This window comes from Mirounga angustirostris, unplaced genomic scaffold (assembly GCF_029215605.1).
Source record: "Mirounga angustirostris isolate CCGP_5_RB_7025 unplaced genomic scaffold, mMirAng1.0.hap1 SCAF_8, whole genome shotgun sequence".
NCBI lineage: Eukaryota > Metazoa > Chordata > Mammalia > Carnivora > Phocidae > Mirounga > Mirounga angustirostris.
Window position 1 is genome coordinate 8682438 of NW_026991716.1, and position 72089 is coordinate 8754526.

Genomic DNA, 72089 nt, shown 5'->3' on the forward strand with positions numbered 1-72089 from the left:
TGTCACCCCACAGGGCTGTTCTCTCAAATAGGTTTTTATTGCAAGTTGTACTCTGACTAAAACGTCACTTCCTAATAACATCTAAAGGAGGGCCCTTAGTTCCAGTATTTAAATGACCCAGAATCACACTCTGGAATCCTACAACAGGAGAGGAGTGCTTTTTTCTCTTCAAAGAATGTCACTTTCTGACATTTCCTGTCCTGGGGTGGCTGTTCTGGATGTCATCTGACTTTTGGCTTATAGCTCAATGCACTCTCCTTATCACCGTTGTGTCAACTATCATTCTGTTGGTAAACTTAAAAATGCCATTTACTACATAATTTTGGTCAATAAAATGTCAGATAGGCTATAGATTTACTGTATCTTTTAAACTAGTCAATAAGATAAAATCCTCTAAGTCACACCAGAAACACTGTACAGACCTACAAAAGGAAAAAGGGGCAGCAGGTCATTCTTAAGGTAACTTGGGTCTGCTTATTATTCCATTTATATCTATTTCAGCAAACAAAGAAACGTCATCAGCACTGTACCCCCACCTTTTTTGTAAAAAGTACCTTGCTCCAGAAAATTTGTTCCAAAAGGGATGTAGCCAAAATGGGGTTTTAACAATTATCTGTGCCGTAAAGTGTTTCACTTTTGATTAAAACGTATTGCACTTGAGAAATGATTGAACAACTGGTTGGAAGTCACAAAAATATTAACTATAATGAGCTCATTTAAATAGAAACAGACGTGCTATCCCGCTGGTTGTCAAAAGTTTTCAAAGACGGTTTCTCTCGAGTAAGCAGGGTCCTGCAGACTGTGTCCATCTGTCTTCATGAAAGAACATTTTATGTACTACGGAAGGAAATGCTCCTGTGAAAACACCATTTGGAATTATTGATCTCTTGATCACTTGTGGATCTCAGTGGGAAATCAGAACAGCAAGGCTCAGACAGGAATCACCAGTGCCAAGAACATTAAAAAAAATTTTTTTTGGATTAATAGGTGGCTGGAATAAAAATAAAATCATATTTATTAAAGAGGGAACATGTTTCATTCCTCTCTTGAATCACAGAAGGGATTTTTTTTGTTTTGTTTTTTTTAAGTTTTCCCAAAGCCCTCCTTGGTCTTCCCTTAACATAGTGAAAGAAACAGAAAAGAAAACTGTACGGCTTCTGTCTGTGGGTGTGTTCCCACTTCTCAAATCCCTGGCCTCAGCTGCTGGGGAGGCACACAATGAAGCTAAGCGCTCAGTGGGGCTCGAAGACGCACGTTCTACATTCTTCCTTCATTGTGTGTCCCTGGTGAATAACAGGATTCCAGAAAGCACCAGGACTCAAGGGCAATTGTAAGATGTCTAGTGAGACAATATATGCTATGTTGCTACTATTTCCTTAAACCTAGGCCACAGAATTCCAGGGCAGGAAGGGAGCTTAGTATCAAATTTACCTTTTCTTCCTTTTACATAGAAAAAATTAAGGCCCAGAGAAGTGAAATGGGATCTTGTACTTGATGCTCACTTGTTCTTTAGGAGAAATGCCTCATTTTAGTGATGTAGGAGTCTGACTTTGCCAAATAAATAAAATGAAAAGAGGTTGGTTTTAAGACACTTGAAAAGCAACCCCCACACGTTATCTTTCAGCATCTTCTTTGTGGTTATATAGGTAGGTCTCTAGTATCTGGAGGCGCTCATAAATATTTGTGGAATGATTAAGTAGATGAAAGAATGGGCTCTGAATCTCTATGACAAATGACAAGTTCACAAATAGTTGTGACACATGCATGGGAATGTGCAAAATAATGTTACATTTCCAGGGGAAAAGACAAAATATTGGCACCTAACAGTTACAGCTAGGCATGAATGGAGTTTTGAATGTTGCTGGAGGCCTGGAGAGAATGGGAAGCCATGTCTGATTTAAGGTTTCCTGAAATGTTACGGAAGCCTATTATGTAAAAACGGATTCGGTTTCAGGATTAGGTTCTTTCTCAGAACTGTAGTGACCATTGCTCTTCTTCATATTTCCCCTTTTTATTTTGCTTTAGAGGTGCCTATCGAGGGAGGACTAACTGGGCAAACTTTGCTTCATGGTGCTTTTGAGGCATTCGGGAGAAATCCCTGTCCAGGTGCATATATCCGGCTCCTGCTCATCTCCATTGGCCAAGGAAGATGTGCGTCTGGCTTCCTTGCTGATTCTCTGTTGAGACTCCCAGGAGTGATCGCTCGGGTTCCCAGGGCCCGTCCCACGTCATTTCCGTCACTTCCGTCATTTCCGCCAGGTCGGCGCAGAGCTTGGCGGAAGTAGCATGTGAGTAAGAGCGCCACCTGCAGTACGCATAACCCGTGCCTCCATCAGCCCGGACCACTTCCTGGGTGATGTCCACCGGGGGTGTGTGTGCGCACGCGCGAATGCGCACGCGCCTCCTTCTTATCCCGGGTTCTGTTCCCCTCACCTGTTTAAAGACACTTTGATGGCCAATTCTCCTCCCAATCCCGATGATAGTCTAGCTCAAAAAATAAAAGGACTGTCACCTAAAAAGAGTCACAGCTAAGGAGGTGTGGGAAACCAAGCATAGACGCTTTTTTTAAAAAAAAATTAATAATTGGTAGAGAGGAAAGAAATGTTCGGTGACTATATTTTTTTATTGTTTTTTGCTTTTTGGTTTTTGTTTTTTCCGGCTTGGCATCGGGCTGTCTGTGTAATAAGGATGAAATGGGTTTTAGAGGGATGAGGCCCCAACAATGCTTGAGAGGCTGGCTGGGGGAACAGCCTCCAAGGCAGAGCCATTCAACTGCCTTCAGTCATTTCCTATTTTTAATATTAAAGGAATATGGAGAGAAACAGGACAGAACATAGCGTTCTGGGAAACCAGTAATCAAATGGCCTAAAGCTAATGTTTACTTTTTGGAATGTTTTATGAAGGCATTACTTGGAGATGTAAAAAAGAGAGAGAGCACCTAATAATAGCCTTTCAGTGGCGGAAATAGAAAAGCAGCACAGACATGATAATTGAATTTGGTTTGGATGGTCAAAATCTGTGTGATCCTACAGCTGTATTTTCTAAACCATCCGCTTGACTTTTAATACATGTTCCACGTTTTGTTTCCTTTGCCCATTGCTGCATTTGAAAATTGCTAATTACCTTACAAGCCTATTCAATTTTCCTTTGCTACTAATTTTTTCTTTCCCTCTTGCAAAGGAGGATGCTCTGCCATCATTTCTCGTCAATCCTCAGTTCCTTCACCCAGCCATCGGAGCAGGTCAACAGAGGATTAGAGTCAAAGCAGATCCTGAAAAAATAGGAGAGAAAAATCAGCATGCCCAGCTCCATTCCCCAGGCATGTAGGTTGATGACTGCTTGCACTTTGCCCTACGTATTTCAACTTGGTGCACACGACAGGCAGACCAAAGGAATGGGAGTGTTTTTATTGCACTTAATTAGAGAATAAGTACCATTTGAATTATGGAACCTGGGCTCCAAAGTTGTGGTATAATTTTACTTATATATTTTGAGTCCTTATTACATTTTGTACAAACATTCATGTCCCCAAACCCTTTTTGGAATCATCCAAGAGAAGAATCTCCATGTGTCCCAATAGATGTTTATTTGACCTTGGGTTGCTATAAAGAGCAGTGCTATGTCCTTACTATAATTTAATATTGCTCTCTAATGTTTATATTATGAATTCTGCACATCTAGGAGCTCATAAGATGACACTGGAATTTGCAACTTAGTCCCATATATGTGGACTTGAATAGACTTGCAATATTAAGAAAATAAAAGATCTACTACAGTTAGACTCAGAAAAAATTATTGACTATGTTTGTCTTCTTTACTCTTTGTTTCTTAGTAGCCTAGAATAATAACCTTTAACATTTGAATAAAATGTTTATAAAGTATTTGCAAATATGTTCTCCCATTTGAGCTATCCAATGTCATGTGCATTAGAGCACGATCTCCTCAGAACACTGAGGTTCTGGTAGGTGGGCTAAGTTACTCAAGTTATTCAAAACTGCTAATAAGGGATAGAGCTGGGACACATAGCCACTCATTCATTCATTCACCAATATCTATGGAGTACCTATTACATGACGGGCGTGATGTTAGGTGCTGAAAATACAACCCAACCCCTGTCCTTCAAGAGTTTATTATCCAGGGGAGATGACAAATATATGCTAAAAACCAAATATTTACTTGTAGTCATCCTATAAACTGTGAAGGAAAAGCACAGTGAACAATAAGGGTATAGAGTAGGAAGCCTATATTCACCAGTTAATTGCAAGAAACTGAATCTGTTCTAGCTAGCTTAAAAGGAAAGAGATCTGTTAGAGGGTAATGATTTTATAGAGACTTCTGGGCGGACTAGTAAACCAGCTAGGATGGGGCTGCCAGGAACTATTACAGCAGTAGATGCATCTACTCCACAGAACATAGGCCTTATCCAGACCTCACTGCAAGGGAGTTTAGGAAATAGATGTTCGTTTGTTTAGCTTTCTAGCATTTGTCTATGGGAAAGGCCCCTGGGTGAGGCTTGAGGTGGGTGTTAGGCAGCCAATCCAGTGAACTGCCTCAAGATCCTAACCTAGTCTGGCGGCTATGGTTGACTTGCCTAAGACTTGAGCTCAGCTGACATTGGAAGATTGTGGAGGAGCTTGAGATGATTAGTGAAGGGACACAGGTCTGGAGGGAAAAACATTGCATGTACTGGGGACAGCCCTTTGGAAGGGTCCCAGTGCAGGTAGAGCTTTAGGCATTAGAACGGTTGAAAGAAGGCCAGGATAGCCAGAGTGTATCAAGGGAGGTAAAAAGGGGTCACAAAGGACTTTGAGAACAAAGTAAGTAGTTTTGAGTGCTTCCTAAAGCCAATGGGAAACCATTAGTGGGTTTTCATCATGAGAGTTACCTAGGTCCTCTGAGTCTTATTCTGTTAATCTTTTCCCTTCTCTTCATAGATCTTGTGATCTCATGGTTTCAGTAATCTCTAAATTCATTTCTGGACTCTTTGCAGAGAAAGCGAGCTATTCTAAAAGCTAGCTTGGCCAACCTATCTAGAGAGTGGCAGGCTGAGGGAAAGCCACGGACTGATCCCTACATCTGGCAGTTCAGCCTCTCTGGGGTGATACAGTAAACGAGGATCATGATTCAGAGCAAGGTGCTGAGACATGATTGCATTTCATGTAAAGCTTGCTGCAGACCATGGTCTGTGCTGGGCACAGGGTGGTGGTATCTCTGAGGCTCTCAGATTCTGTGACTACTCCCCATTCCCAGGATCACCTCTTGCTTGGTACGTTTGATTTACCATCTCCTTCTCCAGAGTGTGGCTAAAGTTGGCATCTTTGCATGCAGTGATGTGGGGATTGGCCCCTTCTCTAGGCTAGAGGCGAGGGCAGTTAATATCCATCTGGAAACTCAGCAGAGCTTGGCTCACACTAAAATCTCCCTCTGCTAATTAATAACCTACCAGAATTCTCACTGTCCCCTTTTAATAAATAGGATCTGGAACACCTTAAACAAATGACATCTAACCTATTATCCAAATTTTCTAAAACTCGGTTTTTTCATTTTTTACCTCTGAGTTCTTAGCTATGTCTAAGGAAATTCTCTTAGTATGCAAAGGCCATCCTGGGTACATATATTATTCGATAATTTCAAGTGAAAAGCATTCTTCCTTACTATTGTAAATTAATTCCTCTTTAATTTTATAAATCCAAACAGTTTTCTGATACTTCTAATTTTGTGGCGAATCTAATCAATAAAGTATAGTTAGTTCTGAAAGAAGTGGAAGTCTGCGACCATTTTTATTTTAAAATCCTAACAATTTCTTTTGGAAAATTTGCTAGAAGACAATTTGATGATACTCTCATAAATCAATGAAGATAGTTTTAAACACATTTAGCCCTACTAAATTGTCTTAAAATAGGTCAGTTATGTACCTATAAAGTATATGAAGGCAGAGACCGTTATATGTCCAGTTCACTGCTCTGTCCTCTCTGTCCTAGCAACTTATTCAATTATGTCTTGAATGAACAACAGCAGTTGTTCAGTACTGAGTATCAAGCCAGTAAAATTAGACCATATTTCTCTTTAACTAGGATATCTTTGTGAAGTTCTAAGAATCTTACACCTCCTAAATGGAATTACTTCTGGGGCCCTGAGAGTTTCAGGAGAAACTGTCACAGATATTTAGAGAAGTATACTCGACCTCCAGAAAGTACATTAGAAAAAAAAAGGCAAAGCAAAACATCCGCAGAAATAAAAGGTATCTATGTAGCTCTTTGTCTTCAGAGATGCTTTGAGACCCCAAAGATTTCTTCTTTAGGAAGACAACATCAAGGATTCATATCTCTTTTTAAAGCCATGGGGGAAATGCACCATGGTCAGTAGGAGTAGAAGCAGACTCCCTTGACCATGGTGGGTTTAGAGGCGGCAGCAGAATGGAGAGTTTGAATTGACAAGTTGTCTTGAATTGAGTCATCTGAGGGTGACCTGTCTCATCTTGCAGCAAGAGACACACCTGGTCTATAAATCCAATCCTAACAGATTTCTACAGGAATTATTGGAGCCTAGATAATATTCAGGATGGAATGAGATAACAAGTAGATAAATGAATGTAATTCATTATTCTGATCTTCATAAGTAATATTCTGTTGCTTTTATTTTTCTTCTGAAAAGAACTTCATCTCTGCCTATCACCTCCTGCTTCTAAGAGAGCTGTTTTATCAGCCCTGCGAATAAGATCATGGTATGTGACCAAATAACCAACAAACCCTCCAATACCTCTGGCAGCTATTGGAGTTTATAGGCAGTTTCCCTAGCTGGCAGGGATTGCTTCTGTGGGAAGTCTCTTGAGCTGCATGGGAATTTACTGGGGATTTTTTTGTGTGTGTGTTTGATAATGATATAGATAAATTCAGTCTCTTCTCCTGGCCTCTTACTCTCAGGCAAAAGAAAAATACAATCTTGTCCCAATTTGTCAGACATTTTCTTTTACTGAGACATAATATTCGCTTGAGACATAATTTCACTTCATTTGTTAACTATGAACAAATGCTCTTTTTGATTTATCATTTTTAATAAGGAAGTTGTATCATCGTCATTGGATGAATGAACTAACAAATTGTGATCCATACATACAAAGGAACACAACTCAGAAATTAAAAGGGGCAAACTATTAATTCACACAATCACATGGATGAATGTCAAATGTATTTTGCTAAAGTGAAAGAAGCCAGAACCAAAGGCTACATAATGCATGAGTCCATTTAGATGACATTCTGGAAAGGCAAAACTATAGGGATGGAAAACAGGTCTGTGGTTGCCAGGGACTGGGTCTGGGGAAGGGATTGACTATAATGAAGCAGCATAAGGGAATCTGGGGGGTAATGACACTATTCCATATCATGACTGTGGTGATGGATACACACCTCTATGCACTTATCAAAACCCATACACCACAAGGAGTGAGTTTTATTTTATAAAAAATAACAGGAAAAAAAGCTGTATAAAATAAATCTACAATGAAATATTATCAAGAAAGCAGGCAGCTTTATGTGTTGATCATTCCTTGTATAGAGCAGACTAGAAGACTATGGGTATATAAAGATACAGTCTACAGTAATGTTTCCCAAAGTGTGCTGTGTGGAACACAAGCATCCCTAAATACGTCACTGGGTGATGCTCAAAAAAAAGGGTTTCAGATTGCTCCTCAATGGAAGGATTCAGTGTCAAATGAATCTGGGAAAACTTGCATCCATAATCGCATTCCCCTTTTGGAAAGTTATGTTCTATATTAATATAGCAAAACACACAAACATAAGTGACAACTGCAGACGCAAACTTTAACTTAGTAGTTCTCAAACTTGATCGAGAATGGAATTCTGTTATTCATAAATTCCGTTATTCATAGAACATCAGTTAACATCTAATGGTCACAATTTGAGAAATGCTGATCTACAATAGAGTGGACATTTGACCACAGAATCACAGAATCTTAGTCCTAAAAGGAAGCTCTGGAGGGCCTCCTGTGTTTTGGATGGAGCACAGCTTAGCCATTTGTTGACAGAGGAGAACATATCCTACTTTCAAGCATGACCAGTTCCTAATTTCACAGGTGTTTTTTTTTTTCCTTGGTAATACAATCCATATTTATCAATTTTCTACATCACAATATTCTTCCTTAGCATAAGCCTAAATGCTTCTTCCTCTGATGTGTACATTTTCTCTCTCTCTCTCTCTCTGCACTTCCTACCCCTCCGACCTGTGAAATTTGGAAACAACTCCTTGCCATACGCTGTTATAACAAAGAGCTCATCTGGGAGAACAGTGGTGATCTCTGGGGATGCTCACAAGGATACCCTCCTTGTCTGGCACCGCTCTTAAAACAGAGGAGTTGATGCCCAGCTAGCATGCCCATCCTGTGTCCCTGTCCCCACTGTGGCCTCACAATTGATGCAGGTCTGCTCATAGACCCACCAGATCCTCTCTCCCGGGTGCAAGAGAGACAAGCCTCGGGATGATAATGATAGACTGGATCTCCTTAATGCCAGGGCCTGAGAGACGAGGTTTATGGTTTTGCCCTTCCCGACACTTGTTTCATTTCATTTGTTTGGTTCAGCTTTCATTTGCATTCAGTGGGTTACTCCAGTCTCTTCAAGTAAATTCCCTTTGAGCTAAAGTGGTTTTTATTACCTGCATCCCCCCAAAACTTTAGCACACTGGGAGAGACCCCGTATCTTCCAATATCTTATCTGCCTGGAGGCCACATGGAGCAAACACTGGCCGAATTCCGCACATTTCTGGAGACAAGTACTAGGGAAATGTGGATCCATTCCAATTTACCTGCAGATTAAGTACAAAATTGCATTCATGCTCTGGTTCTTCCCACTGGCCCCCTTCAAGTTCTTATTCCTGCACTTGGGGTCCGTCTCGCTTCCCTCTGGTTTCCAGGGACCTGGGAGGTTTTATTTAAATCCACCCTAGAGGAGAGTTCATTTCCAATTACCTCCCTTCTGTAAGTAGGATGGTCTCCACTAGCTGTGTTTCCTTGCAATTCCTCTTTTTTTCACTTTTCAGCCATTTCCAGCTTCTCTGAAATCCTCTTGCTGGCTCTTCCCGTGACACTAAATACTTTAGGAGGTGACTGAGTCATGTGGAGATATGCATGGAGTTTTCTGGTATGGAGTCGAAGAGAGGCCTTACTTTTATCTTGACATCTGGATAGGCGCATTTAACTAAACTATGCATTTTGGAATGGTTCCAAAGCACCTGAGGACAGTCACAGTACCTCTGAGGTTTGCAGTAATGCAAAGATTTATATGCAGCATTTACCCCATGCTGGTTCAGAGTGTTATTCTTTTTCATCATTGATTTATACACTTGCTCCAAGTTTTTCCAGTTGTAGGTGGGATCTCCGTGTCAGTCTCTGCACATATGCGGCTTGGAAAACACCGCTTGTCTCCCACAGCCCTGCAGTGCCCGGCACAAAACCAGGCAGAGGAGTAGCCACAAGGAACTATCTCCGAAATATTCATCGTCCTTGCAAAGGTGAGAACAGAGCAGCCGAGTATGATCCCAGGGGCTTCCTGCATTGTATTATCAAGCATTTTGGTATTTCACAGTTTCCAGAAGAAAAACACTCTCACACACAATGAAACTGCTTTAGACATGACCAAAGCTTTATAAGGAAACTTTTTTTTTTTTTAATTTAAGTAATTTGAGGTCAGTGTTCTTAAGTCCCACTGCCCACTGTAAAGCTCAGATCTCCCCGGCTCCGCTGGAATGTGCCTTCTGCCCTCAGCCGCCCCCACAGCCAGGTGAACTCGATTCATGTTTTTGGCAATGTTGGCAGGTCCTGGCATGGCAGCCCTCTCTGAGCCTCTCCATCTGATTCTCACCTCCCGTTCCTCCACCAGGATGAACAGAGAAAGCCTCATAATTCTGCCAAGGATCATATATTGGAACTTGGTGGGAAATTACCAACAGCATCGATTTCATCTTTGAATTTTGCTTGAGTATTTAAGTGGTAGGAAATTATACAAATAGATCAAGACAAACAATCAAGGACATTTGGGGGAAATATTCACTCTTTTGTATGCACAGAGCCCAATTATAGGATGCTTTCGGAGCTTGTAGACAGGCTCGGCCAGGTGTCCTCAATACCATTCGTGTGTCATCCCCATGCCAGCCTGGTTTGCCCAGGAAGCCGGATGGGACACTCACACCCCTGATTATGATTTGAGGGGAATTATGATTCCCCTCCGTCTGCAAGGCTGATGGGCTTCAGGCCCTTTCTGGATCATTTGCCCCTCTCTGGGGTAAAGGTAGTGCCAGAGAGGTGTGGTGGCCGAGAGGACCATCTTCCCTGCACCTTCCCTAGACCCCAGACTATTCTGGATACTGCTTCGCCGTGTTCTCCCAGTGCTCTACACCCTGAGTGAGGCCTGTGCACTTGTTGGTCTTCCTGATGACCCTGAGCCCTTTGTAGACTGGGCTGTCAGTTCTTTGTATGACTAATGCTTGTCCTAGGTAGGTACTTACTCATCATTTGTTGAATGTTGGCCTCTCCAAGCATACTTGGCCAGCTCCATCATTTAGCTTTATGTATTATTTGGGATTGGATTATTGCCTGTGCCCCTCAATGAAGAGAAAACACCCTCCTGTTCTCTGAGTCCCAGAATAGCTGCTCTCTTCTTCCTCGAGGGCCCGTAGGGACTGAGCAGCAGAGAGAGAGAGAGAGAGGGTCAGATTATGAACGACAAGCATCCCAGCTGAGAGCTCCTACCTGAAAACTGTTCTTTCAGGGTCCATTAGGCTCTGACCTTGAACTGGTGGCATCTCTTTGATATTAAGGGTGGAACTGAAAAAATGGAAAAGAGAAGGTAATATATCAGAGAGAGCCCTGGACTCCCCACTTAACTGTGGGGTTTTTTTTTTTTTTTTTTTTTGGATAACTCGTACGGACCGAGCGCTGGCTATGTGCCAGCCGACGGTGAATCCCATTAGAACACGGTCTCATTGAATCCTGACAAACCTCTGAAATCACCATTTCTTCCCCTTTTTTGCATATAAACTGAGGCGAAGGGAGAGTAAGAAACTTCTCCAAGGTGACGCAGTAGGATATTTCTATCCCAGAGCTAGGATCCAGGTCTGAGGATGAACCCCAACAAGGTGCTTTCACGCCTGACCCTCATCCCCTTTATGGCAAAGGGTGGCTACTGATAAGCTACATGACGTCGGCCAGGCCATTTAACTTCTCTGAGCCTCAGTTGACTGGAACGAAATTTAGGAATGGCAAAACCTAGTCACAGGATCCTCAGGAGGCTTAAACGAGGTGACGTATGAAAGCAGGAACAGCAGAAGCATGATCCTGGCGCACGGGAGGCATTAAATACAAATGCTTTTTCACCTCCTTAGAGCGGACTATGCCTTAGGCACTCGGGAAACTGACTGAGCGATAAATCGGCTGGCGGGGAGGGGGGGACGGAGGCAGCAGGACTCTGCTGGGCTGCTGTGGAGCCGGAATGGGCCTGGAGATGGCTTTTCCTGACATTTGGGAGGCGTTGGTGGGGGGAGGCGCACACACGTGTGGGTCAGAGGGTCTGCAGGCTGCTCGGGAGTGATTTGATGATGGCCCATTGACTATACAACCATCGCTGCCCACCTGCTTCTCCCACTCACAAATCTGCCGTTAGGGTGGAATGGATAGGTGTGTGTAAACAACCGTGCATGCACGTGCGTGTGTGTGCAGGCGTGTGTAGACCACATTTTTCCATCATCAGCAGCAAGATTCCCTGGTTGGGGACATTCGATAGCTTTGATGTCACTGAACTCATTACTTTCTGCTAGACATGAATTCTGCATAAATTTAAAAAAATTAATTCAAGTTCAAACAGAGGAAACTCCTGATTTCACTTCCCCCCTCACCCAGGGACTGGGAAGGAGTAGACAGGACACGTTAACCCACTGTTTTGCTCCAAGCTGTGCTGTTATCACCTAGAACAACACCCTGCCTATAGCAGCGCCCCCCCCACACACCCTTGCACCTGCTTGTGTAATGAATCTGAGGGTCAGAGCAACAGCCGGGCCCCTTTCCCACACTGTCATTAGAATCCCCTTTCGAGAACACATCTACCACTGCTGCATGTCCTGGCTCATGCCTCACTCAATCACTAGCAGCTTTCCCAAAACCCACACACTATCTTGACTATGAGACTGGACGTGAGCTGTTCTTTCTTCCTCAGATGCCCTCACCACCGTCCACTTACCAAACCCCTATTTATTCTTTTTAAAAAAGATTTATTGGGCGCCTGGGTGGCTCAGTCAGTTGAGCGACTGCCTTCGGCTCAGGTCATGATCCCAGGGTCCTGGGATCGAGTCCCACATCGGGCTCCCTGCTCTGCGGGGAGCCTGCTTCTCCCTCTCCCACTCCCCCTGCTTGTGTTCCCTCTCTCGCTGTGTCTCTTTCTGTCAAATAAATAAATAAAATCTTAAAAAAAAAAAAAGATTTATTTATTTATTTTAAAGAGAGAGGGAGAGTGTGGGGGAGGGGCAGAGGGAGAGAGAGAAGCCCAAGCAGACTCCCCACTGAGAGCAGAGCCCTACACGGGGCTCGATCCCAGGACCTGAGATCAGGACCTGAGCCAAAATCAAGGGTCAGATGCTTAACTGACTGCCACCCAGGTGCCCCTAAACTCTTATTTATTCTTAAGGGCCCAGTACCAATGCGACCTCATTTGTGGAATTTTCCCAGTCCTACCCTCATAGACTAAGGGATTCCTATTTCCTCTGCCCCTGAGGCACTTTGTATCTCCTTCTCTCCAAGTGCTCGGTTCTGTTACTGATGATGCTGTGATGATCTTCTGTTGGTTTCTTCCACTTGACCATCACCTCTCAGAGGACTGGGAGCCTCTTTGTTTTTCCTTTCCCTCAGGCAATAGCTACAGATACTTAAGGAAACTGTTGAATGAGTAAATGAAAAACAGCCACCAAAAGGCAATGAGTTAGGTTGAAAATGTAACGAACGGGGATATTATCGAAGAGAACATATGAAACAAATTACATAAGTCAAGTGGCTACCTCTGTTGGTCTTCTTTGTTCACAAACTCTGATGAAAAGAACATATACTCGAAGGAATTCCTCTTTGCTCTGTACATAATAAGGCCAAACAAACAACTTACGGTTTAGGAAAGCTAATTATGGGCCAGTCACAAAAGCGAGTCATGGCTTTATAACTCAGACCCACCCTAAACAGAGGAGGACAGAGGAGAGTGAGATTAGACCGTGAGCCTCTCCCTAGTTCTGTTATCAGAAGGAAAAGGCCGAACTGTTAGTAAAGAGAGACTATCAGAGAAAAGATAGAGTTAAATTGAGGAACCAACTTCTATTCAGAAGTTTCTGAGCAATGATTAGACAAATAATACTAATGTCTAAAGTTGTGTGAGGTGTATAGGACTTGGTACCACATCCATTTATCCCCTCCCTCTTCCCAGATTGTACAACTCAAAATCGTGCTAATTTCTACAGAGGCCAATACCTACAGTGAATGTGAGCCAGCTCAAGTCCTGGGACCCTTGGAAGCTGCTATGGTTCATTCACACCGAGTTGGGAACATTGACCTAAGGCTGAGCCCTGGGGCCAAGGAGGCCCCTCTAGACCTGCAGGAAGACAAATAGTAGACCAGATGTCCAGACATTAGCACGCACACACACACAGACTGGGTGTGGGATTGAACTGCATCCCCCCGTGGACTCCTATCAAAGGAGTCAAAGACAGCTTAAAGCTGAGCAGATCCTAATTTGTCCATATGTCTTTGAGATGTGACTATCTTCCTCAGCTCTCTGGCAGCTTGCCCGGTTCTCGGAGGGAAACTCAGTTGGCCAGAGTTCACCTGGGTTTATCAGTCCCCCAGGGGAATCTGTTTTCTCTGTGTGCTTCTTTTGTTATTCTGCGGGAACTGGGTCAGCTTTTCAAGAGTGGAAATGTCAGAGGAATAAAGAGGCTCCCTTGAAAAGATCTTTTCCACCACAGAAAGGAAACATCTCAGCATATCCCTTAAATAACAACATACAGCGTGACAGCCTTGCTTCCGACCCAAAGAAAGAAGAGAGGCCGAGAACAGTGGGCAACATTTACACACCCCCCTTTGCTGGGGAGACAGCTGGGCTGGGGCTGGGTCATCCCAAACACTGAATTAAAGGAACGGAAACATCAACTCTGTGGAATCTTTCGCATGGCAAACGAGGTTAGAAAACAAAGGAAGGCTTTCAGCAAAAGCCCGATTTTTTATATTGCAGAGCGCTTGGAACGTAAGGCTACTGCCCTGAGCGGCAGGAATCCGACTCCTGGGGAGAAGCCCCATCCAGGCCGTTGTCTCCCGCAGACCCCAGCAACAAACAGAAGGGCGTTGTGCAGGGCAGCGAGCTGTGGCTGCTGCCGGTCCCGTCCATCGCTCTAGAAAGATGTCACCGTTGGTGAAATAGATTTCACCCTATTGACCAGGCTGCTAGGAAGATAAATTTTCCCACGGTCTGGCTGGAAGAATCCTAGGAAACCTTTACCATGAGCCCACCTGCATTGTGGAAATGGGCATTCAAAAGACGCAAGCCGGATTCACAACATAGATATGCCAAGCCTCTTCCCTATGACAACATCCCTCATAGTGTCCCCAAGTGTAGCAGCATCCTCAGCCAAATACACCATCACCCAAATAATCAGCACCCTGTAACAAGCTGAATTGATTTTTTTTAAGGATTTTATTTATTTATTTGAGAGAGAGCAACAGAGAGCCCAAGTGGGAAGGAGAGGGAGAAGCAGGCTCCCCACTGGGCACGAAGCCTGACACGGGACTCGATCCCAGGACCTGGGGATCATGACCTGAGCTGAAAGCAGACACTTCACTGACTGAGCCACCCAGGTGCCCCAAGCTGAACAAAAAGTCCTTGTGTGTCAAGATTCTTCCAAAGCCTTGGTGGCGGGGACTCTGCTCAAAAATGTCCATGTCAGCAACCCCCCCCTCCATGCCCAATGTCAATACATCAAAGATCAAGCAAACACCAAGATTGCATAGACAGAGCAAATAAGGGGGAAGTAAAGAATCTTAACTCCAGTTAAATTCTCTGAGAGATAAAAGGGAATTGCAGGAAGTCCTATCAAATCCTGGGAGGCCGATCTGAGATTATAGCCACAGACTTTTGCCCCTGGGCTCCTTCACCCCCCATTTGTTCACCTCCTTTCAAGACACCTCATCATTGCCTCTTCTTACCCCAGGTTGTATTAATCATGGATGACGTGCTACTGTTTCAACAGCTGACTCTCTGAGCACCCAAGGGGTGTTGCTCGAACTGGGATTCGTGTAAGAATTAGCTGAGGTGCTTTTCAAAGGGAAAGATTCTGGGCTGAGCCCTTAGGATGGGGTAGGACCAGCCCATCTCAGATGGCGCAGATATCTGGGGACTTTCACAGAGGAGCAGGAGATCCATCAGAATTAGATCCAATCTGGAGGCAGAGTGAGGGCTGGGAGATAGAACGGCACAGAGGTGGCTCTTCCAAAAAGAATTCCATGTGATTCTCATATGATCTTTTCTTCTGCAATTCCCTCTCCCCATTTGAGAACACTGGGACTTTGTTTGGATTCAAAATGCCTTGGACTAATCCTGGCTCTGCCACTCATGAGCTCCCGTGGTCTTGACATCACTGTATTGGCCTGGATGTCCCTATTTCTAAAATAAGAGCATTAGTCGGTTCAGTGGTTGTCAACCATCACTGGGCATCAGGACCCCCCGGGGAGGCTTTATAACACACAGGTGCTGGCCCCCATCCACAGAGAGTCTGACCTGGTGCCTGGCATGGGGCCCTGGCTTTGGGTATTTCAAGCTCCCCAGGTGATGCTGCTGTGGGCGTGGCTCTGAAGTTGTGTGACTAAAGCGCTCACTTCTCATCTGGGGCCCTCCACAAATGACGAGCAGCTCTCCACGTGACATGTCCACACGTCTGCTCTAAAGACCACGTGAGGGGCGCCTGGGTGGCTCAGTCGGTTAAGCGTCTGCCTTCGGCTCAGGTCATGATCCCAGGGTCCTGGGATTGAGTCCCGTGTCGGGCTCCCTGCTCAGCAGGGAGTCTGCTTCTCCCTCTGCCTCTGCCCCTCCCCTACTGATGCTCACTCTCTCTCAAATAAATAAATACAAATCTTTCTTTTTTTTTAAAGGAGAAGAAAGGCCACGTGAAAGAGGAGTCAAGTACCACTTGAGAAGTTAACATTAACAAGGAACTGCAGATTTGCTTTACCTGATGAGGGATGATGCAGCCGTAAGGGGCTGCCTGGAGCTTTCTGATCCCCTTTAATACATTAAAGATCCACAAGCCGTGTGGCTTTTCCCAAAACATTTCTCACAGGACAGTGAAGTCATATTTTGATTCTAAATTCATTTCTTTGGGGCGCCTGGGTGGCTCAGTCGTTAAGCATCTGCCTTTGGCTCAGGTCATGATCCTAGGGTCCTGGGATGGAGGCCCGCATCGAGCCCCCCATCAAGCCCCGCATCGAGCCCCCCATCAAGCCCCGCATCAAGCCCCCCATCGAGCCCCGCATCGGGCTCCCTGCTCTGCAGGAAGCCTGCTTCTCCCTCTCCCACTCCCCCTGCTTGTGTTCCCTCTCTCACTGTGTCTCTCTCTGTCAAATAAATAAATAAAACCTTAAAAAAAAATCCATTTCTTTTCAGAGAGCAGGTATCACCCCAGGTTTATAATCGAGTGTGTGTGTTTGTGGGCCTGTGATTTTCTTGTTCTAGAATAAGCCAGCTGGTGGGAACTGGGGCTTCCTCGGGGCTTAGTGTTTTATGCAGCCCTGGTTTCCTGTTAGGACACTAGCAAGGAGGTACTGAGTATTTGCTGTGGGCTGTGCATGCCTCCAGGCATTTTCATTAATCCCCCCAGTTGTCCCCACAGCAACTCTGTCTGGTAGATACGGCTCATATTCTCATTTTACAGCTGAGGAAACTGAGAAACGCCCCACTCAAATGACTTCACTGAAGTTACCCAGTAAATGACAGAGGCAGGATTTGAACTCAGGCACTTTGGCTCCTGAACCTGCATTCTTTATTACTAGAAATTTCTCTCATGTAATCAGTAGTTCATGTTTGTAATAAAACGCTGGTAACAAATCCACAATTTATCGTCGCTTTTTTGATATCTTAGTTACTCTTAGCTCTTCTCGGTGGATGCAAATCACAAGGCTCTATAACAACCGGTGTTGCCCTTGATTTTGCGCAGAGGAGGAGACACACCAGCTGTGGGTGAGAACCTTTTGTGCCTGTGTAGTTGCCAATTTATCACCACTTTCCTGTTTCTGTGTGAAACCTGAACCAGACTGTGGAACAGCTGATCTGCTCGCTGCAACCCACCCCACAGCTCACACCTGTTTCAGAGGCCCCGGGTCCCACTGTGTTCCATCCATCCCAGGGCGGCTGCTCGGGTGACTCAGCCTTACTGAATCCGGTTCCTCTGGTTGCATTGCTCTGGTCGTCTCGAGCTGGAAAGCGAGGCACGCGGGTTCACACACCTCTGCTCACGGATGGAAGAGGTGCTGTTACTTTTTTTTTTTTTAATTCAGAAAACTTTGGAGTTGTGAGGAGCAAAGTGACAACATATGCACATTCCTTGTTTTAGGAGGTTTTGCTCCATTCTTTGCACTGTGGACCCAATCACAGCCAACAGCAGTCGAGTATATGATAATGTGTTTCTTTCCTTCCTCCTCCTCCTCTTCTCCTCCTCCTCTTCTTCCTCCTCCTCCTCCTCCTCCTTCTTCTTCTGTTAATGACACAATTCCCTATATGTCCCATTAACTTAAAAGCTCCATATTACTGCATATTATCATTTTATAAATTGTATATTTTTCTTATTTCTTTATTGTATAAGTCATAAAATGTAAAGGTGGGTTCCCACTCATACTGAAAATAATTTTATGATGTGCTCATTTGAGTCAGGGGAAGCTGGTTAATGGATGATGTGGAGCATGGGGTCATTCTGTGAAAGGGGGCAGTTAAAAGAACTTGTGTCATAAAAGTTAATGAGAAAAAGTCAAGAGTTAGGTGTGTGCTTAAATGTAAATCTTGATGAACTGTGTATTAATTTCTCTCTTGGGTTTAAGTGTCATTCAGTCCAGAAAGCAGCTGTGGAATAAATTCAGTTACTATGACCCCTCAAAATGGCCACTTTCCTCCTAAAGATGAGAGGTTTGGATCTGCTTCTTAGTCAGTATCCTCAAATATAGATTGAGAATTTACTGGGTTAGGTAAGTTTGTTGGATGCCCTGGAGAGAATCCAGTAGGGAAAAAAAAATATAAACATGTAATCAAGGCAGATATTCCTCATAGGATTATATAAAGCTTATTGAATATATCCTTTATCTATTACATTACATTGACATGTATAGTTATGACACTGAAGCAATAAGGAAAAAGATTGCACCTTCCCTATTTGTCCTTATCTTAGTGCCTTTGCCTTGGTAATTTCCCCTCAATGAAATGCTCTTCTCTCTAAGGAAGCATGGAGCATGGATTCCTCCTTCTGTCATTTAGATCATACGTTCAACATTATCTCCTCAGAGAAGCCTTTCCTATGACCCAGTTAAAGTACCTACAAGCACTCATCATATTCATTGTCCACACATCCATTATCCTACACTTGACAGTCTTCTTTATTTAATCTTTTATCTCCACCTTTCTAGAATGTAAATCCCATAAGAACTGAAATCTTTTATGTCTTATTCACTCCTATAAGCCCAGTTCCTTAAAAAATGAGTGCCTGGGGTATAAAGGAAGTTCATTAAATATTTACTGTAAGAAAGAGAAGGAAGGGAAGGAGGGAAGAAGGGGAAGAGGGAGGGAGGGAGAAGGGAAGGAAGGAGGGATGAGGATGCTGAGAATGATCCTAGGGATTAGATGTTAACTTGCACAATCAGGAAAAACTAAAAGCTGTGACCTGAGTTATAGCTTAAAAGGTGGCAGTGGGGCACCTGGGTGGCTCAGTCAATTGAGTGTCCAATTCTTGATTTCAGCTCAGGTCATGATCTCAGGGTCTTGGGATCCAGCTGCATGTGGTGTTCCATGCCAGTGGGGAGTCTGCATAAGATTCTCTCCCCTCCCTCTCCCGCCCCTTCCTCCGATCACACACACACATACACACACAGACACACACACTCTCTCTCTCTCTCTCTCTCTCAAATAAATAAATCTTAAAAAAAAAAAAAATGGCAGAGGTGTAGTTTCACAGTTGGTGGAAGAGAGGCAGGTTTTCTAGTCAGAAACTCTGAACAATGAGTTGAGTATCCTGGAAAGCACCTACTCATTGGTGTAACCCCAGGTTCAGAAGGCATGCTTCCCGCAGTGGACCTAAGGAAGGGGCAGGTCAGGGGGCCCTGGGGAAAGGAACTCAAGGTTTGTGTGAAATTGAAGGGATCGGCTTTCAATAAGGAGAGGGAAGGATTAGGAAGCAAGCTGAAGGAGGGACACAGTGGGTGACACCTGGATCTCAAGAGCATTGGAGGTGTCTCTCAATCATTTGCCTGACACCATGTTGCAAAGCTGATTGGCAGATGGACAGAAACTTGGAGTCATCAACTGCAGATCTGGTGGAAAATGGGCTCTCACCTCCCAGACTGAGAAAAGACTGCTTTCTTGTTGTTAAAATGATGGGATAGCCATCCCTGCCCTTGCTCTTTGGATTGTAGCAAGTGCCAGGGAAGGTGCAGCATGGACAAAGCTGAGGGGCAAAAGGTGGTAGGAAGCTTGGGAACTGGAAATCGGGACTATGTTTTGGTAAAAGGATGTTCACGGGAAAATAAAAGGTCCATGCTGTAGTTCTGCTCTCTCCAGCTCCCTGATCTTTAGTGTACATTTCCAAAGAAAGGAAGGCAGTATCTCTGGATCATCTGAAACCAAGGAGAATGGGAAAAGCACTGCAGCCCTTGTCACAACCTGCTCAAGGATATTGGTCTGCAATGTACACAGAACTTGAAATAGCTTTCAAAATCTCCTCAGCTCCTTTAGGAACCAAGGTGGTGGTAGGGACTTGCTATTGCAGTTAAAAGGTGTGAGCGACAGCTGGGTGGGTTTTTAACAAGTGATCCCCCACCTCCAATATCCCACGGATCCCGCTGATTCTCATCTTCTAATCCAGATTTAGCAATTAACCTCTTCCCCAAGAAATAGGCCCCCATGTCTTAATCTTCTTGATGCTTAATACTCTCGTGGCAACTGGTCTTCTCCATTGGATTCTGAATTGCCTTGTACATGGACTCTTGTGTCCCACCAATTTTCTAGCTTATCTCGAACAAGACTCTACATGGCCCATCATTCAGCTACCAGCAGCTTGGGGCTCTCCCTGAGACTCTCCCCCATGTGCACTCTGACTTGGCTCTTCGTCTATACTCAGCAGTCGGGATAGTCATTTAGGCCACATAGCCAACTGACTGTCAATCCCTTCCCGTATTTCTTTCCCAACCCAGTTTATTCAGGCAGCCACCATTTATAGCGTCTGCTCTTGCATCCTTTGTCACACTCCCCTGGACACACAGGGGCCTCTTTTATTAACAGTAGCAAATATCAGCATTGTGTCCTGAAGTGGTAAAATGGCATAGTGTCCTCTCTTCATCCCTGCTGGACAAACCCAGGAGGGGAAAGAGAAAATCACCCCTCAGAAGAATCCATTACCACCATAGTAGCCATTTCTTTTCCTTTTTGCTCCAAGTGGGACGCTTCCCGCTACCTCACTTAGATCACATCTCACTTAGGATAACATGATTTACGTTAGCTCTACTGCATCCTCCAAATCAGACGAGACTGGGCGCCTGGGTGGCTCAGATGGTTAAGCATCTGCCTTCGGCTCAGGTCATGATCCCAGGGTCCTGGAATCGAGTCCCGCATCGGGCTCTCTGCTCCTTGGGAGCCTGCTTCTCCCTCTGCCTCTCTCTCTCTCTCTGTCTCTCATGAATAAATAAATAAAATCTTAAAAAAAAAAAAGTCAGACGAGACTGAGTGCTGTTTGTGACACAATAAATTAATTTTGTGTTCTTCTGAAGATATGTGGCCTGCTAAGCATGGCGCAGGGTGCCGCCGTTGGCATGGGCTCTGGGTGGGGGGAGGGGAAGCCATGCTGCATCCCACATTTGGGCATTGGCAGGTTGCATGGTAGCGTGCACAAGGAAACTGAACCGCATCTGCGTGGCTCACTGCTTATCAGGAGCTCACACTGGCTGCCATGCTGTAGGGCAGCAAAGGAAAACAAAACAGCAATAAAGGGAGGCCTTTGTCATGGATTAAAAGGGTTTAGAAACATCTGAGCCATGCAGTTTTCGAACACCAGCACTGCCAATGACTTCATGACAGAATGCTAGAAAATGTGCTAACGGGGTTAGATGGAGTTGGTGGGGCCGCCAACACACATGCTTTGTTAATGGCTCCTTATCTGTGTGAGTGTGTGGATGCACAATTCACGAATGAAGTGACCTTTTACAGTGGGAGAGGAAGAAGGTTAATGACATTACAGCATTGCTGCTGGTGATTGCAGCTAAGGGTGTCCCTAAAGATTGCCATTACTGGGCAAATTCTTCCCTTTTCAAGTGGGTTAGTCTCGTGTATTTTCAACTTGTTTCCTTAGGAAATTCATCGCTGGCACTAATAGAAGGGTCCATCTTAATGCAGAAGCAGAATAGTTGGCTACCTAACTGAGTATTCTTCAGGACTCAGCCATGATCTCCTCCCATGCCCTCAGTTCTGTACCTAGTCATTCATTTCATGGTGTTAATTGCTACCCCCTTCCCCGAATTCTTTCTTTAAAAATATCATTATGTGGTCCCCTTCTTTGATTCGGTTATTCAGTGTGACTCCAAGTGTCTTTGGATGAATTTATTTCAAAAGAGTCAGAAATATCGATATCTGTGTGTCAAGAATTGATAAAATAATTAGACAGAAAAATCAGGAAGGATATTGACTATTTGAATAACACTATCATCCACCTTGATCTAATTGACATTTATGGAAAACTCCCCTCAACAACCGCAGAATAAACATTCTTTTTAAAGCACACATGGAACATTTACCAAAATAGACTGTATTCTGGGCCATAAGTCAAATCTCAATAAATTTAAAAGAATTCAAGTCATACTGTTTGTTTTCTAATTGCAATGGAATTAAATTAGAGATCATTAACAGAAAGATCTCTAGAAAATCCTCAAATATTTAACTTCAATTTAGACATTTAATATTTAAAATTAAGTAATGTATCTCTAAATAATCTAATGAGTCAAAGGAGAAATCAAAAGGGGAAGTAGAAAACATTTTGAACTGAATGAAGCAAATATAGAACATATCAAAATTTGTGAGATGCCACTAAAACAGCATTTAAGCAGACATTTATAGATCCAAATGCCTGCACTAGAGAAAGAAGAAAGGTCTCAAAGAAATGACCTTAGCTTCTATCTTTAAAAACTAAAAAAAAAAAAGAAAAGATGAGTCCATGAAACCCAAAGTAAAAGAAAGGAAATAATACAGATCACAGCAGAAATAAAGAAATAGAAAACAGGGAAAAATTACTTAACCCAAAAGCTAGGTCTTTGAATGATTTTTTTAAAAATTGAGAAAACTCTAACTAGATTTATTGGGGGAAAAAAAGGCTGATGTCACAAATTACCAGTAATAGGAATGAGAGAGTTGACATCAATTCAGAATCTACAGATATTAAAAGAATAAGGAGTGAATATTATGAACTACTTTATGCCAATAAACTTCACAACTTAGATAAAATGGACAGATTTCTTAAAAGACACAAACTATTGAAGCTCACTGAAGAAAAAATAGATAACTTGACTAGCCCTATATCTATTACATAAAGAGAATTTGTAAATAAAAACCATGTTCCAAAGAAAATTTCAGGTCCCTATGATTTTGCTGGTGAATTTACCAAACATTTAAGAAAGAAATAACACCAAACCTAACAAAGTGTTCCAGAAGTTAGGAGAAGAAGTGACTACTTCCCAACTCATTCTATGAGACCAGCATTACCTGATACTAAAATCAGATGGATATATGAGAAAAACCAACCCCAACCACAGATCAATATCACTCATAAACATAGATGCAAATATTATAAACAAAGTTTTAGCAAATTGAACCCACCAATATATAAAAAGCATTAGGATAAAGTGGAGTTTATCCCAGGAAAGCAAGGATACATTAACATTCAAAACTCAGTGTAATTCTCCGTATTAAGAAACTGAAAAAGAAAAAACCAATGTCAATAGACATTGAAAAAACATTTGACCAAATCCAACATTCATTTCTGAGAAAGACTCTCAGCAAACTAGGAATAGAAAGTAACTTTCTCAACTTTTCAAAGGACATCTACCAAAAACTTACAGACAACAGTATACTTACTGGTAAAATACTGAATGCTTTCCCACTAACATTAGGCCCAGCACAAGGATGCTTGCTTTACCACCTCTACTCAACACTATAGAATAGAGTATTTTTCTATTTTATTCAAGGCAATAGGCAAGAAAAGGAATTAAATCATCCTTGTTGGGAAGGAAGAAGTAAAACTATCTTATTCATAGAGACATGATTGTCTAGGGACCTACAGAAAAATGTTATTAGAACTGATAAGTGAATTTAACAAGGTTGAAGGAAACAAGATCAATATACAATATACAGTCAATATACAAAAATCAATTGTGTATCTATATACTAGAAATGAACAATCTGAAGTTGAACTTAAAAACACCACCAACCATTAAAAAGAAAGAAAATCAAATAATACTTAAATAAACACCACCAAAAGAAAATTAAATAATACTTAAGGATAAATCTGACAAAAGATGGAAAATACCTGTACGCTGAAAACTACAAAATGATGTTTAGAGCAATTAAGGAATACCCTGAAGTAGAAGAATAAAACAAATGAATAACAATTACAGTATGCTCCAATTGTTATGAAATTATTTCTGTTTTATCAGTTAACCAATTGTGTGTTACATGCAAGAGAGATGGTAGGAAGGGCACAAAATGTTAGCTCTTTCTGGGTGGTTGGATTTGAGGTCTTTTGTTAATTTTTTTTTATTGTACTTTTCAGTGTTGTTTGCTTTTTAAAAACAAGCATGCATAATCTTTTAAAAGAAGGGTAATTTTGACTCCGTTGGTTAAGCATCTGCTTTCGGCTCAGGTCATGATCCCCGAGTCCTGGGATGAGCTCCACATAGAGCCCCACATCAGGCTTCCTGCTTGGCGGGGAGTCTGCTTCTGCCTCTGCCCCCCAACCTGCTCATGCTCTCTCTCTCTCTCTCAAATAAATGAATAAAATCTATAAAAAAAAAGAATGGTAATTTTTAATTAAAAAATTCTAAAAAAATTAAAGTTAGTGGAATAAATTAAAATAATTATAAACAATGACTCTATATATTTACTTTATATATGGTATATTTGAATTTAAATTATGCAAATACCTTTTTTATTTCTAAGAGATTTATGATGAGATATTATGGGGGTTATTTGCATTGCCTATGGTTAAAACGTAGCCCAATTTCACCTAAAGCTTTATCATTTTCTTTCTGTTACTCTATATTGTCTCTGCTGATTGTGAATCCAGTTGATTTTGAATACATAATTGTGTCTGCAAAGAGACTGAGTCAACTCAATCATTTCAACAAAGAAGGGAAAAATTAGCATTGATCATCAAATATGACAGAAATATAGCCCAATTATAAGATGGCACACTGGGAACTGGGAAGGGGAGTTGGGTTACAGATCTTCAAGTGCTTGCTAGGGTATGTGCATAATCCAGACTGAGAGCACATTGTGACGGTGAACATTGTGAAGTTAAAAAACAAAAGTTAGACAAGCTGATCAAAGATCAATGATTTTCTCTCCAACTGGGATAGGACCCAAGCCCCAGAAAAGTGAAGATTAACTAAATACATGGCAGAAGACCCATAGCTATCTACGATTATCAGGTGGCAATTGGGCAATTGCACACTGATCCAGCTTCTCCCCTTAGTTGAGCTCTTCTCTTTGGTCCTTTGTAAACATTTGGGATCTTAGTTAAATATTTCAGGCCCACTGAAAGTAAATGAATAGGCTAAGAACATCTGGCTTTGAAGTTTTTAAGTGTCAATTGGTATAGATATTTAGTATGACTGTTTCAAAATTAATGGGAATAAGTAGAATAGAAGATGACTCAGTCACTTGGACTTCCTTCAAGAGCTTATATTAGACAAAAGCAGAATGGAAAGCCTGGGTGGTAGTTACCAGTATCACACCTTTGGTGTCAGTAATGTATCACTGCAGTGCTAAAGCCAGCTAATTCATTCATTTCTGTACGTCTCTAGCTATCCATATGTAATGTACATCTACATCTGTATCTATACATCTCTGTATCTATCATCTATCTATCTATCTATCTATCTATCTATCTATCTATCTATCTATCTATCATCTATCTATCCATATAACATTAAAGTCAATTTAGTAGAAAAGATTTGTCTCAGTAGTTGCTTGGTACCATGTGGATAAAACAACTGATTAATTGACTATTTCACTGTTCAGCCAGCATTTGAAGATACAGGAGAGAATTAGGAAAAGAGAAGGACCGACAGGTGGATAGACAGATAGTTAAAATTGTCTACTTACCTCTCTCAAGCAGCCCAAGATGTCTGGATAAATCTAGCAGCTCCATTTGGCTTTGGATAAAATAGCTGGAGCAAAGAAAGTGTTGTGCTGACCCAATCCTGCAAAGATTGTGTGTATAAAACTGGAGGAGAGAAAAAAATATTTAATTACTATGTTTTGTGTAGGTGGGGGTTCTTAGTTGCAAACAACTGAATTCACTGAAATCACTTTAATTCACTGAAGCTACATTAAGAAAACAAGGAATTTATTGAAGGGTTTTGAGTAACTCACAGAAGGTTCATTTGGTCGAAAAAGCCAGATTTTGAGGCTGTCCAGCCATGAGTAATGCCAACCACACTGAAGTAGCTCTTGTGAAATATGCCTACTCACTGTTAAGCAAACATGACTCAGCACTGAGCACTGTTACTCCAAAATAAAAAATATTCCTTGCCCCTGAATCAATATCCTTGCCCAACCACCACTTCATGATCGTTAGTTCTGAACCCAAGTCTGTCATGGCTGTTCTAATTGGCTGAAAGGCAGGTTAATCATTTATATACTAACTACAAGACATTCTGAGAATGTGAATTCTACATAGCTTCCACCTATGTAGAAAATTAACAAAATATGAGAAGGGTGCTCAAAAATGTTGGCAGCCAAAAATGACAAATGTTTACACCACTAATCACATTTTTCCAGGTGACTTCTGTTTCAAGAAGCTATTCAAAGTCATCTCCAGTCATCTATTCTTCTATGGAAGATATCAAATTATTTGGTAATGTCTATGAAGTGGTGGGAAAGTGTTGCTTATCTCATCTACTCTGCTGTTGGATTGGGAAAACACATATGAAGATCTTTCATCAGATCTCTCAAGAGTTTCTAAACAAGGTTGAACACATTTTCAGCAAATATGACAGATGAGTACATAACCAGGTGGTTCAGACCATGGAGAGAATCCAACTCACCTCCCTAGGGTATATACTTTACAGCTCCAGGTTAGAATTACTGTGTTTACTTTGACTTACACCTGAAATACTAAAGTGAGCTGGCTTTGTAAAGATAGGTAAAAGATGCTAATTTGCAAAGCCATTTTCAGTCATGCATACAATCCCCAGATTGAAGGTTTTATTCAGAAACACTTGAAGTTTTCAGTAACTCAGTAAGGTGAATGATAAATTTTCTTTGCCAGTGAGCATCAGTATGAGACCATGTTTTTACAGATCCTGCTCATCTCTTCACCCAGCTGAGGAAAAAATTCAAGAGGCCAGTAAGTTGTCCTTAATTGATTAACGATTGTAACAGCTTTGTTAAGTGTTCCTTTTAAATCTTCATTCATGTCTTGGGTGACAAAGGACTTCCTTGTACATTCAAAAAAGAACAGATTTTGCTTCTGGGACACATTTTTTAATACCTGGAACAAGTAATTTCTCATCTATATTATTTTCCTTATCTATGTTATTATATTGTCCATATGATTTTTCACTAAGTTATCAATATCATCTATTTTCAACTTCTCCTGTTATCATTTTATATAATCATAGTTTGTCAAAACAAAGTTGTTATATTGCTATTAACTGATATCCCAGCTTTATCTGGATTTCATGAGTTTTTCCACTAACACCCTTTTTCTGTTTCAGGATCCCATCTGGGATGTCACATCATATTTATACATCATGTTTCCTCTGATCTGTGACAATCTGTTAGTCTGTCCTTATTTTCATGATCTCGACGGTTACATGTTGTAGAATGTGCATCATTTTGGGTTTGTTTGATATTTTCCTCATGATTAGACCAGAGTTGTGAGTTTTAGAAAGAATGCCACAGGGTGAGATGCCCTTGTCATCACATTATATCAGGAAGCATATGATATCAACATGACTCATCAGTGGTGGGGTTAAAATTGGTTAATTAGTTAAGGTAGTGTTTGTCAGTTTTCTCCATTGTACAGTGACTATTTTCTCCTTTCTTTTTTTTTTTTTTTAAAGATTTTATTTATTTATTTGACAGAGAGAGAGAGACAGCGAGAGAGGGAACACAAGCAGGGGGAGTGCGAGAGGGAGAAGCAGGCTTCCCACCAAGCAGGGAGCCTGATGTGGGGCTCGATCCCAGGACCCTGGGATCATGACCTGAGCCGAAGGCAAACGCTTAACCTACTGAGCCACCCAGGCACCCCTCTATTTTCTCCTTTCCAAATTCTACCCTTTGAAAGCAAGTACTAAGTCCAGCCTACTGCCATCTAGAGAGGATGTATGTATATATGTTATTTGGTAATTATAATTCGGAAATTTCTCTAGGGAAGATTTATCACCTCTCCCCCATTTATTTCTTTATTTATTAGGTTATCCATTTGTATCAATATGTTGTTGCTCAAATTATTCCTGCTTTGGCCTTGGGAGCTTTTTCAGGTTGGCTCCTATCTTCCTTTGACATGGTTCCACCATTTTGTTTTGTTTTGATTTGTTTTTTGGGGCACTCCCTCATTTTTTGGCACTAGACCCTGCTCCAAGCCCACCTTGTATTTTCCTTGACCCAGTCCTAGAATCAGCCATTTAGCTAAGGAGACCTGGTTCCTTTCACTGGAGACTGGTATTTAGAAATTAAGATATGGGGCACCTGGGTGGCTCAGTTGGTTAAGCGACTGCCTTCGGCTCAGGTCATGATCCTGGAGTCCTGGGATCGAGTCCCACGTCGGGCTCCCTGCTCAGCAGGGAGTCTGCTTCTCCCCCTGACCCTCCCCACTCTCATGCTCTCTCTATCTCATTCTCTCTCTCAAATAAATAAATAAATAAAATCTTTTAGAAACTAAGATATGGGTGCTGGGTGTATCAACCAATACATTTTTAAAACACACAGGACAAAGTTACACAAAATAAAATGTTTTCTTAGATTTTTTAAATTACACAAACATCAAGATAGCCAAGTTCAAAGTAATTTTGATTTCATCAGTTTGCATTGAATAACATCTTTTTGGTTGTACTTGGGATAATAATCATTATTTATGTTTTCTGTGATGAATTGTTTTATTACCTAGAGAGCATAGGTTAATAGGACAGAAGGGGGAGAGTATGAGAATCCTGGGCCTCAGTGGGAGAGGAAGTGGAGTAACCAAGGCCCGTGGAGAAAAGGTATTTTCCATGGGGACAGCAGGGTTGACACTTAGAGCCTTCATGCATATTTCCTTTTTTAGATAGGGCTGGCCCTCATCACTGCTGTGGGAATATTTACAGGCAATTCTAGGCTTGCCCAGGGAAACTAATCAATTAAGGTTTTAGTTTTTAGTCTATATTAAATTATCAGTTATTTTTCATCAGGATCAGGTGTGTAAGACAAAGAATCAGTTTAATAGTAAAGAGCAAGTTATCCTCATTTTAGCTCTACTGTGAGTGTGTTCTTTGTCTTGAGCAAGTCTCTGAATCATCCAGCATGTCACAGTAGCATAATGTATCTGTTGGCCTATGACTTGGGAGACCACATTGCTTAGTGTCTAAGGGGACAAAGCAGGCTCTGCAACTTGCTAGGTGTGTGAACTTGGGCAAATTACTTCCCTTAAATCCCCAGATTCCCTACCTGTAAAAAAAGATCATGACAATATTTAACTTATAGAATTGTTTTGGGGATTAACTTAAAGAATGTTTATAAGTGCTTAGTAAAATATCAGGCACATAGTAAATACTCAATAAAACCAACTTTTATAGCTGTAATTATTGTAATTATTAAGGTTAAATGTATTTTTCTTTCTATTTTAGGGGTCTGCATGGTATTATAAGGTGTGTCAGTTTGGTCTCCCGGGTTCCTGCCCTTTGTGCTTCCTAAGCAGATGTTAGAGAGTAGTGCTCACTCCCTCATGGGCAGATGAGGTGGAGACTCTGGACCTTTGGGTGGATTTTCTGATATCCTCTGCCCCTTTTTGTTGAGAGGAGCCACGAGTCCTCTAATAAGTCAAATATCAAACCTGAATTTTAGGCAGAAAATGTCTACTGACCCTTCATGATGAGTTACTTTGTATCCTTCAAAATATCATGTGGCTATACTTAAAAATTCAGTCCATTCTTCCACAGCAATAATGTCCAAAGATGGAGATGGGTGGGAGTTTTCTAGATGATTATTTTGAGCTGCTACAGTTCTAACGTTTATGATAGGTAAGGCTCTAAGGGTTTTCCTCTGTTATAGGATTGTAACTCACTATGGTAATAAACAAAAAGAAGTATCTATTGCTTTTTTTCCCATTGCGTCTAGAATGTTGGTGAGTTATTTTTGTCTCTTTATATGCTGTGGTGTATACAAGTGTAAGCATGGGTGTGTGTGTTTCTGTGTTTCAACATTTTATAGTCCACTCTTAAAACCTTTCCACTTTTTTTTTTTTTGCCTTAGGAAGATTGGCTGATATGGTAGGGGTGACAGGTCTGAGAGATATGCAATGTCCTCAGGTAGGTCTGCTCAGGCCGGCTCTTATCCACACTAAACATGCTTTAAATCCTGAGAGCAAATGAATTCATTGAGCAGCTATCCAATCCACATTCCATCTGAAAGTGTTTTACTTTAAAATGTTAGATTCAAAGAGACAACTGCACTCTGGCCTAGACAATGTCAAATAAATTACATGCTTGAACTTGCCGCTTGTCAACAGCTCATTTTGGTGTTGTACAAGCTCGGCTATGTAGTCTCGAGAGGAAACAAGCACTTCGAATCCATTCTTCACTTCTAGGAGGGCACTGTGGGTGTCCTTTGAGAAAACAAAGAAACACTGTTCCATTCGTTATCTTTCAGATTTTCTCTTTAATCTAGATGTAGGACGCCAGATTCTAGGAGGAAAATGGCTAGTTGCCTTCTAGGTTACTGACTGAAAGAAACATGTCCAAAGTCTACACCAAACTGGCTTAAATAGCCAAAACTAATATATGGTCTTAGAGGTCAGGAGAGTGGTGAGCCTTTGGGGGGCATAGACCAGAGCAGGACAGCAGTGGCCTTCTGTGCTGACACGGTTTGTTTCTGGACGTGTGTGTTCATTGTGTGTACGTGTTCATGTGAAAATTCATCAAGCTGTGGGCTAATTATTAGTGTGCTCTACTGTAGGTAAGTTCCACTTGATGAAAGAATTTACTTTTGTGGCACATCCAGCCAATGGAATATTGTTCAGCACTAAAAAGAAATGACCTGGGGCGCCTGGGTGGCTCAGTTGGTTAAGCGACTGCCTTCGGCTCAGGTCACGATCCCGGAGTCCCTGGATCGAGTCCCGCATCGGGCTCCCTGCTCGGCGGGGAGTCTGCTTCTCCCTCTGACCCTCCTCCCTCTCATGCTCTCTTTATCTCATTCTCTCTCTCGCAATAAATAAAATCTTAAAAAAAAAAATAAATAAAAAGAAATAAAAAGATATGACCTATCAAGCCATGAAAAGCCATGGCAGAAACTTAAATGCGTGTTATTAAGGGAAAGAGGCCAACCTGAAAAGGCTATATGTTGTATGATTTTAGCTATATGACATTCTGGGAAAGGCCAAGAAAGCCCTGGAAGTCATAAAAAGATCAGTTGTTGCCAGGAGTGAGGGGGCAGGGAGGGATGAACAGGTAGAGCACAGAGGATTTTTAAGGCAGTGAAACTATTCTGTTTCACAGATACCGCAAGGGAGGATACGTTCATTATGCATTTGTCCAGAACCATAGGATGCACCTCCTCAGGAGTGAACCCTAATGCAAGCTGTGGACTTTGGGTGATAATGATGTGTCAGTGTAGGGTCATCTATCATGAAAGAAGTACCACTCCAGTGGGGGATGTTGACAATGGGGACGATTTGGAGGGGGCAGAGCATATGTGGGAAATCTCTGTACTTTCTATTCAAGTTTGCTGTGAACCTAAAGCTGCTCCAGATACAAAATCTATTTTTTTAATCATGCACACACACACACACACACGTTTTACTTTTAAAAGAGAGGCTTTCTTTTTTATCTTAAATAGAATTGCCTGCTCCCCATCTCCCAGACACCTAAGCCATGCTGTGCAAGTGTTGCTAGCGCAATGGGGACAGGGAGAAAAGAAGGGGCTCTTAAACCCAATCCTTTCCTCTTTTTGAAGGGCTGACCTGTTAGAAGTGAACAGACGTCCTTTAAAATAAGCATGATTTTACTATCGAATTACTTATGAATATTTATTGTTCAGAGCCGCAAGCAAAAGGTTGGGTCAAATTGACACATCTTGGTATGAATTCTTGGTGACAGAATCCCTATATTTTTGTTTGTTTTGTAACTATTTAACATCATTTTAAATTACCTGGAAGAGAAGGTAGACAGGGAAATCACCAGATATGTACATGATCCTGAGCTCTTATGAGTAGTGAAATGCCAGGAAATTTTCAGACCTGTTTGTAAAAGCTGGTGGGGAAAATGAAGGAGATTTTACTGTGGGTGAATTTTGATGGAGGATGAGCCATGATGGAGCCATTAACTCTTTATTCATTCATTTAACATATAAAAATACACAGTATACGTCAATTGTTATAGAAAGTACTGGGATTCCTGGTCCACAGACTCGTAGTCTTTGGGGAAGGTGAGTCACCAGACCAATAATAGCAGTGGGTTATGATATGTGCTATGACAGGGCAGCGTGTCCTGAGAGCTCCTTGGGCCTCTGAACTAAGCTGGGAGCGAGGTCTTGAGAAGCCTGTTGGGGGTGATGGCACCTGACATGAGCCTTGGCCCAGAGAGAGATCTGAGGTTAATTGCAGACTGTTCCCTCAAAATACCAGAGCAGAGGCCAAGTGACTCTGTGGGCACACGGTCTATCAGAAAGCAGCAAGCCCTCAAAACCAGCAGAGTCCCCTGTGTGCCATTCCAGTCGGTTCAAGAAAGATATAGAAAAGTTGGAGACATTTCAGAGAAGAGGACTTCAAATAATAAAAAGATTAACTCCCTTTTGGGGACACTGCATATTTTAATGTATGAGTCAATCTCATGGACTCCATCTGTTGATATTTGACCCCTCCTCATCACTTCCTCCCAACCCCCCACCCCGATCACCAACTGTTGCTGCTTCAGTTACTGATGGGTAAACATCAGGCTAGTGGCAACTTTGTTTAAACAATGTTCTGGAAGAATCATTCATGGGTCAGGTCTTAGTGGCAAGACGGATGTCAATCTGCATGGTGAACAGAGGCTAAAATCTGAATTTTCAGGTTGGAGAACATATGTTTATTTAAATATTCCTTACATCTTGGGGCACCTGGGTGGCTCAGTAGGTTAAGCATCTGCCTTCGGCTCAGGTCATGGTCCCAGGGTCCTGGGATCGAGCCCCGCATCGGGCTCCCTGCGCAGCGGGAAGCCTGCTTCTCCCTCCCCCACTCCCCCTGCTTGTGTTCCCTCTCTCGCTGTGTCTCTCTCTCTGTCAAATAAATAAATAAAATCTTTAAAAATAAATAAATATACCTTACATCTTATGACGTTGTGATAGAATAAAAAGAAATTCAGACTGTTCTTAATCTGGAGTTTTTAAAAGGAAGATTTAAAGAGGTGATTTTGGTTAAATTTTATAAAAATCACGGAAAACCAAGTTAGCCTGTGTTTCCATGTTGCATGACTCCAGGGATGCTGAGCGTCATTTACATTGTGATCAGTACTTCCTGGGCTCTGCAGTGTGGTAGCCGTGGAGATGGTGGACATTTGTGTCACTAATCTCAGAATCTGGGAACTGTGAGGCAACCGTTGAAGCTGAGAAAATATAAATTTAAGATAAATGAAATAATTTCTAACAGAGCTGATAAGAAAATCCTAGATCTCCATTTCTGAAAAAATTGCACAGACTGAAAATATAAATAGCACAAAATAAATAATGATTGCCTTGGAGGATAGCCCAAAGAATAAAATAAACACCCATGAGTCTACAATGATAATAATAAATGATGGTCTAGATAAATAAACGGGAAAGAAGAGACAAATCTTCCTTACAGAGGAATTCCAAGTACTATATGTTGATACTTTCCCCCTCCAGAAAGGGGGGCTTATTAATTCTGCTTGGAAGTGTGCCTTGAATAAGGATATTAGATATCTTTATTATTAAATAAAGAATAAAACATGACAGATGAAAAAGAGAAACTTTATAGTGGAGAAAGTTGGCAGACACAACCTTAACTAAGTGATCAAGGTCAACAGCACCAGTGATAAGCCATGTCCACATCATGCACCTCTAATATGATGTGATGAGATGGGCACCTTACCCTTTGGTACTCTTTCCAGAAACTCGTAACTCTAGTCTAAACATGAGAAAAACATCAGAGAAACCCAAACTGAGGGTCATTCTACAAAGTACCTGACCCGTATTCTTCAAAACTGTCAAAGTCATGGAAAACAGGCAAATCTGAGAGACTCACAGCTCAGAGGAGACTAAGAGTATATGACAACTTGGGACGCTCAGTTGGCTGAGTGCCTTCAGATCAGGTCATGATCCCAGGGTCCTGGGATCGAGTCCCATGTCAGGCCCCTTGCTCAGTGGAGCCGGCTTCTCCCTCTGCCTGCCACTCCCCCAGCTTGTGCTCTCTCTCTGTGACAAATAAATAAATAAAATCTTAAAAAAAAAAGAGTATATGACAACTAAATGCAATATGGTATCTCAAATGGCATCTTGGAACAGAAGAAGGGCATCAGTAGGAAAACCAGTGTAATACAAGTAAGTCTGGAGTTCAGATATCTGTTCTGTAGCAATGTTAATTTCTTAGTCTAGACAAATGTACTTTGGTTATATAAGATGTTAAAATTAAAGGAAGCTGAGTGATGGTCATATAGGCTGTACTATACCATCTTTACAACTATTCCATAAATCTAAAATTATTCCAAAATTAAAAGGATATTTAAAATATATAAATAGACTCTAGAAGTATTTAGTTAGGTTACTAAGTGATAGATCCACAATGTAACATCACAAGAAGCCGGAAGTAATTGATGCAAATTTTTTATCTTTGGGGTATTTACCAAGGATTGAAATCAGCCCAATCTATCACTTACTAACGTATGATCTTATACAATCTAACCTTCATTGTAAATGCGTGAGAGTGGGTTACTATGCTTCACAGAGAGCACATCATTTAAGTGGTTTTTGTTTTGTTTTGTTTTTACCTCAAAGAGTGATTGAAGCAGAAATTTCAGTCACTGTGGTATAGCCAAAGGACAAAGATTGGGTGCAGGGACCAAATGTATATTTATGTGGCTTGGCTGAAGCCTGGATCGGAGAATAGAGAAGCAGAATGTTTAATGACAGCCGGAAGCCAGGGAGTGAGGAAGAGAACAGGGGGAGGAAGTGACTGGAAACATGAACAATTAGTGAACGGGACTCATCCAGAGCAGGCTTTCTCAACCTCAGCACTACTGATGTTTCCGGCTGGATAATTCTTTGTGGCGGGGGCTGTCTTGTGCATTGTAGCGGCATCCCTAACCTCTGCCCACTCACCCTCCAACTTGTGACAACCGGAAATGTCTCCAGATCTTGCCAAATGTCCCCATGAGAAGCACTGGGTTAGAGGATCAGGCTGTTGTCACCATGGGTGTTTGTCTATTTGTTCTGTGGATAATGTGGAGGTAGTATCCTGACAAAATATCCTGCTCAGGCAGGTGTGTCTTGCCTCAGTAGTTTTAGTCCTATACCTTAGTTGATTGCTTGCATTCTTGTTTTTCTAGGTAGGACCAGTATAAAGAGCAGTGAGGTCTCCCGCCTTGAGCTTGCAGCTGCCGAGTAGTCACAGCACCTCTCGTTATTTTTCTCCTTGGAAGGGATAGCTCCTGGCTGCGCTGTGGGTGTGGTGGAGGATTGGAGACAAGTCCTGGCAAAGCAGGTCTTTACTTGGGGGTGAGGAGCTTCCTGAAAAGCATTTTCCGCGTCTTCAAGGAGGACAAACTGTAATCCGTTAGGTCCAGGAGGAAAATGCTCATATTTGCATCTAACGAGCAGATTTGGATTAGGTGATGGACCCATTTTAGGGAAATGCTTATCCTTTGACACTGTGATTATCATGCTCTCATGAATGAGGAAGTCACCCATGTGGAGGTCAGGATGGGACATTTAAATGGAGCCGTGGCCACAGGATCCCTCCAAGGGCTTTCTCTTGCAAGTTATCATCTTGTCTTCCTTTACCCCCATCAATATCCAGAACACCTGTCTTGGCAGTGGAGTATGAAAAAGTAGCAGGACATTTGGAGATGTGGGGAAGAATTTTCAATTTATTCTGATTCTTAGCAGGTAAGAACTATGGTATCGCCTCCCCCCCCCCCAACTCCCACTGACCTCTGTCCACCTTTTATTCCTTTCTTCTTCCTGTTCCCTATCTCCTTTATTATTGTCATATTTTTTATTCAAGAGATAATGATTTTCTATTACATGCAGAACCTGTCAGACCAAGAAGGGACAGTACCTAAACATTCTGTGCTTCCCCCAGGCCACCTGGGCAGGTGGTAACAGCAGGAGAGGGAGTTGAGATGTGCAGAAGAGGTTGGTACCTGGACATGGGCAGAAACCCCAACCTCAGTTCTTCAGTCTGAATTGGGATCAAGAATCCAGCCCCCTCTTGGGAAAAGGACCTGACAGGGACCTCTCCTAAAATAACTGGGGCCCTAGGCAACTTAGCCATAAAAAGACTGAGAAGAACAAACCAGAACCCAGGGACCAGGCCTGGATGGGGCCAGTGCCCAGCTCCTCGCCCAGGGTGGGAGCACCCTGATCAGAGGTAAACGCCTGTCGTTTCTGCTACCGCTCATTAGCCACCGTTAAGGCTGATTCATACTGAGCTACGTCGGCTCCTGACCTATGCTCCCCTTCTTATGGTTCAGGAACAGGACTGGCCTCGAGCCTTCAGGAACGAAGCATTTGAGTAGAAGAGGAAAATAGTGTTGAACAAAATGGGAAAGAGAAAGAACACCGATGGCCTGTGATTCTCAAAACTCTGCTTTCTAGCTCACCTGTGCCCTTACATGTGATTACTGGATTATCCTGTGTGCGTGTGCGTGCCTGTGTGTGCGTGCATGAGTGTGAGAAGGAAGCGCTGGAGTGATTTGTTTTCCATTCTCTGGAGCAAGTGTCCTTGACTTGGGGTGCGTGTGGGCTTCAGGAAGTCTGTGACTCTCTAAAATGATAAGCACTAGTGAATTTTTTTTCTTTCCCCTTAGCAAGGAGGCCCTCCGCTTTCTTCAGATCCCCAGTGCGGTCTGTGACCTACGCGGCTAGAGAACAGCCGTGGGGAGACAGTACTCTGGGAAGCTGATGTGTGACAGGGAGAGGCCTCTCTATTCATGTCGCTCTCTTCTTCACATTCCTCCTTTTTAAAAGCTCCCCTCCCCCCATGTGCTCCTGCGTGTGGGGATTCTCTCACAAATCCATTTTAGAACACAGGGGAGTATAAATCAGTAATAGAGAGTCTGATTTGATTCCGACAACATGGGGCACTGGCACACCATACCAGTGATGTTCATTTACCTTATCTTCATTCTCACAACTCTCCTAAGAGCTGATGGTTATTCTGACAAAGACACTGAGACTCAGAGAGGTCAAGTGGCTTGCCCAAAGACACACAGCAAGTCAATATTGTGCCGAAATGCACACGCTTCCCTCTGATGCTGGGAAGAGCAGGTTGTCTTTCCACTGCCCCTGTAATCCTGCCAGGCTGGAGCAAGACCAAGGTCACGGTGCCCAGAGGCTTACCGGGTCTTTTAAACCAGATAGGTAACGTTTCATAATCACCAAAGACCCTGCATCTTACTATAGTTGCCTTTAATCTGGACAGAAACTGAGGCCAAAAAGAGCCATCGTCAGCAATGTCAAAAAGTGCAGCAGAATGGATTTCTCCATCTTTGTTTCTTTCTCCCGAGGCCTTTAACCAAATGACAATGATGGAGAACAGTTATTAAAAGTAAAAATCCAGTGTACAAAAATCTGTCTTGATAATCTCAGAGTTGACTGTCTTGCATCTCTTTGGGCTTTGCAGAGATCCAAACGGGCAGCCTACCCCGCTGGGAATTGAGGCCATTAATCAGATTATTCAAGGTGAAAAAACACTATTGCTTCTATTACCTGCAGACTCCAGGCATTTTGTTTTTCTTAAGAGAAGCTTTCTTTGGTCTGGCTTATCTGGCTAATCCCCTCTTTCTCAGCTTGGTTTTGCTTGGTGTCACTCTGATCAAACAGGAGCTGATATTTTTGCAGCAAAACCATGTACAAATCTTGTGTGTGTGTCGGGGCGGGGGACAACAGCGCTATAAAAAAAAAAAAAGCAATCTTCAGCCGGGCAAGGACTTCTGCGGAATAGGCTTCACATGCACAATTAGGGATTGCCCTGTTCGGCGCTCTCTCTCTCTCTCTCTCTCTCTCTCTCTCTCCCCGCCCCCCACCCCCCTCCTGTTTTTCTCCCTCCCACGTCTCATCTCTTTCTGCTGCTCAGGGCTTCGCAAAAGCCCCCACAGACATCTGAAGAGCGGCGCTATGTGCAGTGCAGCAAGTCCGCATTCTGCGAGGAGCTCGCAAGACGCACAATGCCCGGGCGGCGCAGCGAGCCACTTGTCAAGCCTGCCTCTCCGCCTTCCCATCCTCGTTCCAGGAGCCTATTAAATTAATGAGAGAGAAGCCCGTGCTCCCGCGGCCGGCTCGTTATTGGTGTACCGCACCCTTGCTGTTAACAGTGTGCTTGTTTTCTCTCCTGGGACCTTTAATTTCCGCTTCTCAAATGAGCTGCGAAGCCGGGAGGCCTGGCGGCGTTGGTTCCCGGCACTCCGTGATGCAGATAATGAGGGTGCTGATAGGGACCTAGGAGGCTGTCACAGCTCCAAGAGCAGCCAGGGTCTGATAAGGCTCTCCGCCGGTGGCGGGGGTCACCCCTCCAGGAACGGCTCCTCTTTATGTGTCATACAGCAGCTGTCTCCTAAATGGCTAATGGCGAAGCAAAGGGGAACCTTCGTGCCAGTAATCTTTGTCACTTAATAATTTTAAGGGCATCCGGCTTCCGCGTCTCCTGCAAGTTCTAATAAAAGCGCACTTGCCGATTTTACGCGGTTCGCGGCGGACTCGGTGTAAATGGAGGGATCCGTGGTGCTGCTCTGCGCAAATCTAGTTTAGTGTAATTTGAATAGCCAAGTAATTAAAATGTATTATAGGTAGAAGATGCCGGGATGGTGGACTGCCTGCATTTAAGAGGAAGATTTATTGGATTCGCAGCATCCACTGTGAACCTTCCACAACCACATTAGCTAACATCTGTTGGAAAATGTCGAGATGCAGGGCTGAAGACTTGCACGCAGAATGTATGCTTTCACGAGCTGGAACGACCCACCGGAAATGTGGGGCAGCACTTGCAAGTTAAATTAATTAGCAATGGGACCCGTGTCTGCACCGGCGCGGGCGAGCATGCACGAGGGGTATGTGGGTGTGTGAAGGGGCATGTGTGTGTACTCGTAGGTACAGACAAACACACATCCTTTCTAATTAACATCCAACCCCTGCAGAGTGGGAACCGAAGTTGGATTGGATTTAAGGAGCAAGGTAATAATAATGGGACAGTTAATACAAACAGTGTCTGTGCTGACACTGCCCCATTAGTATTTCCTGGCAGATTATTTTGTTTGCTTTGCCTAAGTGCACAAGATTATAGGAGGTGATTTAGTAGGCCAGGGCACTGGATTCTGAAGGCAAGCCAAACCAATTTCAATCACACCTACAACCAGACTGTTAATCTTTGGGGAGTTACTGCACCTGTGCTGGCAAAGGTTAAGAGGCGAGAGATTCTAGAAGGCACAGATAGAGCAAATTGTCCAGGGGAAGGGGTGGAGATAGAAGGGACCCATAACTCTCTTAGGGGATAAATCAAAGGACATTTCAAAATCTGAAAAATATGCTCATAGATAAGTGCTAGATATACCACCCAAACACACACAAAACTCGTTCCAAGAAAATATTGGTCAGGAGGCAGTCACGAGTGCTTGCTAACCAATGGACGATAGTCAAACGCACATGAAATATGTTTAAGCAACCCTACATATTTTTAGTCTTCTCTCTTCATCACTGAATGGCTTGGGCATATTGTCAACTGTGAGTCTCGCTGGGAGAAAAATAACTAGGTGGGGTGGGGAGCTGAGGTTCTGAATGATAGTTGACCCTTCCCCCCTCACCCCTATCCTCCAAGTCACTATGCTCTCCTCCTCCTCCTAAATCTTTGGTCAAATACGAGCAACGCTAATGAGGAATTTCAGTGCTGTAATCCACTTCCCTCCAAGGGCTGATCTTCCCCTGCTGAACTCACTTCCTGGCTGCCCTTCCGCTCCCGGGGCATCAGGCATCGGGGTCCCCAGGTATAAATGTTTAAGTTTCCACCACAATCCGCAGTGCATCTCCAAGGATGCAGTGAGAGCTGGCTGTTTTGAATAAATATGTAGACTTTAAATAAGGTTTTTAAAAGCACCCTCTGGCTTGTGATGCCTGAGCCAAAAACAGGTATTGACACAAGGTTTGGAAACATTTGCTAACACCTGCAGTCAGGCTCCTCAGTCATGTGTCTCTCTGCAAGTAAGAGGAGAAAGGCAAGCACAACAGAGTCATCAAAAAATTAGACTGGCAATGCAAAAATGAAAACAGTTGCTTTTGCCTAATATAATAATAATGCGATGGTCAACGTATATTCAGACAGGTAAAAATTTCTTTGGTAGTCATAGAAGATGACTATTCACCAAGAGCTCTTTGGGAATCCTTACAGATATAATTAATAAGCTCTACGCAAAATCCAACCAAATTTCGCATTCATTAAGGTCCACTTAATATCGAACGTAATCGTTCAGGTCAGATCATCAGTTCATTGCCATTTCCATGGGAAGCCCTGTATTTGTGTTTTGAAAATCATGGGGGGGGGGGAATGGTTTTTCTGAGGTGGAAGTTTGAAAGTCAATATTGTCAGTGTTAAAAAAAAACAAAAAACGGAGGGAAGCTAACATATGAAATGTCTGACTCCTTCCCTCATTTATTCAAACCAAAGGTTTTGCTTCACATAGAGCACAGAGGTAATGATTGTGCATCTGTTGCCATAATACAGTGAACTGGGAAGAACTAAGTACGTGCAATTCAATAAAGTATATTTAGCATATTTTCATTGCACCAAATATCAGCTGATCCACCTCTTATTAGTATAAATGGCATAGATTAGTGTCAGGCATTTTCAACAGTGAAGAAATTACAGGAGTCTGCAAGGCTCATTAGGCTCTGGCTGCATGTTAACGAGGGGCCAGGCCTTATTAATAAGAAGAGGAAAAGATAAAAACTCAGCTTCAAGGAAAATAAAGGAGCAGGACATGCCTTTAAAAATTCTCCAGCATTTAAAAGGGAAAGGCTGCAATGGGGCAATTCTTTTCCTTCCTGATTTCCTAGATATTTGTAAAGATGGGTATTTTCCCTTATTAAGTTACTATTTTTTTTTGCAATAGGTAAAAATATATAGATATATTGTTGCAGTGAATGTCAAATACGTACAGAAACTATGTTATTTTATGTATTTTATTTTATATTTTTTAGAAACGGTGTTATTTTAAATGGGATACAGTTGTCCACTTTTGCTTTTGGATAGCTGTTTAGAGTTGAGCTCAGGTTTTGCATTTCAATCTTGTCTTCCTTCTCCCACTCTGTTAATGAAGGTGGGAAATAACCTGCCCGCAACCTACAGAAATAAAAGGATCTGTGTCTCCTCCCAGCTTCCCCACCTCCTTGCATTACAAAATCTGAGCGGCAATATTCAAAAAGCAATCCTTCCTTGGAAAGGAAAGAAGAGCCTTTCCATGGTGTTGCCATCCAAAGGGTGATAAGGACTTTCTGTCAACCCCAAGGTCATTGTGATGAATTCTGCTTGGGGAAAACCAGCTCTATGAGTAGCATTTTGCTTCAATTTTGAGAAATTCATCAATAAAGGCTGACTCCAGAGAACAGGTGAAATAAGACAACACACAGAAGAGTAGAAACGAGGGTCTTGGCTAGAGGCTGTGTTGATTCAGAACTGTGTCAAAAGGCAAAGAACGGAAAGCAAAGGAAAACCCTCGAGGCTCACTACACACGATGAGATGCTTTTGAGAAAAGGAGAGAGAGAGAAAAATAAGATATTTGTTACAGGGTTTTTAAAATGTGTATATATTTTATACACACATACACATATACACACATACACACCCTCACAATGGAGCAATTTTATTGCAAAGCTTTTTAAAAGCAACACAAGAATAAATGTAAATAATGGGTTTTTAATGCAAAAATGAAAACTGCTCACACTTTGCACTTCTGCAGAGTCTTTCAGCCTCGAATATTTCAATGTTCCTTTTAGGCTTAGTTGTTATAAAAAAGATAAGTTTTGCATTCAAGGGAAGATAACTGTGCTGAAGTAACAGTCTATTGTTACACAGTCAACAGTAATTAATCTAGAGTTTCCGGATGTTTTGAGTCACCCTGCATTATGTTTATGCTTCAAAATCACCTTTCTTTTCTACCCATTCCTCTCCACTCTGATTCATGTATTGATTTTTTTTCCCCATTGTGTTCAAAATGGAAGTGAAATGATCCTAACTCTTGAGGTTAGTTTTTTTTTTTAAAGATTTTATTTATTTATCTGAGAGAGAGAATGAGAGAGAGAGCGCACATGAGAGGGGGGAGGGTCAGAGGGAGAAGCAGACCCCCCGCCGAGCAGGGAGCCCGATGCGGGACTCGATCCCGGGACTCCAGGATCATGACCTGAGCCGAAGGCAGTCGCTTAACCAACTGAGCCACCCAGGCGCCCGAGGTTAGTTTTGAACCAACATCACCGCTAGCAGGTTTATAGTTCCAAAACACTGCAGTTTTCAGTGGATGACAGTTGCAAAGCGAGAGGGACCCTTCTCGACACAGTTCTATTCTGTGAATGTGGCATATATGCATCGTGCACAATGATACGGAAATGCTGGGATTCTGGGGTGTAGCATAGTGGGTATTCAGGGCCCTCTAAATTCCGTCTGAAATTGTTCAGATGCTTGAAGCTGTGGTCATTGTCATCTTGGTCTGCCTTATTTTTTTTTTTAAAGCTTCTCTTCTCTACTTCACCTAGCCTATTTTCATAGACCAAGAATCGACTGCAAATTATTACATATCTGCCATATGTTTAGAAATATTTCCCTTTAATAAAATTCTGTGCAGATACAAAATTATAACTTCACATATTTGACTACAAGCTTCTATAAACACTTGTTTTTAGGCACTGGGTAAGAATTTTCTGAAATAGTAAAATCAAACTTCTGGGAAGATGACATTTTTTTCTAATAAGAATTACATGAATGTGTCCATTCTAACTCTATCAGCTTCATCAAGGCAACCTCTGTGAAATAATGCCACAAAGTTTCTCACAGAGTCGATGTGAAGGAAGCAATTGTTTCTCTTTTCTTTCTACTCTTCACTACGGAGACACAAATATTTTCTGACCATCATCTTTCAAAGCAGGTTTTACTGATAGAATTGGAACCCAGCTCGTGGAAACTTTGAAAAGCTCAAACCTCCAAAATCCCCATCATGAAAGATCATGTGTATTACTTGATTTTCTAAAGTGACAAGACGTATATTAAAAAAATATTTCTCTTATTGTTACATTTCAGGCACGTTTACTGTTAGCTGCTTGGCTTCATTATGTATCATAGTCTGAATCTACAAATCAAGTATAATTAGACTTAGCGAACTGATTGGATTTCTAATTAAGCTACATTGGAAACAATGCACAATCAGTAAATACTCTGACTAGGTACATTTTAAAGAGCAACTCTTGGGCTTTTTGCTGATGACTAGACACCAGTGTCATTAAATTTGTTGGTGGCAAGCAAATTTTAAAGCTAAAATAGAGGCAATTAGTAAAGATCTTGAAATATTTAATCACGTTTGTCCAATTAGTGTGCAATTAGGCAGTGGTGTGGGGTGGGACAGGCATTCTGCTTCACTGCTTGGTGCAGAAGGATCCCTTTGAAATTTTGCTGTTTAGTTTATTGATATATAAAAAGGAAGTTATGGTTGTAATTTCCAATTTAAAAAAAATACTGTGCAGATGGTCTGACTATATATTTAACAATGTTAAACAAATCCAAACAAGGGAAGCATGTTACCTGAAATTACACAGCTGTGATCTGTGAATAAGCTCTGGATCATGGTAGATTACAGCTGTGCTTATCTCGATCATTGAAACCGCCAGGCATTTTATACTGGAGAAATCAGGAACCTGATAAGCTCATCCAACAGGTCTTAAAATGATTGGCAGCTCCTTTCTTGACCAAATGTGCCCTCCCTGGTGGTTCGCTCAGTTCCTCTGAGTTCCAGTGGTTTAAATTTTATGCAGAGGGCGAGACGGAAAGAGATCCTGCAGGAAACTGATTTGGTAAGGATCGATAAGCTGAACAGCAACGTTACCTGGTATTCTCATTGCAAACCGACTGCTCCTGTCTATGTAGCTATATCCTGGGGACAGAACAAGGTCAGTGGGAGGTTTGGCGTGCCCAGTGCAAAAGGAAGCAGGAATGTCTCTTATATTTTAAACACTTAATTTGCATCGCCCTGCCACAGAATAGAGAACCACTCTCTTTAGCTTTGCTGGAAAGCAAAGGCTATGTTCCTCACTTTTTTTTCTGGATCATCTTTGGAAAACAATACTTCTATTTTAAGAAAAGGGCTGTGGAGGGGCCACGGGGTCCTGTGTGTCTCAGGCAGCAGTCAGACCCAGGGTTGAATAACCTCAAAGATACCTGGGAATTGTCATTCCTCGGAGTTGTCAGATGAAACAATGAGGTAATGGTAAGAGATTTTTTATGTACTGAGGTACATAAACATTGGTGGGGATGGAGAGGAAGGGGCTTGGGGGAGTCAGAAGATGGACTAGGAAGAACTTTCTACATACCCCGGTGTTCTGTGGAACTTGTTTGGGTCAGAGGAATGTCTCCCATTTTCTTCTGAGGTATTGACGTCATGCTCAGATTTAACAATCCAAACATCATCTTAATTGGGAAAGGAAAAAATTCTCATAAATAAATAAACTTGTTTTTCTAGACCCTGGCAACCCAATATATTGAAATATGTTGAATTCGGGAATCTAAGGAGGGGCTTAGGGATGTAGATCCATTTCTCCTAGGTGCACCGACATTTCACGTTACCAGATGTAAGTACGTTCTGTTTGGCTAACTTGGAAACCAGTGAGAAGACAATCCCCTGGGTATCCACAGATGTAAAAAAGGGTTCAAAAGAAAAGTGGAATAAAAAATGTCCTTGAGAAAATGACAGGTGAATTCATGTGGAGGATGGGATTAGCGCACACAGGAATACAAGACCTTGTAATAGGCTTATTGGGAATTTAGTTTAGGGAGGCCTTTATCATATTTATTTACATATCTCCCTTCTCTCCCTAATTTTGAAGGTGTCTTTGTCTGCCTAACTTTCTGGAAGCAGGTTACAATTATCCTAAGTCAAAGCCAGCTATTTTGAAACCTTTGAGTATAATTAAATTTTATATTGAGATTTAATTAAATTCTTAATTAAATTCTATATTTAGAATTTTCATAAATTTGTAATTCTAAATGTAGTGAATTTTAAATGAAAAAAAAAAAAACAACTCAGAACATTAGTGAAGATGTTCGCCATGGATTACATCTGTACCTCGCACTTAACCCCGGCAGGAACGGGATTCTAGAGTGAGGCTGTTAGCTCCTGTGGGTCGCTGCTGGTGGGTCTGGAAGTACGGCGTGCCTGCCGTCCAAGCTGCTAAGGGAGGGGAGATTCTCTTGATTTTTTTTTTTTTTTTTACAAGGATGTGGCAGTATGGTACGTGAATGAGTTTGAGAAGTCAGATATTTCCTGTTTGGCACAATCCTTCTTTGTTTGGTGGTCTTTCTACAGTAGTCCTCTGACTCTCCTCAGGGTCCCTATGTCTCTGTGCTTTTTCTGCCTTCTCTGCGCGCCCCCCCCGCCCCCCCCCAGCCTGCTCTCAGAAAGCCTTCAGGATAGGCTTAACCAAACTTAGCAAATAAAAATATAGGCTGCCCAGTTAATTTTGAATTTTGCTTAAGCAGTGAATAACGTTTTAGTATAACAAGCATGTCTATTACACGAATATACTTACACCAAAAATTATTTGTTGTTTATCGGAAATTCAAATTTAACTGGTGTCCTGTATTCAATCTGGTACCCTCCTTCTGGAGCACGGTCACACTTAGGTATACATAATTGAGAAAAGCCTCATCTTTCACCCAAGGGCATGTGTATTTTTGTTATCAGTTAGGAATTTAGGTGAGAAGTAGGGAGCCTAATGTTGAAATTTCAGGCATCCATTAAGGCACTGGTTCTCGATCTTAGCTGCATATTATAATCACCTGGGGAGCTTTTAAAATCACAATGGCCAGGCCAAAACCCAGACTAATTAAATCAAAATCTCTGAGGGTGGGATCCAGGCATCAGTATTGTTTAAAGCTCCCTAGTGATTCCAAAGTACAGCCAAGATTATAAACCACTGAGCTAAGTAAGGAAGGGTTCTCAACCATGGCTGCACATCAGAACCACCTAGAGAATTAAAAAAAAAAAAAGTACTCATGTCTGGACCCCAACCCCAGAGGTTCTGACTTAATTGGTCTGGGTGGGAGTCTGGCATCCATAATTTTTAAACCTCCCTGGGTGATAGAGAACCACTGAGTTAGAAGATGTGCAAAAGTGTGTCTTGAGGAGCAGTGGGTCATCCCAACACTCGGTAAATCACACAGGGGTGCTACTGTGCCCACATATAAAGCTATCCGCGATGCTTGGTTTCTATGAAAAAAGGGTCCATCTTCCCCCTCCATGGCATCAAATTTGTCTATTGCTCGATATAAATCAGGGTTTTATATTTCAGCGACACTTAGGATGCCCCTGACAGTTGCCTTGGGGGGAAGAAATCAGATGTGACTGTGCAGTATTGAAAGCATTTTTTTTATTTTTATTTATTTTTATTTTTTTAAGATTTTATTTATTTATTTGACAGGGAGAGACATAGAGAGAGAGGGAACACAAGCAGGGGGAGTGGGAGAGGGAGAAGCAGGCTTCTCGCTGAGCAGGGAGCCCGACGCGGGGCTCGATCCCAGGACCCCGGGATCATGACCTGAGCCGAAGGCAGACGCTTAACGACTGAGCCACCCAGGTCCCCCGAAAGCATTTTTTTTAAAAAAAGGAGTAAATTAAACTATATCCTGCTGAGCCAGAATGGTAGATCAGGGGGTTGCCGTGAAAGAAATGATTATCAGGAGATCTGGAAAACCAAGGGGAGAAAGAGGCTAAAAAAATTGGTCAAAGGAGAGAAAAATTCCACAAAAAGATTGAGCGGGATGGGAATGAAACTATTAAGAAGCAACCAATGAACCAAATTAAGCTTAGCTTGGGAGAAGGGATTTTTTTTTTTTTTTTTTTTTTTGGCCACAAACCAAAACAAAACTTAAGAATTTGATATGTCTGAGTGACAAGCGGTAACTGGGAGGGACTAGCACGTCTGAGCAAAGTTGGCTGAAATCAAACTGACAAATGCTGTTGAGTAAACCAACAATGGACAGTTGATAGATATCAGCTCTGTCTCATTCGTGACCCACATTGTTACCCAATGTGGCCTTACAGCAAGACCTATTTGTTTATTTGTCATAGATTGTGTGGTCCAGAAAATGAGAACCTCTTAAAATATTAGCCCTGAGGAGATAGTGACTAAGCTAAGAACGGTTTTGGCAGAGGTCATATGCTGGGGAGAACATAGAGCAGGTGCCAAAGCTCCGTAGGAAGAAGAGTAGGAGCAGATTCGCAGCTGGGCTAGAGTCAGGGTCTGATAGAAAATAGGAGATGCTGAGCCCCTCCGTGTGCATGCGTGTGCATATGTGTTGAGGATGATCCCAGGTGAGGGGCAGCAGGAGTTGAGAAGTAGGTAAAACAAGAAAAACTTGGAAATACACGCTAAAATTACAGAGGAAGTGGCTGGACAGCTTTCTGCTGAGTCAGAGCCTCCTTCCAGGACCCTGTGACCCTCCTCTGACAGCGTCGTACTGTGGCCTGATCCAGACTTGGATCTGCAGGTGCACCAGCCTCGGGCAGAGTCTGTAGGGACTGAGGCCACCTTGCCCAGGGCCACTGCAGAAGGAGCAGCCCCCAGGCCCATGTTTTGCACCAGGTGACCCCACACTGCCCATCTCACAGCTGATTGGGATAGGAGAGGGTATCCTACTATAAGACAGAAAGCCCTTGGGCTGGCCCCTACCTATAACTCTGTTCAGAAAAAGAGAAACAGAGCCCATCAGATTTCTCTCTTATAACAAATATATTCAGATGGTGGGAAGGGGGTGCTCAGGGTAAAGCAGGGGCAAGAGAGGCCATGGTGGGTTGTGTTTGGGGGGGGGTTGGAAACCTCGATGACACAAAGGCAGCTGATGATTGAAAATAAAATGACGGAGATGTGCCAAGAAATGAGGAGACATGGAAAGAAAAGAGATAATGCTGACTTTGAGAGGGAGCGTAGCTGATCCCTGGAGCTGTTAATTTCTAGAGTTTTGCAGTTTGTGGTCCAGTTCCAGCCTGTGAGGATCCTTACAACAACACTCTGTCCCCTTTTCTTGTATTCTGAATGGATCTCTGTTGCCCTAACCACAAGCATCCAACGAAAACAGAAGGGCACAAAGCGGTCTGTGGTTCCCAGTGGGACAGGCTCCTAGTAAATGGACACTTGAGAAAAATCCCCCCTCTTCTCAACACCATTAGTGGGTCACCATAGTGACAGGTCTGGAGTGCCATAGCAGTGCTCTGGGCATCTTCTTGGTGCTGTTTGTTCTCTGGTTCTTTGGAGTCTCCCCCCGCCCCACACTAGCCTCCTGGCTTGTGAATATTCTACCAGCTGTCCCAGCTTTCCAACTATAGGTTGCTGTAATTTACAATCTCGCAATAATATTTTAAGCCATTGTTAATTTCAGCCCCAGTCCCAAGTAGAACACCTATCCAGATGCTCTTGAGCAGTGACTCAAATCATTGCAGAGCTAACGCTTGGGTTTCCAGGAGAAAAGAAGTTCATGTCACCTTGGGCTTACCCTTTCTGTGCCTCACATTCCTTATCTGTAAAATGGTGATCATAACCATAACTATGAAGAATTAAATGAATTCACGCATGTGAAGCATTTAGAAGAGTATCCAGCGAATATTAAACCCTTAACACACAGGAGCGATTGTGTTGCCTGCCCCCCTTTACTCTCAGGGACTTCCGTTCTTTTCGTAAAGGCACCCACCCACCCCCCTAACTTGGATCCCTGTTAGAGGTGACGGTGTCCCTTTATGGGACCTGACACCCTCATTATGCTGAGTGCCTTCTCCTTCCATTGCCAAACTTATTTTGTATATGTCTGGAAGGCACTTCATGTGCTTTTGCAGAGGAGTCCATTTTATCTTTGATTTTCTGGAAATGATACCCCACATTTGTTGACCAACCCATTTGGAATTCCAATGAGAGGGAGTTCAGGCTACTCAAAGTAGGATTATTTTAGGCAATTCTACCCTTGAGATGATCATAGACCCTCCCTTCCCCCATTTCACCTAATGGTAGACCATAAAGCATGGCCATTGTGTCAACATCGTAGCTCAGAATGAAGTGATGCTGATCCGTGTATCCTCTGGTTACTATCTGGGCTGCTAAAAAGAGCAAAAAGCTAAACATAAAATGACTAACCATGACTGATTAACATCAACGAAATAATAATGACCATTTACTATATATAACCCCCAAAACAAGGCATCCTGCTGACTGCTTTATACAAATTATTTCCTTTAGTCCTTCCACAAGTCTTTGAGGTACATATTTTCAATTTTATTTTTATTGATGGGGAAGCTAAGGCCTCAAGAGGTTCACCGACGTTTCCAAACTGAACAGTGAACAAGTGACAAAGCCAGGATCGGAACCGGGTCTGTATGCCTGGGAAGCCCAAGCTCTTGACTTCTGCACTGCATGGGACAGGAGAACCCAAACAGCAACTACTTGGTGGCTGTGTAGAATCTCCAGCTTACATGTGTGTGAGCCCCATTCTGAGGATCTTAGAAACCACCACAAAGAGAAAAACAGACTTTAGGAATAAACGGAGGTATGCGGAGCTCATTTGCACCTTCTTTTTTATGTCCCATTTTTAAGGATGGTGATAAACCATCAGGCAGTCTCCTTTTTTGGACAATCTGATTCTAAGCTAAGACATTATGTATATGTTTGGGAAATCCGAAAGGTTAGAACAGAGATTTAAAAAACAAAGCAGGCCATTGATAAAATATATATATATACTTAGACACATTGCAAATGAATTTTATTTGGTTTTGAGAATTCTCTGTGAATTTCCAGAGACCCCTTTAAGTCAATGATGGTCCTCTGGAGGGTCGTGAAAGCAGGCAGGGAATCTCTTGTCTCTGCTCCCCCCACCCCTGCCCCAGTTGGTACCCCTGCTCTTGCTACACACTTTCGAGAGGGAGGGAGTGATCACATGCAGCTTAAATTTTGTTTGCAAGAGTATAGAAGAAGGAGAGGGAGATAGCTTTTTTTTTTTTTCTAAAAGAGTGATTCTTGACATAGCTCTGTGGCTTAGTCGCCATGCTTAGTGAGATGTTCCCAGGGGACTGAACAGGGTACCCATAAGGATCGTAGTTTTCGCTGGTCCAAAACTTTTTGGTGGGGAGACTGTACGTTAAACTCTGTCCCTCCTACAGTCAGAACCGTTGCCTGCCAATCTGTCCAGCTGGTGCAGGGCTCGACTATTTTGATATAAAAAAGGAGAGAAGATGCCTTTCTCCCTTTGCCCTCCCCTCCCTCCTCCTTCCCCCCATATTGTACAAAACCATGTGGATTTGCTGAACAGGTCTGTAAAATTAATTATACTGTGAGTGCTTGGTAACCAATGAATTGTAAATTGTGCATTATTAAAACAGCATCAGAGCTCTGAGTGATCTATTATTCTTCGGGGAATGAACAAAGATAAGAGCTTTATGTGCTTTAGAGGTCTTTCTTGCCACCATGCAGCAGGCATGGAGAGGAAATATCAAGTAGCTTTGCGTTTTGTTTTGTTTTTCTGCAAGTTGAATTAAATAGAAAGAGTATCTTTTCTCCCCCCTCTCTTATTAAATTGTTACATGCGCCCTCCCAGTTCTGGGTGTAGCATCTAATATGGTAGTGGTCACGGGGTAAATGCTCTTCTGCAGTGATGGTGATAATGTGCATCCATATATGCTCATACACAAACACGGGGCCGTGTCAACCTAATGTGAGCAGGAGATGGATTGGATGACATGGCATCATAATCAAATAAATTGTGTTGATGTAGTGCTTCTCCACAGCGGCTCAGGAAGAATTCAGAGTAAACAGTAGGCCACATACAACATATCAGCTGAGGATGTGTCAGGGGTCTCTTGGCTTCAGCTGGAAAAAAAAAATCTGGAAGAAACGGTTTTTCTTGTCTCTTCCTTCTAGACACAACAGAATCACCCTTGGGGTTTGCTTGTGAGCCTCTCTTTTTACCAAACGATCTCCCCCATGCAGAATTTCTCCGTAGCTTCCTACCTGCCACGATGATTCCTTCCAGGCACTCTGCACAGTTCTCCATGGAAACTTTCTCTTTCCATAATTGACCAAGCCTGCCGTCCCTGGGAATGTAAGTGCCTGCCAGCCATGCATCACTATCCTTACAAGCAGCCATTCTAGCTAAGAGAATTAGGAACAGGTATGAGGCAAACCACACGTCATTACACACACACACACACACACACACACACACACACACACACACCCTCTGCCCGCCTCCAAACATAAACGTTTATAAACCCACCATTTCGGGAGGGAATAGGATGCCTCCAAACTGGGCTGCCCCTGAATGCTGCGAAGGACCAGCATTCAGGTAATTTGTGGGGCACAGTGCAAAAACACAACGTGGGCCCCTTGATTCAACAACTGTGAAGAATTTCAAGACTGTGATAGCAGAGCATTTTCCTGAGTGCAGGTCCCATACAACAGCGCAGGTCGCACACCCAGGAAGCCAACCCTCCACCAGAGGGACATTTGCCCAACGGTTGGGGATGGGGGGGAGGCTTCTGTATTTTTAGTGCATTTTCATCTTCGAGTGGCTAAACTGGGCCATCAGATACTTACAGCATTTCTTCTGCCCGGGAAAAGACAGTGAGTCCTACCCCCTCTTTTCCCCACTAGGAGCCGTGGAGGGATGACGTCTCTGCGTCTCAACTTCCTGCAAAGCCTTTGGATTTCTCTGTGACCCTGCCACCTCTGGGAGGACCTCCAGCACTCACTGTCGTCCTCAAAGGACAGATGCGTGTAGCTGGGCAGGCCTACGGAATGTCTTCTTCCAGATTCTTGATCACCAAAATTGTACGCATGCCATTTCAGGGACTGAATAGACCACCCAGGAGGGGGCACTGGTCTGGGTGATAAATCTGGTTAAGATAGGAAAATGAAAAAACCCAAAACACAACAGCCTGTCTTGTAACTCAGGTACGGCTTTGTTGTTGTGGGAAATGGGTTTTTGCTTTGGCCCCTAGAAGAACACCAGCAGAGAGATTGTATTCATTAGGGGTGGGGAGGTTGAAGTACTATTCTAACAGCTCCAGACTAGCCTTTGCTGGACATCAGAACACTGGGCCAGAAGATTCCACCTGCCCCAGGACAGGGAGAAGAGGCTCCTTCAGGCGGCGGACCCTGTTGACGAGTGCAGTGTGCCCTAAAATTCAAAAGAGGGCAGCAGATAACTGAAACAGCTTGTCGCACCAGGAAGGCATGCAACCTGAGGAACGTCAGCAGGAAAATTTGCTGCTTTATCAAAATTCGCGTCATGCAAGGGTTAGCCATGCCAGAAATGTTTCCAGCACCGTGTGCTTAATGTAAAAGCAGATATTTGATTAATGGACTCCGATGAGCTTTGGTGCTGGTGAGGGCAAGCGTAGGCCTAGTGCCCACCTCAGCAGCCTCTGCCACGGATTTAGGGCTGTAAAAATCTGTAATGGCAATGTCCGGAGGTCAGGGCCCCAGGATGAGAGAAATGGCCACGCCCTGTGAGGTGGAGAGACCACCTGTGTGCTTGGTGCTTTGCTGTCCGTGCTTTTCCTGATTCTCTGAAATGAGCAGGACCCTCCCCACAGGAGCATGTGTGGTCACTTCTGAACTGGTAAATTCCACAGAGTGTGAGACTCGCAGGAGGTGGGAGAAGGCAATTGTCTTTGACGTTGCTAGGGCTTCCAGAAGACAGAAAGTTCGTCATAGGGAGGACAGGCCCACTCTGGACCCCAGTCTGGAGATCGGGCTTTCGGAGAGGCTGGGGGCACATGGAATGGAAAAGAGGAGAAAATTGCTGAAGGGGAAGAGGGCTGAAGTTCTCAGTTGAAATCACAGTCTTCAACTCAATCCTGCAGAATGCAAGTAGTAGGATTTCATCCCTGGGATCACGCAGTGGACTGTTCACGATCCTATTTCCTAAAAAAAAGAGGGGTGATCCGGTGTCGATCCCAAACACAGCTTCACAGAGAAGTTCTCCTGTGTCTTTTGGCAGGGAGTAACAGTGAACAAAAAGGAAATCTTATTTTTAAAATAAACCCTGAAATGAGATTGCAAGGCTTCTGAGATCTATGAGAGTCTTCTTTTATTTGACCTGGTTTTAAGTAATTATTTCCACCCTTGATTTTTTTTTTTAAAGCGTTTAAAAATCATTTCAATCTACCAGGAGGGCACCAAACTGCATCAGGAATCTGGAAGATGTTGCCTCTGAAAAGTTAAACTCTGTTTATTTTTAGCATGTTTGTGATTTCTAGAAAGAATTGAAGATTTTTTTTTTTTTACTCCATCAACAAGTTAGACTGCTCAAATTGTGAAGAGTTTCCATTAAGACTTGAGAAAATGCACATTATCTTTTTTTTTCACCTAAAAATTAACAGCTGGTTGCATACCTGATGCCAAACAAAGGGTTTCTGAGAAACATGCCCTAAAACTTTGGGCTGATTTAATATTAAATAATTACTACGGAGCTGAGAAAATCAGCCCCTGTATAGATGCTGGTGAACAGAGGATACTCTTTATATGTATAATAATAAAAACCAGACTTGGCAAGATGCACAGGTCTGCAGTGATTGTGCATTTCTTTGTATTCCCTAAAATAAATGAGGCAGGAGGTGATTTTTTACTGGTGTTTCACATGTCATGAATTTAGAACTGCAAATTGACGAACAAATTCAGAAGGTCCCCAGTGTCCTGCAGGATCACTAAGGACTTACGGGGCTTTTGTAGGTATCCTTGGAGCCTGCTTGTAGAATAGTCTAGAATGATCATGAGACCTTTCACTTGAAAATAACTCTAGACGAAAAGATACATTTCTCTTTTCTAGAGCATCATCTCTAGAGCTTAAAAAAAAAAAAAAAGTTTTGTTCTCTTAGGAATATAGCCCTCTTGGGAATGACCTCAGTCCTCAAATTACAAATGCAAAAAAACAAAAGGCTGTGTTTACAGATTTTTTTAAAGAGGAAACTGATCTGCAAGAAAGAAAAAAAAAAAATACAAAATACATGCGTCGGGATAAATGGGAGCCTGATAATATAAATAACTGTATTCTCAATTGAACTTAATAAAGTTAAGGAGACAATTTGGAAGTCCTGAGTTTTGCTGGCAGCTCTGTCCCTACCTCAGGTCTTTTTACAAAAGGCACATTTTTACATTTCTGAGCCTCGGTTTCCTTAGCAGTAAAATGAGGGTATTTGATTTCACTTCAAAATTCTTATTTTATGATTCACTGAAGTGTTGCAATTGACAACAACAAACTCCCAAACATTGGTCTCTCTACCTTGTAGAATTCCTCTTGGCTTTATTGACGGCAGAACATAGCTACCAGAAATTATGTTAAACATATATTATAAAGGGCATACTTTGCTAAGCCATGCAGAAATGCACAAATTTTATGCTCTTTTCAACCTTAGTCTGTCTCTCACATACGACTTGGGATGCCGTGTACTGCGCCGTGTGTGATGTCTTTGGTTTCAAAATTGTTTCTCTCCTGGGAGAGTATTACGAGGATCCCGGATTACTTAGCCCTGAGTATGGGAGTAGGTAGGGTTCCTCCCCTGACCCCATCCTCAGCATCTGTCTCCATCCTGCAGCACTTAGCTATGCATTAGAACATAGACCAAAAAGCAAACAAGCATTGCACCTGACCATGTTAACAGAAAAATCAACAGCTATCAAGGCCCCCTGCTTTAATTTCCCATAATCATCTATTTTCTTCTGCCTTCTGGCCCCTGCAGTTCCTTCTTGCTCCTCAGACTCCCATCTTCCCTCAAACCGTTCATCTTCTATTAACATTTATGTCATTTATGTCTTCTGCAGGCAGAGTACCTCTGGTTTATTCTAGAGAGAAACAAATGACACAGAAGGTTGAAAATCGGGGTCTCCCAGACATGTTGGTGCATTTACGGAATTCTTTGTCCTCCACACTGAGGACCCAGGTGCACGTACACCCCTTGCTCCTTCATCCCTGTGAACCCCATTCTCATACCGTTAGAGGGAACCCATATATTTAGATCTTACAAGATGAGTAGGGGCAGGAATGAGTAAAGGAACTAAATAATACTGAATGAATGGCTCCTATACCTCCCACTGCATTAAGAGCTTTGCACGCATGATTCGCATAAAGACTCCTCTTGCTAAGTATTGTGACCCGTTATAAAAGGAAGTTTAAATGAGGCTCAGAGAGGCAAAGTACCTTCCCCAAGGGCACACGGTAAGTGGCAGAGCTCAGAATCAAATTCCACAGATTTACTGATGTTTCCTTTTCTAGAGTTCTTATTCAATTTCTGAAGAACTGAAGCTATTCTTTCCACTCCTTTTAAATTCATAAAAAAATCATATCCAGTTTTACCAAGGAGAAAACTATTACATGAAATTAAGGCACAGTTGTACTCTATCCCAATTTTACACACTCATGGTATTTTAACATTTAATAAGCATTAAGGAGGACAGCTCAAAAGCAGGGACAATAGTTGGTGCAAGACTGGACTATTTTTCTATACCATGTTATAGGTCATCCTTTAGGATCATATGATACACTGGGGGAAATGAATTATTCTTTTCTGATTTTGTTTATCCGGAAGACTCTTTTTTTTTTTTTTTAAGATTTTATTTATTTATTTGACAGAGAGAGACACAGCGAGAGAGGGAACACAAGCAGGGGGAGTGGGAGAGGGAGAAGCAGGTTTCCCGCGGAGCAGGGAGCCCGATGAGGGGCTCGATCCCAGGACTCTGGGATCATGACCTGAGCCAAAGGCAGACACTTAACGACTGAGCCACCCAGGCGCCCCTCCAGAAAACTCTCTTGACCATTAAAATAATATTGCTCAGGGTGGCTCAGTCGGTTAAGTGCCTGCCTTTGGCTCAGGTCATGACCCCAGGGTCCTGGGATCAAGCCCCGCATCGCATCGGGCTCCCTGCTCAGTGGGAAGTCTGCTCCCTCTCATCTGCCTGCCACTCCCTCTGCTTGTGCTTTTTATCAAATAAATAAATAAAATCTTTAAAAAATAAATAAAATAAGATAAAACATTATTGCTCATTGCTTCCTGCACAGGCAGACCTTCTCCAGATATTTTCTAGGCCATCACATAGATATAATGAGAGGACGTAATGATTTAGAAGGACACAGAAGAGGGTAGAAAACATCCCCCTTCTTTTGTGCCTTTCTTCAGAAAATTTAAGGTTTAGCGCGATAGGTAAAGCCAAGGTTATGGTGAATATTTTGACTCAAAGAAAGACCTGGACTGAGAGGGTGGAGGCCTCAGCATCTTGATGGCAGACAAGTCTCAGGGACCACGCCACAGTCTTGTGTTTCAAGCAGCTCCCTCCTAGGCATCCCCTACCAGTACCGACTTCCTTTCTCCCACTGGATATTTTTGCCATAACCTTCTGTTGATATTATATTGACCTCTCCTCTTCACTTGATCAGAGCTCCTGCAACATTGGAAGGCGATGTCAAAAAGCAGGAGAAATACACAACGTGTGGCCTTGTAACAACAGCAGTCCAAGCCTCTGTAACGTCGGATTATCTTACAACACTGTTTCTCAAAGTGGGGTTCCTGGGAGACTTGCCTCAGATTTGCCAGGAAAAAGCTAAAATGCAGATGCTTGCATCCTACCCTCCACCTGCTCAATCAGAATCTCAGTGGTAAGAGGAGGGATGGGTGGAAGTCAGGAATCGAAAATTAAAAAAAAAAATATCTCTCGAGATAATGGTTCCATATCTCCAAATTATAACCAGTGTTATATAAAATATTTTCATCTATGTTACTTTCATTGTCTTTCAGGAGCCCTCTGTGTGTTCAGTAATTATTAATACACAGTCATTTTAGGGATGAGGCCATTGGAACTTGGAGAAGTGACTTGCCTGGGTGGACACAGCAGGCTGTGGAGCTCGGAGCCCGTCCTCACTCGGCACTGTCTCCTCAGAACGCAGGGGGCTCTGCTCTCACAGATGTGGGAGAATAACACAGGGTTGAAATTCTTTCATGCTTTTGGTGCTGGATCTAAACATTCATCACCAGACTCAAAGTCACATAGATTTTCTCCTATGTTTTCCTTTAGAAGTTTTACACTTTTGAACTTACATTTGGGTCTAAGATCCATTCTGAGTCAATCTCTTTGAAAGGTTCAAGGTCTTGGTCAAAGTTAAGATTTTGCGTGTAGACATCTAATCATTCCAGCATCTTCTGTAGAAAAGACTATCCCTTCTCCATGGAATGGCCTGAGCCCCTTTGTCAACATACTTTGAAATACTTGATACTTGTTATAAAAGTACATTACCAGGGCGCCTGGGGGGCGCAGTCAGTGAAGTGTCTGCCTTCGGCTCAGGTCAGGATCTCCAGGTGCTGGGATCGAGTCCCGTGTCCGGCTCCCCGCTTAGCAGGGAATCTGCTTCTCCCTTTCCTCTCCCTTTGCCCTCCCCCCATGCTTGTGTGCATGCGTGTGCTCTCTCTCTCTCTCTCAAGTAAATAAATAAAGTCTTAAAAAATAAAAAATACATTACCTCTGTTTTTTTTATTTTAAAAGGCAGCCAGATTGGTGCTATATTTAATAGTTACTTGCTTAAGATTTGAACTGCAGCTTCTTAGGACAGAACATGAGCAAGTTGTAGTTTAGAATATAGACTGAGATAAACCACCTAAGTAAGAGAAAACTGGAATAGAATCCATCAATATTGAGTTTGTGGCCGTGGATTAGAGAGAGAGAAATCAGGTTCTAGGTCTGACTCTACCACTCCACCTTTCAGGCTTCTGTCTTCTTCCCTGGAAAATGAGACACATGTTAACCAGATGTATTCCAGGTGACTAATCATCCGATTCTACTTCCAGGGCCCCAGATCACAGGAGTGGAAATGAAACTTTCGTCCCTAGAAGATTTTCCCATTCGTGCGGCAAGCCTCGCCCTTTCAGAACTGACTCATGAGGATTCATTGCATTTACTGCGGCTGATCTATCCCATGCCTCTTCCCTGGGCTAAGAGAACAGAGACCTAAGGCACATCTGCGGAGACCTGATCATACAATCTTCCTGAGTGCCCCCTGCCCGCTGCTTCCACTGCAGACCCATCCCAGCCTATACCCAAGGAGTCATCCTCCTTGCCCCATGTTTTCATCTCTGGCGCTGAGGGGTCTTTGTTGACTCACCCCAACGTGGGTCAGTCATATTTCTTTCTTCGGGATACAGGATTGCTCTGCCTCTCTCCTCTCCTTCTCAGTCTCTCCTTCCAACTCTCTTGGCCCAAGGCTGACCACAGTCCCTCATGCTCAAGAACACACAGCTTATCTATTTTTCATGTTTAAGGCAGCCAAAGCCTTTTAAAAGATAATGAAAACCCCTCAACCGCAATTTTGAGTTGCAAAGAATTTGCTAGATTTGCTGGCGCAGAGAATTATAGGAATGTTCTTCTGGTACTTTGTGGTCTGGAATTCCTGGAGGGTCAGGGATCTACAGGGAACACAGACATGTGAAAATAATTACGCTATAGTGTGTGTGTTGGGGGGGGTGGCTGTTTTGGGGGTGAGGAAGAGAAGCATCATATAATTTTTGCAGAAATGGTGACAGTCGAAGGATGGTGAGGAGTTTAACAGCAACCCAGACTGAGAGTGGGGGCTCAAGGGATCCAGGCAGGGGTAACACCATTTGCAAAGGAAGGGAAGCATGAAAGAGCACATCATTTTGGACGTGGACAGATTAGCCCTTACCCACAGATGGGCAAGTTAGCCGGTTTGGCTGGCTGGGCAGGTGCCCCTCCCCCAAGCCCCCATCCCGTGTTCCATGTATACCCTTCCTGAGTCTGGTTCTCTCTTCTTAACTCTCAGGAAATCAATCTTACACTGTCAAGACTAGGGAGATAAGCATGCTTTGCTGTGTAGCATGTATAGGAGAAAACCTTAGTTATGGCGGAGGCATAGAAGGTGTGCTTGAGGACAGCCAGAAGTGGAGGAGAGAAAGGACAGCTGGGCATGACATTGGAAGATCCTTACATCCAGGGCCTGGGGCAGGAAGAGGACCTTGCTTAGCCCCAGGTTCTTTTTGCATCTTACGGCGCAGCTCCGAGGAGGAGGCCACGTGCCAGGTGTGACTACGGGGATCTGAAGGGAGCATGGGGCTTGCTGTTGCTCATCCAGCATCGGCAGTGACTCCTGGGAACTTAATTGGCTGGCACCTTGGTCTTGGACTTCCTAGCCTCCGGAACTGTGAGAAATAAATATTTGTTGTTTAAGCCACCAGGTTTAGGGCTGACTGAGACAATAAGGAATGTGGAAAGAGTGGCAGGTTTTGGGGGGACACCATAAAAGCTTGTTTCAAATCTACTGTTCTTCAGTTGTAGAGAGGACCAGAAGGGAGTTAGATATAATGGTCTGAAGCTCAGCTGAGACTCGGTGTAGATAAAAGGTCAGGAAGGAATAACCGAGGGCACTCCCAAGAGACTCCCTGTGGGGGACATTCTTTATGCAAGTCCACAAATACTTTGCCAGGCCCCAGTTAGGCCCTGAAAGACAGGCAAATAAGAATCCCACAGAGCCTTCTACTTCAAGGAGTCTACCTAGTTTTAAGTACAGCCATGGACTCAGGTTCGGCATCTATGAAAAGTGTTTCTTAGAATTCTTGCTGAAATAAGGTGTCAAATTCATGTCTACAAGTTTAGGTCTGTTTCCTGGGCTTTCTGTGATTTGGACATAGAGGTACGTCCCTCTTTTTTTTTCTTTCTTTCTTTTTTTCTTCAGATTACTTATGAATTTCAACCCAATTCTAGGATATGATAAACATGACATTTGATTTACTTGTTATTTTCCGTCCTGCTTTAAGCTTAAACATAATAGGATTGACTTATAGCTGTCCAAAAAAATGGGGAGTGTATTTTTATGGAACTCTTCAATCTTAGGAATTAAAGTGGAGAGAAAATGGACGAAGGTTAACACGGTTTACTTATTTTTTTAAAGTGCAACTCCTTTTTGAAATACAGTTTTCTGTATGTTCATTAACTATTTTTAGGGAAACACACACACAGATATAAACACAACTAGAGTCTCTCAATTGACTGCCACAGTTTATGGAAGAAATAGTAAATGTTTAAGAAAATGCTTAAAATATTTAAGAAAACATTAAAAAAATTTAAGCAAATATTTAAATAAAATTTAAGAAACATTCTAAAATATGAATTTTCAGGAGAACTGTATGTGGACTCCAATATTTCCATTGGAAATTAAACTTCACAATAAGGGAAAATTTCACAGTGTGAACTGAATACACACACTTAAAGTGCTAATATACACTTTATATCATAAAAAATTGAGAAACCTTAATTTAAAGCATATAAAGATGTTTAGTTTCACCAGGAATTTACCTATTTTGCCAATGCTTATGGAATTAATCCCTTAGAAAATTCCTTTCTAAAGTATGAGATTTCTTATTGGGAAAAAAATTCAGAATCAAGTGGATTGGCATAGAAAATTGGTCTTGCATCTCTTTATTTAAACATTTTAAGCTCAATTTTTCTTTAGTTACATTTTAGCTACTCGAATACAGGTAACACATTTTGTTCTTTCCACAGAAACTGGTGTGTTTACTTTTATGGACTCAGAGGGGCTTTTCAAATTAACTTCAAATTTTTACAGCCCTTTTTTTCATATCCCGTGTGTGAATTTACTGTGTAGGCTTATGAATGATGGAACTGCCTTCAGTAGCCTACTAGCGAATTGCTTTGCTTAGGTGAGTGTAGAAAACCTTTGGCAGTGTGGCTCAGGCCTGAGCTTTAGCACGTAGAGCAAGCCAGGATCCGAAGGCACTTAAACATGACACACACTTTTAAAAATCCACTGAAAATTTGAGAGCATTATCAATGAAGTAGATATGACTGCAGTTTGTCTCCCTTGAACAAATTAGTTCTCTTTTAAAGTATCGACTGGGTCAGTGCTCAAGGTAGAACTAGGTAACATTACAATCCTAACACCTTTTGGGCAATGGTTCTTCTAATTAATATAATTAATATTTTAGCAAAACATCATGGGTTGTAATTGAAAGAAATCATCTGGGTCTGAAGAATGCCTACTGAGGGCAGCCCTGTTAAGATGAACTCAGAGGTGTGTAGATTAATTTCCTGGACTTGCAAAGCAGGAAAGGGAAGGTTTTCCTTCCTTATAAGCCTGGAGGGTTTGGTGTTTGGCCCTGTTGAGACCCAAGGGCTATCTGGGCTGATTAACATATATGTAATTAAAGTGCACCAGCTAGAAAGGCAGAATCAGTTTTATTTGGCTCTGTACTACTATGAATAATTTCTTTCTCTCTACATCATTTACCTTCTGTGTACGCGTGCTTGTGGGAGGTGGTCTGGTTTCCCTGGACATCCTCCTCCTACCTTGTTTAGGATTATTGCTTCCTATCCTGGCAGACGGCAAAGAGTAGACAAGCTTTGCCTAGCATTCAAACTAGATTTTTCTTTCCGTTCATATCACCATTTTTAAGCCACATTTTTCATCACAGGGTAAGAAACACTGTAAATAATTGAGGTGATCCATCAAGAGACCCATTCTTGATAATGAAAAATTGCATAACTCAGTAGAAGTCAATTAAAAACCACAAACTTCAGACCTCTTTGCTCAGTGAAGATTTATTTTTAAAGGAGGCATTTAATACGATAGATTATGGGGGTCAAAATTTTTTAAAGTTCTAAAAATTCAGTTAGAACTTGACAATCAACATAAGATTTATACAGTATCATAGTTCTTTGAAACTAAAAGGTTTTTGTTTTTTATTCCTTTAACATAAAACGTCTGAGATGTACAGGATTTTATAACCAAAATTAGAAATGACATCCTACTGTGGGATACCTTTTTTTTTTCCTTTGAAGTTTTTAAATGCTTCATACTCTCTGCTTGTCCCTACACAATGAACAGTAGGTAAACTAAGAGAGAAGGCAGGACATCTCATCTGTTAAACCAAAGGTCTGAATAATTAGGACTAGATAAATGACTCGAAATGTTTTTGTTGTCTGGTTGCTTGGTTAGATCACAGCCAATATGATAGAATGTAGTATCTAGTATCTTATACAACTTTATATAATTAAAAAAAAAAATAGTGGCAGTGTCTTTAAAGATACCCAAACTATGCAAGTGTCCAAGGGGAAAATGCCAAGTCTCTAAAAGGCAACATCCCTAACACTTTTCTTCCCTTTCGGTGGTTTTTCATGCCCCAAATCTAAAATTAACTAAGGAGCAACATCTATCTGCAGAAACAAAAATATTTAACCTTTTGTTTTAAGGTCCGTCACCTCCCACTCTATATTTAAACGGCACCTAACAGCTTAGGTAGGATTTGGCAGTCAGGCCTGGTGGATGCCTAAGTCCAACCAACAGTACACATGTGACTTGCTTCCTACTGAAATTAAACTGCCAAGGAAAAAGAAGGAATTGTCCCCTTTATTTAATAACAGAGAACACTATCGTTCGAATTCTTCAGATTTGGAATTCCGGCAGTGTTTTTCTGTTTTCCTCTTGATGTGTGATGAGAATGAATAATATCAAAAATAAAAATAAGCCTCATCTAAACAAGCAGTCCTTTGACTTTATAAGGCTCAACATCAAATATATCAAATTCTAAAAATACCAAAGACCAGTGAAATGTCAAAGCTGGGAGGATAACATGCTGGGGATAGGACAGATTCTTAAGCCTTTTGATTTATTGGAACCTACTAGTATTAACTTTGTTATGTTCATAGTTGCCACTTAAGTGGCCTATTAGGGACCACGAGATTTCATATTCATATAAATATTTGACTCTGACCTCATAAAAAGTCCCTTGGGTCTATAATACTTTTATTCTTGTATAATCGGAAACAAATCCTTTCCTTTTAAAAATCAAACAGACCACGTTACACACACAGTTGACTAACTATTTACAAAGCACCCAATTAAATCCTACTTAATTCTCTCTCACTCTAAAAATTCCATCTAACTGGTGTGCAAAGTACTGATCACATTAAATGCATAATGTTCACAGGCCCTAATGGTCCTATCCAACCTAGAAAATATTGACTTCGTTAAAGAGAAAAGAAAATCTTAAAAAATAAGTAAAGGGTTTTGAAGAAACGAGACCAGAAATCACAGTACAAGACAGATAAATCTACTTTAATATTCACATGTAAAAGTTACACATCACAAGAGATTGGACAGTAGTTTAGCAGTAACTAACATAGCTATAGTGAAAATCATTTTTATAAAAAAATAATCTAGATGCGGTCATCAGAATTTTTGGTCTACTTAAGTTAATGTTTGAAGATCGACTTTTATCCCTGCTTGAAGGATTTGCCATTATGCCTTGTTTTTTTCTCCCACTGTTGCCTATTAATATTCTTTGGAGGAAGGAAAGCAGAAAGTGTTCATTTCCAAGAGTTTGTCCTTTGGTAGCAAGCAGAGAACATTTTTCATTTCTATGATTTAAATAATCTGTACAGACATGAAACGTAGCGACATTAAGCTTTAGTGTAAAATGAAGAATGATAAGCATTTTTTTCACTTTCATAAAACAGCAGATTTCATAAACTCCTTAAGGATCCAAGCATTTCCCCATCCCATATGCAAAACCATTCAGAATCCATTTTGACCTCAGTTAAAAAACAAAAAAGCAAACACTTACTCTTTATATATTACACTATCAAACCCTGTACTTAAAAACTGATAAAGTATATTTCTAACATGTATGTTTCAAATACAAAGATTTCAATCTAGGTTAAAGAAAACACATTTGAATGGACTCAGAACAAGTTTATTTTGTGATTAAACATCTCATGCAGTCATGCAGGACTACTAGCTATAACTATTACTTCCAAGTCTACACGACACTGCATAAAACAAAAACAAATTAAAAGCTAGGCCTAACAGAAAAGACATTCAGGATATCAAGAGCTCTGCAATGGAGCTGAAAAATAATTTTCCAAAAGAAATATTCCCATAGATTAAAAAAAACACACACATAATATTTACAAAAAAATATTTAATTAAAAATATCTTATAATTACAGTAGTCTATTAAAGCATATACTTTCTCACACTTATAGAACATCTCTATATATACATGGTATGAAATGTCACTCAGTTATCTATACAATATGTAACATTCTTGCAGGGAAAAGAAAGTTCCCTGCCCCGTTATAATCATCTATTTTAAACAATAGATGTCAAAAAAAAAAAAAATATCTACAATGCTTTTATATTAGTAAAGCTTCAAAACAAAAATTGAGCTCCTTGGTCACAAAGTAGGCTTCTAAAGTTGATTTACTCTTGATCTTCTATTTATCAGTCCTGTCACACTTAAGCTTAAAAGTTTAACTGCACCTCCAAAAACACAGAAATGTACATTTCACAGCGGTTATAAATGAAGAGACAAAAGAGAATACATATGCAGAATGTTTATGAACGTGCAAAAAAAAAAAAAGGATGAAAGTTGTGTTTTTCTTTTCCCTCTCTCTCTCTCTCTTGGAATGACGAATGAATCGTTTCTAGGATTTGCTGATATTTTTTTTCCCCTCCTTTCCTCGGGTGGCTTTTTCTCTAACTTCTGCTCTTTCCCCCTCCCTTTCTAGTGCTCCTGGCTCGGGCTCAGGCGGCCGCACACCTGTGGAAGAGGAATGAATAGAGGGGGTGTGTGAACCTTCCCGCTGCAGACTAACTGGCGCCACCGACCAAACTCAAGACATGCTTGATCAACAACCCAAAACAAACCACCAGGTCAGACAACACCCGCAGCCCGCAGCCGGCCAGGAGAGCGGCAGGCAGCTGCTGGCCCCCGGGAAGCCCGGATTGGGGATCCACTCCCAGGCCCTGCCCGCATCCCACTTTGTGAGTGTCAGACAGCGGGGGGGGGGGGGGGGGGTGCGCATCGGGCAGTTTCCACGCCCGCCAGGGTGCCCCCCTCGGCGGGGAGGAAGGCAGTTAGAGCCCGCTGGTCGTGGGAGAGGCACGGGGGTGGCGTGGCGGGGACGACGGGGACAGGAGCTGCTGACCCGTCTCCATTTAGAGTGGACCCCCAATTACCGAAGCCAAGTACGGTGGCACGGACGGGGGTTGTCCCCTTCACTGGGATTCGCCCTCAGAAATGCTTAGGAGCACAGAACACTGCGGTGCCTGGCACCGGAAGCCCCTGGGGACGGGCGTCACCGGAGCGGGGAAACGCGCGCTCACCTGGACAGCGCGGCTCAGCGGCACAGAATGCTGTCGCCCTGCTTGTTCACCGCGCCGGCCTGGAACAGCAACGGAACACCAAGGCGAAGGTTAGCAGGCACAAACGTCGCACTCGGCACGGCCCTGGATTCGTTCTCGGAAACCAGGCAGGCACGCCGGCACCCCCGCCCCCGCCTGCAGCCCTGGGGGACTCCCCCAGCCCCACCCCAGGCGCAGGCTGGACTTGACAGCCCAGGATGCGCAGAGCCCCAGCCCCCCCGGCGCGTTCACCCGGACCTGCGCTCGCCGCGCGGAGCCCGCCGCTGGTGGCCCCGGGCGCCCGGAGGAGGGAGGGGGGTGCTGTCATTTCCCCGCCGCCCCTGCCCGTTGGAAGGGGAGCGCCCGCGTCCGGCCCCCCCGCCCCCGCCGCGTCCGCTCCGGGCCGGCGTCTGGCCCCTCTCACCGGGTCGGTGTTGAGCGCCGTGAGCGGGGTCCGCGGCGGCGCTGCCGGGCAGGTCCCGGCCGGGTGGTGCGGTGGCGCCGGCGGTGGCGGCTGCCTCAGCAGAGCCGGGTGCGTCTCCAGCGCCAGCTGCAGGTCCAGGATGTAGTCGATAACGTGCTGCAGGATCTCCACTTTGCTGACTTTCTTGTTGGGCGGGATGGTGGGCACCAGCCTCCGCAGGCGGCTGTAGCAGTCGTTCATATCGCACTGCAGGCACAGCGCCGGCTCGTCGGCCGCCGCCTCCGCCGCCTTGCAGCGCGCTGCCGCCGCCGCGGCCGCCGCGGCCGCCGAGCCACCCAGGCTGTGGCCGTGCTCGGCCAGGCAGCGCAGAGCCAGCTCCCCACCGCCGCAGCCCGACGGCGCCTTGCGGCCCGAGGGGCGCACCGGGCTCACCGCCTTCATCGCGCGCGCCCTGCGCCCTGCGCCCTGCGCGAGCGGACCCGCTGGGGCGAGCGAGGGAGGCAGGCAGGCAAGCTCCGGGCCCCCGCCCGCGGCCGGCTCCGCTCCCCTTGCCTTCGCGCCCGGCGCGCTCGGTCCGCGCTCGGGGCACCGCGAAGCTCCCGGCGATCCCGCGCCCAAGAATTGACGGCAGGGTCGCTCCGGGTTTTGCGAGGGGATCTCTGCTCAGTGGGCGACACTCGGCCGGGACCAAAAGGCAAGAAAAATCAAGCGCAGCGGAAGGAGGGCAGCCCGCCGGGTTCCCTCGTCACTCCCTTCGGAGCTCCGACTACAGCCCGGCCGCTGCCGCCGCCGCCGCCGCCGCGCTCCCCTGCCCGGAGGCTTCCCCACCGCCAGACAGACTCTCAAGCGCGCCTCCTCTACGCTCTCGCCCCGCCAGCCGCGCAGCTGTATTTATAGAGCCGCGCGCCCCGGGGGCGGGGCCAGCACGCTGGCGGGGTCGCCGCGCGAGCCGAGCGGAGCCGGGCTGGGCGCGCGGGCGGGTGCGCGGAGGGAGGCGGCGAGGGCGGAGGCTCCGGGCGGCGCTGGGGGGCGGGGAGCCGGGCAACCCGAGCGGCCGGGTGGGCGGGGGGTCGGGAGTGGCCAGCCAATCGGGCGGACGGAGCCGCCTCAGGGAAGGACGCTCGGGCCAATGGGAAGGGCACTCCATTCCGTCAACGCCGTGGGTCGGGGTTCTGAGAAGGGAGAGCCGAGGGGGAGTCGGGCCAGGCTGGTGCGTGCCCTAGGGAGGGGGAAAGAGAGGGAGAAGTTCCTGCGAAGCACTGCGGGAATGTGCGGCTGGAATTCACTGTCCCCCGGCTTAGGCTGCTGAGGGGGCGCTGGGCCCTGCTCGAGGATCCTCGCGCGGCGACCGGGGACCCTCCGCCACCCATCACTCCAGCCCTGGGATTCCAGTGCCTTAAGAAGGACGCTGTTCAAGAAGGCACGTTCGTTCTCTTCTGTATTTTCCCTCTCCGTTTCATTACTCGCCTTTTCACAATCCCCGAAACCATAATGATGGAACGGAATGGAATGTGCAGCCGTTCCGTTTTCTTTTTTTAAAAAAGGTTAAAGCTTAGCAAAAAAAAAAAAAAAAAAAAAAAAAGGAAAAGAGTGCCGAACGCAGATATTTGGTGAAGGGACATACAAATCAAAACGTTGTAGGATTTTTCTTTCACCCATCTAGATGCACAAGTGGGCTCAAGAAATGCAATTTCCTCAAAGCATTAAATGAGGGCACGTAAATATTAAAAATGCATGGGCACGGAGTATTTAAAATTCCACCATGATATATAATATTAATCCGTTTTATGTAAAATTCATACCTGTGACTTGATGTAGGCCATTAACGCACCGCCTCACGTGTTAAGCGTACCCCGCTTTAAATAAGATGCTAAGAATGGCCAGTCTCCTTTTGCAGCAAAGCATTAAAATTCACACTTCCAGTTCCTGGAGTCCTGCTTGGGCCACACCCTGCAGAAAAGTCTGTTCATTAAGGACGTTTCTGAGGTTACTAATAGGAAAGCTGTCCTGGAAGGGTTCAAACAACACTGCACAATGAACTTTGATAGGACCCTGTGTGTACTCTTCAAGGAAAAATTGAGCCCTTTGGTTGAGAAATGAGCATTAAGACTCTCTGGTCATTGAGGATATAAATTTTGAGTGCCTTCGCCCTGCAAACCTCCCACCTTTAGACAAGCTAAGAGAGGAGTTAACTCAGGAGTTTTCTTTTGTGTACCTGCTATAGATTGGTGCCTTCATTTTTATAGATCATTAAGAGAAAGAGATGTGGACCTCACCTCTTCCTGTTTACCCTCTTCAAGGAAGCTCTCCCTCCCTGCCCAGAACTGAAATACCTGCATCAGGCAGGTAGGTACTTTGTTTAGCCACGTGGGTATTTTATAACTATTAAACTACTAGCTCCCCAGAGCACATTCCTTTTTCCTGATGAAATGAGGAGTAACGATGTAATGCTGGTTTCACAGGAAGATGCAACATCCCTCCTCTCCCCTAATACTTACACATTACTATCTCTACTAATTGTTTGGGAACGAGGGACATTCTCACTTACTTACATGCATACTTAGGTGGTCTACATACACACTTATCAAGAAAAGGAGAATTGTAGGGCGCCTGGGTGGCTCAGTTGGTTAAGCGACTGCCTTCAGCTCAGGTCATGATCCTGGAGTCCGGGATCGAGTCCCGCATCGGGCTCCCTGCTCGGCAGGGAGCCTGCTTCTGCCTCTGACCCTCCCCCCTCTCATGTGCTCTCTCTCTCTCATTCTCTCTCTCAAATAAATAAATAAAATCTTAAAAAAAAAAAAAAAAAAGAAAAGGAGAATTGTAAAACCTCCAAGAAGACTTTCTTCTAACTACAGGCGTAGTTTTATATATTCTGTATATATTCTTAAATTAGAATGAATAAACACAGAGAATATTTTCGTTTTAGAGACAAAGGTGGGCCAAGGGGCACTCGAGGGCATTAAGCTACTACCGTGGAGCTTGTCATATCATCACAGATGGTAATAATAAGTGGAGATATGTACAGATGTTTCTGTTCCATTGATTTTTTTTCTTTGTTAGAGTTTAAAAGCTGCTTCAACATTTAAAACCTAAGATTATTCTCTGGCAAAATTGAACAATGCTACTATACCTGGGGCACACTCATTTCAAAACTTTACAGGTCCTGAGTTGATTCGATTTAAAATGTAAGTTTTAAATACGTGACACAAAGGAACAAACCTATCCATCTTGTTGGACTTTGCTAAATCTCAGAGAGCCGTACCCTGGGTGTGACAAGTGCCAAATGCCAGAGTTTCAGGTTTTGTTGGAGTTGCTCTGTGTGACTGGCTCAAAGTCAGAATAGCTGGGTTACTGTGGAGCCTAAGTTCAAAGGAATGTACCCTGGCCACATGATCAAGAACACCCAGGAAAAATGTGATCCCCCAAATCCTGCCAGGTTGGAAGACATTAATCAGTTAAAAGCTAGGAAAACATTATACGATGGAAATAAAGTATCAAATCCTGTGCTTTTCGGCCTCCGAAACCTGAGAGCACCAGGGGCTAACCAATGTATGTTTTTGATTCTTAGACACAGTCCCTTGCATGACGTCAAAGCTGAAGTCATAAAAGACTCCCAGCACTGATCGTTCAAACCGGAGTTTACTCAGCAATGACTGGATTTTGGGAAAACCTTGCAAGCTACATGATCTGTAATGCAAAGGAGAGGGAAACTTAGTTTCCCACGACTCTTCCTTTTACATCAAAATGCTTCGCTGGCACTTGTAAAAGTAAGATGGGCTAGCTAGCCAAAAGCCCTTTGCCATGAAAGTGCTAGAGGCTCCCAAAATGTTCCTTAGAGGGACCCTGGGATGAAATAGTCTTGGGAAAATTGCCAGGGAGCCCTGGTGCCCAGAGTCATGTGTACACCCTCCCTCCAGACAAAGAGTTCTGCAGCCCTTTCTTGGGATGCTTTCTAGACGCTAATCAGAGCCTTGCTGAACTGCAACACCCAGGCTCTTAGAATTCACAAGCACCCTGTGTTTACATGAAGCAAGGGTATCCAAGCATATTGTGCTATTCAGTCCAAATGCCTTTTTAGGACTTGATACTTCTTTCCCCATGGCTTGCAGGGAAGCAGTGGGTGGGCTCAGACAGATAAACAGGAGCATTCCCATGCCTTGATGCCTCTCTAGATGTAAATGGTCACTGGAAGGAGGCACATGCATTCTTTCCAGGCACAAGGAACCAGTATGCACTCTGTTGCAGGAGCGTCCCTTGCTCCAAAAGAGTACATTGGGCAATGTGGCAGTTCATGCTCAAGGCTGCTTTATCTGGCACTGAGTGTTACAGACTTACTTGTGCTACCCATGGATTGCTGATACCAGTCCCGGAAGCACTGATAACCTTTTTGATTTGCCCAGTCTTGGGAAAGCCTTATAAGAAGGAGACGTTATATATTGAACATAGCCAAGCAGACGTGGCCAGCAAAAATGCCTACTTCAGGAATTTTGAAAGGTAGTCTGTTGAAATAAGAAGGAGCTGATGTGAAGAAGAAAGAGGTGTCCTTTGTTTTTACCTTAGGAGAGTAAGAGTGTAAGGCTTTTTTTTTTTTTTAATGATTCTATTTGTTTATTAGAGAGAGAGAGAGCACACGAGCGGGGTGAGGGGCAGTGGTAGAAGGAGAAGCAGCCTCCCTGCTGAGAAGCACCCCCCCCCCGCCAACATGGGACTCGACCCCAGGACCCTGGGATCATGACCCAGCCAAAGGCAGATGCTTAACCGACTGAGCCACCCAGGCACCCCAAGAATGTGGGCTTAAAAGTCAGAACGCCTCTGGGTGGCTCAGTCGGTTAGGCGTCTGCCTTCGGCTCAGGTCATGAACCCAGGGTCCTGGGATTGAGCCCCACGTTGGGCTCCCTGCTCAGTGGGGAGTCTGCTTCTCCTTCTCCCGCTGCCCCTCCCCCTGCTCATGCTCTCTCTCTCTCTCTCTCTCTCCCTCACTCTAATAAATAAATAAAATCTTTTTTTTTTTTTTTTAAGTCCGAATGCCTGGGCTCCAATTTTGGCTCCTTGGTTTAGTAATTTTATATCATTAAGCTGGATTTTTAAATTCCTCTGCCTTTCTTACATGAAATGAGGATAGAAATTATATCTGCTTTATAATGTGTTCATATATATATTTAAACTTATATAAAATTCTTAGAACAGTATCTGGCACTTAATGAGTGTTAAACTTTATTATTATTTTTGGCACATATTATTTCTCAGTCTGTGGCTTGTCTTCTCATTCACTTAACAATCTAGGAGAGCACAAGTTTTTAATTTTGATGATGTTCATTTTATCAATTTGTTCTTTAATGGAGCATGCTTTTGGTATATCTAAGAAATCTTTGCATAACCCAAGGTAATGAAAGTTTTCTCCTGTGTTTTCTTCTAGACATTTTATAATTTTTAGGCTGGGTTGGTTTTATGGGCACACAACGTATGCAGCCAAACAGGGTCCCAAGCTTAGAAGGGTCTCGTTGGTTTAATGCTCTGATGTTACTATCTTGAAATTCTCAGTAATTTTTGACAAGAGGGCCCATGTTTTCATTTTGCACTGGGCCCACAAATTATGTAGCCAGTTCTGGCTTTAGGTTTTAGGTTTAGGTCTGTGATCCGTTTTGTGGTTATTTTGTATGTGGGTCAAGATATGAATTGAAGTTTCTATTTTTTGCATACGCATGTCTGATAGTTCCATCACCCTCTGTTGAAAAGACTCCTTTTTCCATTGGACTGGCTTTGCACCTTTGTCAAAAATTGGTTGTGTATATATGTATGGTTCTATTTCTGGCCTCTGAATTTTGTTTCATGGGTCTATTTGTCTGTTTTTACACCATACTGTCTTGATTACTATAGCTTTAGAGTAAGTCTTGAAATCAGGTAGTATTGATTGACTGATCCTCCAGCTTTGTTGTTCTTCATTACAAAGTTGCTTGGCTATTCTGGATATATGTTGCATTTCCATACGGATGTTAAAAGCAGTTTGTGAATGTCTTCAAAAAAGGGCCTGTATCCAAAATATATCAAGAGCATCTACCAAGAACATAAAAGATCTCTCAAACTCAATAAGAAAAGAACAAACAACCCAATTAAAATGTGGACAAAAGATCTGACCAGACAGTCCACTAAATAAAATATACAAGTGACAAATAAGCACAGGAAAGATGCTCAATATCACTCGTCATTTGGGGTATAAGTACACTTCAAAGCTACTATGAGATATCACTACACACCTGTCAGAACAGCTAAAATTAAAAAG

At 43.1% G+C, this 72089-nt stretch overlaps 1 protein-coding gene and 2 long non-coding RNA genes across 3 annotated transcripts in view; 1 reads left to right on the top strand and 2 right to left on the bottom strand.

Moving 5' to 3' along the window:
* Positions 1 to 2612: 2612 nt before the first annotated feature.
* Positions 2613 to 26005, bottom strand: LOC135365477 (uncharacterized). Its single transcript, XR_010413409.1, has 4 exons — positions 25923 to 26005; positions 25653 to 25773; positions 10763 to 10837; positions 2613 to 3271 (listed from the first exon to the last, which is right to left on the bottom strand). It is a non-coding gene; the product is annotated as an uncharacterized LOC135365477 (long non-coding RNA).
* Positions 26006 to 63289: 37284 nt separating this feature from the next.
* On the bottom strand, positions 63290 to 66678 carry ID4 (inhibitor of DNA binding 4). Its single transcript, XM_045866313.3, has 3 exons — positions 65810 to 66678; positions 65368 to 65426; positions 63290 to 64801 (listed from the first exon to the last, which is right to left on the bottom strand). Exons 1-2 carry the CDS (start codon positions 66248 to 66250, stop codon positions 65382 to 65384), a joined length of 486 nt encoding a protein of 161 aa, XP_045722269.1. The 5' UTR covers positions 66251 to 66678; the 3' UTR covers positions 63290 to 64801; positions 65368 to 65381.
* A 141-nt stretch (positions 66679 to 66819) lies between these two features.
* LOC135365521 (uncharacterized) overlaps positions 66820 to 72089 on the top strand; it is a 7298-nt gene continuing 2028 nt past the window's right edge. The window contains exons 1-2 of the long non-coding RNA XR_010413476.1: positions 66820 to 67229; positions 68056 to 68155. This is a non-coding gene — a long non-coding RNA (uncharacterized LOC135365521). The remainder of the gene's footprint in view (positions 67230 to 68055; positions 68156 to 72089) is intronic.

Excerpts from the sequence above, each read along its gene's own strand:
- ID4 (XM_045866313.3), bottom strand. The coding sequence starts at position 66,250 with ATGAAGGCGGTGAGCCCGGTGCGCCCCTCGGGCCGCAAGGCGCCGTCG. Across the intron at positions 65,427-65,809 it reads CGGCGCTCAACACCGACCCG|GCCGGCGCGGTGAACAAGCA; the intron begins GTGAGAGGGGCC and ends TTGCTGTTCCAG.